This window comes from Barbus barbus (genome assembly GCF_936440315.1).
Source record: "Barbus barbus genome assembly, chromosome: 17".
In the NCBI taxonomy this organism is placed as follows: Eukaryota; Metazoa; Chordata; class Actinopteri; order Cypriniformes; family Cyprinidae; genus Barbus; species Barbus barbus.
The window spans coordinates 7,183,917-7,256,005 of NC_136745.1; the positions used below are offsets into that span (position 1 = coordinate 7,183,917).

Consider the following 72,089-nt stretch of genomic DNA (forward strand, 5'->3'; position numbering starts at 1 on the left):
ATCTCAAGACATTGGGGACGCTAAATTGCGAAGATATTTTTGATATGTCGAACGGTTTGCCCGTGGCGAGGCGATGAAGTTATGGCGAAAAATGAGACACAGGAAATGCCTAATAACGTCCACATACATTGTATGATGTAGATCAAACTTCAGTGATTTGTTCGTTGTATGATGCCGATCGGATAGATGTGACTATTATGACTGAAAGTTATAGCGCCACCAACTGGCTGCAGGAAGTGTGTCGTTTTCAAAATGCTTTGAATTCAGCATCTTATTTTTACTCGATTTGCTTCAAACTTCACCAGAATAATGTCAAAACACGGCCGATGTAAAACTGTGAAGGGAATATTGATATCTAAAAGTATGTTGCCATGGCAACGTGTCAAAGTTGAAAATTCGTTTCTGGTGATTTTGAGGCAGATAACATGTTTAGAATGTCATGAAACTCAACACACATATCAGTATTAATGATAGTTAGACACTGGAAAAAGCTCATAAACGGGCGTGGAAGAGGCACTCTATAGCGCCACCTTTTGTCAAAAATGGGGGGGTTAGTTTTAGCTACAGACACCAAACTCGGTACATAAATTGTTCTTATTAATCCGGACAACTTTCTAATTTACAGTCATTAGCTACGACCAACAGGAAGTCGGCTATATTTATTTTAATGTGGGTTTTTTTTAAAAACAGGCTGTAAACAAATTAATACTCCTCCAAGCAGAAACACGGAAATCACACCAAACATTTTTTCTCATGATGCCAAAATACTGAAGATGCTAAATTGCGGACGGATTTAGGATATCTTGAAAGATGATTTAATGGCAATTTATTAAAGTTACAGTAAAAAAGAGAATTATTATTTTTTTTTTTTCTTTTAAGAGCAGCTTCCAAACACTTCATAAAAAATTACATACACAGAACAATACAGTCTGAGGATATGTGATTAATTTCATGAATTTACAATGCACTATGCTTAGGAGAAAATTAAAAAACTATCAGAGAGCTGTTAAGACTGCTTCTGAGTGAGAGATCCCTGCCAGCCTGCATCTGAGTGAGGGGTGGGGGTGGGGTGGGGTGGGCTGTGAGTGACTGTGTGAGTGACTGTGTGGATTGAGGCAGTGGGTGAGAGAGAGAAAGAGAGAGAGGGTCTGTTTTTTAAAATCTTAAAAAAAATGCTTATAAATCATTAAAGATTTTGATGACACTTTATAATAAGGTTTCATTTCTTAACATTAGGAAATGCATTATTTAACGTGAACTAACAATGAAAAATATATTTTTACAGCATGTTAATTCTTCCATGATAGTATGAACTAACAAAGAACATTTTTTTTAAAAGCATTTATTAATCTTTTTAATGTTAGAAAAATAGTCATGTTTAAAAGATAAACTTTAAAATTTAATAATATATTAACACATTTTGGAATTAATATTGAACAACATTAAATGGTATATAATTATTAATGATTATATATATATATATAATGATAGCTACAGACACCAAACTCGGTACATAAATTGTTCTTATTAATCCGGACAACTTTCTAATTTACAGTCATTAGCTACGACCAACAGGAAGTCGGCTATATTTATTTTAATGTGGGTTTTTTGTTTTTTTAAACGGGCTGTAAACAAATTCATACTCCTCCAAACAGAAACACGGAAATCACACCAAACATTTTTTATCATGATGCCAAAATACTGAAGATGCTAAATTGCGGACGGATTTAGGATATCTTGAACGGTGTTTTAATGGCAATTTATTAAAGTTACAGAAAAAAGAGAAAACTTTTTTTTTTTTATCTTTTAAGAGCAGCTTCCAAACACTTCATAAAAAATTACATACACAGAACAATACAGTCTGAGGATATGTGATTAATTTCATGAATTTACAATACACTATGCTTAGGAGAAAATTTTAAAACTATCAGAAAGCTGTTAGACTGCTGAGTGAGAGCTCTTGCCAGCCTGCATCTGAGTGAGGGGTGGGGGTGGGGTGGGCTGTCAGTGACTGTGTGGATTGAGGCAGTGGGTGAGAGAGAGAAAGAGAGAGAGAGGGTCTGTTTTTTAAAATCTTAAAAAAATGCTTATAAATCATTAAAGATTTTTATAACACTTTATAATAAGGTCTCATTTCTTAACATTAGGAAATGCATTAATTAACTGAACTAACAATGAAAAATATATTTTTACAGCATGTTAATTCTTCCATGATAGTATGAACTAACAAAGAACTATTTTTTTTAAAGCATTTATTAATCTTTTTAATGTTAGAAAAATAGTCATGTTCAAAAGATAAACTTTAAAATTTAATAATATATTAACACATTTTGGAATTAATATTGATCAACATTAAATGGTATATAATTATTAATGTTTATATATATATATATATATATATTGATAGCTACAGACACCAAACTCGGTACATAAATTGTTCTTATTAAGCCGGACAACTTTCTAATTTACAGTCATTAGCTACGACCAACAGGAAGTCGGCTATATTTATTTTAATGTGGTTTTTTTTTTAAACAGGCTGTAAACAAATTCATACTCCTTCAAGCAGAAACACAGAAATCACACCAAACATTTTTTCTCATGATGCCAAAATACTGAAGATGCTAAATTGTGGATGGATTTAGGATATCTTGAACAGTGTTTTAATGGCAATTTATTAAAGTTACAGTAAAAAAGAGAAAACTTTTTTTTTTTTTCTTTTAAGAGCAGCTTCCAAACACTTCATAAAAAATTACATACACAGAACAAGACAGTCTGAGATATGTGATTAATTTCATGAATTTACAATACACTATGCAGAGGAGAAAATTTAAAACTTATCAGAGATATCCTGTCACTGTGCTTCTAATGTGTGCGGTAGGTGACTGGGTGGGTGACTGACTGTGTGAGTTCAGTGAGTGTGGAGGGGGAGAGAGAGAGAGAGAGAGAGAGAGAGAGAGAGAGAGGGTCTGTTTAAACTTCTCAATAAAATCCTTAAAAAATGCTTATAAAGCATTAAAGGTTTTGATAACACTTTATAATTAAGTCTCATTTGTTAACAGTAGGGAATGCATTAATTAACATGAACTAACAATGAAAAATATATTTTTTACAGCATGTTAATTCTTCATTGATAGTATGAACTTACAATGAACTAACAATGAACAAAATATTTGTAATATTAGAAAAATAGTCATGTTCAAAAGATAAAACATTAAAATGTAATAATATATTAACACATTTTGGAATTGATTTTGATAAACATTAAATGGTATATATTTATTAATGATGTAAATTAACAACAGTTAAATAATGTTGTTTTTTAACATTGGTTAATTCACAAATAACATTAAATATTAACAATATATTTTTTACTTTATTCATTTGTGTTAGAAAAAATTATTCATGTTAGTTAATGGAAAAATAAATCATTAAAAAATGCTTATAAATCATTAAAAGCTTTGGTAACTATAATAATTTCTCATTTGTTAGCATTAGTAAATGCATTGACTAACATGAACTACCAATGAAAAATATATTTTCACAGAATTTAAAGTTTTATATGTTGTTCTGTGTGTGTGTGTGTTTCACAGAGTTGATGGTTTGGATTAACCCTTTAATTGCCGTATCCCTTAAAACCAAACTGCCAGAGGGTTACTGTGATGCGTTTGCTCGCTGGGCACTGTTTTATCGATGCCACCGGGGGTGGCGTATGCTGACGGCTTGGGCCCGTCATCGCTGCTTGCAGCTATATTTAGGGCCCAAGCCAGTAAGGCGCAGGGCCCTATTGTTCTTCTAAGGATTATTATTTTTTTTTTTTTTTTTATTTTTTATTTCAATCATCCGGGCACTTTTGGGGGCCTTAACGTGCCCGAAAACTCTCGAAAATTGGCACGCACATTGGAACCTGCGGCCATTAGGACGCCGCTGAGGCTGGGACCCGGGCGTGGCACAGGGGCTCTACGGCGCCCCCTGGAAAATTGTCAGAAAACACGATGTATAGCTCACACATACTTGCACGTATTCATATGAAACTCGGTACACATATAGAACTCATTGAGCCGAACAACTTCCGCGCAGCATGTCTTAGGCTCCGCCCAACAGGAAGTCGGCTATTCAGGGCTGTTTAAAAAGCGCATGCTCTGGAATTTGATATACTCCTCTGAGGATTTCCATACGATTGCCACCAAACTCGGTGAACATGATCTCAAGACATTGGGGACGCTAAATTGCGAAGATATTTTTGATATGTCGAACGGTTTGCCCGTGGCGAGGCGATGAAGTTATGGCGAAAAATGAGACCCAGGAAATGCCTAATAACGTCCACATACATTGTATGATGTAGATCAAACTTCAGTGATTTGTTCGTTGTATGATGCCGATCAGATAGATGTGACTATTATGACTGAAAGTTATAGCGCCACCAACTGGCTGCAGGAAGTGTGTCGTTTTCAAAATGCTTTGAATTCAGCATCTTCTTTTTACTCGATTTGCTTCAAACTTCACCAGAATAATGTCAAAACACGGCCGATGTAAAACTGTGAAGGGAATATTGATATCTAAAATTATGTTGCCATGGCAACGTGTCAAAGTTGAAAATTCGTTTCTGGTGATTTTGAGGCAGATAATATGTTTAGAATGTCATGAAACTCAACACACATATGAGTATTAATGATAGTTAGACACTGGAAAAAGCTCATAAACGGGCGTGGAAGAGGCACTCTATAGCGCCACCTTTTGTCAAAAATGGGGGGGTTAGTTTTAGCTACAGACACCAAACTCGGTACATAAATTGTTCTTATTAATCCGGACAACTTTCTAATTTACAGTCATTAGCTACGACCAACAGGAAGTCGGCTATATTTATTTTAATGTGGGTTTTTTTTAAAAACAGGCTGTAAACAAATTCATACTCCTCCAAACAGAAACACGGAAATCACACCAAACATTTTTTCTCATGATGCCAAAATACTGAAGATGCTAAATTGCGGACGGATTTAGGATATCTTGAACGATGATTTAATGGCAATTTATTAAAGTTACAGTAAAAAAGAGAATTCTTTTTTTTTTTTTTTTTTTTTAAGAGCAGCTTTCAAACACTTCATAAAAAATTACATACACAGAACAATACAGTCTGACGATATGTGATTAATTTCATGAATTTACAATACACTATGCAGAGGAGAAAATTTTAAAACTATCAGAGCTGCTTCTGAGTGAGAGCTCCCTGTCACTGCAGCTGAGTGAGGGGTGGGGGTGGGGTGGGCTGTCAGTGACTGTGTGAGTGACTGTGTGGATTGAGGCAGTGGGTGAGAGAGAGAAAGAGAGAGAGAGGGTCTGTTTTTTAAAATCTTAAAAAAATGCTTATAAATCATTAAAGATTTTGATAACACTTTATAATAAGGTCTCATTTCTTAACATTAGGAAATGCATTATTTAACATGAACTAACAATGAAAAATATATTTTTACAGCATGTTAATTCTTCCATGATAGTATGAACTAACAAAGAACATTTTTTTTAAAAGCATTTATTAATCTTTTTAATGTTAGAAAAATAGTCATGTTCAAAAGATAAACTTTAAAATTTAATAATATATTAACACATTTTGGAATTAATATTGATCAACATTAAATGGTATATAATTATTAATGATTATATATATATATATATATATATATATATATATATAAAATGATAGCTACAGACACCAAACTCGGTACATAAATTGTTCTTATTAATCCGGACAACTTTCTAATTTACAGTCATTAGCTACGACCAACAGGAAGTCGGCTATATTTATTTTAATGTGGTTTTTTTTTAAAAACGAGCTGTAAACAAATTCATACTCCTCCAAACAGAAACACGGAAATCACACCAAACATTTTTTCTCATGATGCCAAAATACTGAAGATGCTAAATTGCGGACTGATTTAGGATATCTTTAACGGTGTTTTAATGGCAATTTATTAAAGTTACAGAAAAAAAGAGAAAACTTTTTTTTTTTATCTTTTAAGAGCAGCTTCCAAACACTTCATAAAAAATTACATACACAGAACAATACAGTGTAAGGATATGTGCTTAATTTCATGAATTTACAATACACTATGCAGAGGAGAAAAATTTAAAACTTAGAGATCTCCTGTCACTGTACTTCTAATGTGTGCGGTAGGTGACTGGGTGGGTGACTGACTGTGTGAGTTCAGTGAGTGTGGAGGGGGAGAGAGAGATAGATAGATAGAGAGAGAGAGAGAGAGAGAGAGAGTGAGTCTGTTTAAACTCCTCAATAAAATCCTTAAAAAATGCTTATAAAGCATTACAGGTTTTGATAACACTTTATAATGAAGTCTCATTTGTTAACAGTAGGGAATGCATTAATTAACATGAACTAACAATGAAAAATATATTTTTTACAGCATGTTAATTCTTCATTGATAGTATGAACTTACAATGAACTAACAATGAACAAAATATTTTTAATATTAGAAAAATAGTCATGCTCAAAAGATAAAACTTTAAATTTTTTTAATATTGATCACCATTAAATGGTATATAATTATTAATGATGTAAATTAACAACAGTTAAATAATGTTGTTTTTTAACATTGGTTAATTCACAAATAACATTAAATATTAACAATATATTTTTTACTTTATTTGTGTTAGTAAAAATTATTCATGTTTGTTAATGGAAAAATAAATCATTAAAAAATGCTTATAAATCATTAAAAGCTTTGGTAACTAATAATTTCTCATTTGTTAGCATTAGTAAATGCATTAACTAACATCAACTACCAATGAAAAATATATTTTCACAGAATTTAAAGTTTTATATGTTCTGTGTGTGTGTGTGTTTCACAGAGTTGATGGTTTGGATTAACCCTTTAATTGCCGTATCCCTTAAAACCAAACTGCCAGAGGGTTACTGTATTGTGTGTGCTCGCTGGGCACCGTTTTTCGATGCCACCGGGGTGGCGTATGCACTGGCGGCTTGGGCCCGTCATCGCTGCTCGCAGCTATATTTATTTTTTTTTTTTTTTTTTTTTTTTTTTTTTTTTTTCAATCATCCGGGCACTTTTGGGGGCCTTAACGTGCCCGAAAACTCTCGAAAATTGGCACGCACGTTGGAACCTGCGGCCATTAGGACGCCGCTGAGGCTGGGACCCGGGCGTGGCACAGGGGCTCTACGGCGCCCCCTGGAAAATTGTCAGAAAGCTTGATGTATAGCTCACACATACTTGCACGTATTCATATGAAACTCGGTACACATATAGAACTCATTGAGCTGAACAACTTTCACGCTGCATGTCTTAGGGTCCGCCCAACAGGAAGTCGGCTATTCAGGGCTGTTTAAAAAGCGCATGCTCTGGAATTTGATATACTCCTCTGAGGATTTCCATACGATTACCACCAAACTCGGTGAACATGATCTCAAGACATTGGGGACGCTAAATTGCGAAGATATTTTTGATATGTCGAACGGTTTGCCCGTGGCGAGGCGATGAAGTTATGGCGAAAAATGAGACCCAGGAAATGCCTAATAACGTCCACATACATTGTATGATGTAGATCAAACTCCAGTGGTTTGTTCGTTGTATGATGCCGATCGGATAGATGTGACTATTATGACTGAAAGTTATAGCGCCACCAACTGGCTGCAGGAAGTGTGTCGTTTTCAAAATGATTTGAATTCAGCATCTTATTTTTACTCGATTTGCTTCAAACTTCACCAGAATAATGTCAAAACACGGCCGATGTAAAACTGTGAAGGGAATATTGATATCTAAAATTATGTTGCCATGGCAACGTGTCAAAGTTGAAAATTCGTTTCTGGTGATTTTGAGGCAGATAACATGTTTAGAATGTCATGAAACTCAACACACATATGAGTATTAATGATAGTTAGACACTGGAAAAAGCTCATAAACGGGCGTGGAAGAGGCACTCTATAGCGCCACCTTTTGTCAAAAATGGGGGGGTTAGTTTTAGCTACAGACACCAAACTCGGTACATAAATTGTTCTTATTAATCCGGACAACTTTCTAATTTACAGTCATTAGCTACGACCAACAGGACGTCGGCTATATTTATTTTAATGTGGGTTTTTTTTTTAAACGGGCTGTAAACAAATTCATACTCCTCAAAGCAGAAACACGTAAATCACACCAAACATTTTTTCTCATGATGCCAAAATACTGAAGATGCTAAATTGCGGACGGATTTAGGATATCTTGAACGATGATTTAATGGCAATTTATTAAAGTTACAGTAAAAAATAGATTTTTTTTTTTTTTTTTTATCTTTTAAGAGCAGCTTCCAAACACTTCATAAAAAATTACATACACAGAACAATACAGTCTGACGATATGTGATTAATTTCATGAATTTACAATACACTATGCAGAGGAGAAAATTTTAAAACTATCAGACAGTTGTTACAATGCTTCAATGAGTGAGAGTTCCCTGTCAGCCTGCAGCTGAGTGAGGGGGGTGGGGGTGGGGTGGGGTGTGAGTGACTGTGTGGATTGAGGAGCTGGGTGAGAGAGAGAAAGAGAGAGAGGGTCTGTTTTTTTTAAATCTTTAAAAAATGCTTATAAAGCATTAAAGGTTTTCATAACACTTTATAATTAAGTCTCATTTGTTAACAGTAGGGAATGCATTAATTAACATGAACTAACAATGAAAAATATAATTTTTTACAGCATGTTAATTCTTCATTGATAGTATGAACTTACAATGAACTAACAATGAACAAAATATTTTTAATGTTAGAAAAATAGTCATGTTCAAAAGAGAAACTTTAAAATTTAATAATATATTAACACATTTTGGAATTAATATTGATCAACATTAAATGGAATATAATTATTAATGATTATATATATATATAATGATAGCTACAGACACCAAACTTGGTACATAAATTGTTCACATTAAGCCGGACAACTTTCTAATTTACAGACATTAGCTACGACCAACAGGAAGTCAGCTTTTTTTTTTTATGTGTTTTTTTTTTTCAAAACGGGCTGTAAACAAATTCATACACCTCCAAGCAGAAACCACAAATTCACACCAAACACAGAACAAGACAGTCTGAGGATATGTGATTAATTCCATGAATTTACAGTACACTATGGCGAGAAGAAAATTTTAAAACTTATCAGAGATATCCTGTCACTGTGCTTCTAATGTGTGCGGTAGGTGACTGGGTGAGTGACTGACTGTGTGAGTTCAGTGAGTGTGGAGGGGGAGAAAGAGAGAGAGGGAGACAGAGAGAGAGAGAGAGGGAGACAGAGAGAGAGAGAGAGAGAGAGAAAGAGAGAGAGAGAGAGAGAGAGTCTGTTTAAACTTCTCAATAAAATCCTTAAAAAATGCTTATAAAGCATTAAAGGTTTTGATAACACTTTATAATTGAGTCTCATTTGTTAACAGTAGGGAATGCATTAATTAACATGAACTAACAATGAAAAATATATTTTTTAAAGCATGTTAATTCTTCATTGATAGTATGAACTTACAATGAACTAACAATGAACAAAATATTTTTAATATTAGAAAAATAGTCATGTTCAAAAGATAAAACTTTAAAATTTAATATTTAATATATTAACACATTTTGGAATTGATTTTAAACATTAAAACATTGATTTCAACATTAAATGGTATATATTTATTAATGATGTAAATTAACAACAGTTAAATAATGTTGTTTTTTAACATTGGTTAATTCACAAATAACATTAAATATTAACAATATATTTTTTACTTTATTAATTTGTGTTAGAAAAAATTATTCATTTTAGTTAATGGAAAAATAAATCATTAAAAAATGCTTATAAATCATTAAAACCTTTGGTAACTATAATAATTTCTCATTTGTTAGCATTAGTAAATGCATTAACTAACATCAACTACCAATGAAAAATATATTTTCACAGAATTTAAAGTTTTATATGTTGTTCTGTGTGTGTGTGTTTCACAGAGTTGATGGTTTGGATTAACCCTTTAATTGCCGTATCCCTTAAAACCAAACTGCCAGAGGGTTACTGTGATGCTTGTGCTCGCTGGGCACCGTTTTATCGATGCCACCGGGGTGGCGTATGCTGACGGCTTGGGCCCGTCATCGCTGCTCGCAGCTATATTTTTTTTTGTTTTTTTTTTTTTTTTTTTTTTTTTTTTATTTCAATCATCCGGGCACTTTTGGGGGCCTTAACGTGCCCGAAAACTCTCGAAAATTGGCACGCACATTGGAACCTGCGGCCATTAGGACGCCGCTGAGGCTGGGACCCGGGCGTGGCACAGGGGCTCTACGGCGCCCCCTGGAAAATTGTCAGAAAACTTGATGTATAGCTCACACATACTTGCACGTATTCATATGAAACTCGGTACACATATAGAACTCATTGAGCTGAACAACTTTCACGCAGCATGTCTTAGGCTCCGCCCAACAGGAAGTCGGCTATTCAGGGCTGTTTAAAAAGCGCATGCTCTGGAATTTGATATACTCCTCTGAGGATTTCCATACGATTGCCACCAAACTCGGTGAACATGATCTCAGGACATTGGGGACGCTAAATTGCGAAGATATTTTTGATATGTCGAACGGTTTGCCCGTGGCGAGGCGATGAAGTTATGGCGAAAAATGAGACCCAGGAAATGCCTAATAACGTCCACATACATTGTATGATGTAGATCAAACTTCAGTGATTTGTTCTTTGTATGATGCCGATCGGATAGATGTGACTATTATGACTGAAAGTTATAGCGCCACCAACTGGCTGCAGGAAGTGTGTCGTTTTCAAAATGCTTTGAATTCAGCATCTTATTTTTACTCGATTTGCTTCAAACTTCACCAGAATAATGTCAAAACACGGCCGATGTAAAACTGTGAAGGGAAGATTGATATCTAAAATTATGTTGCCATGGCAACGTGTCAAAGTTGAAAATTCGTTTCTGGTGATTTTGAGGCAGATAACATGTTTAGAATGTCATGAAACTCAACACACATATGAGTATTAATGATAGTTAGACACTGGAAAAAGCTCATATACGGGCGTGGAAGAGGCACTCTATAGCGCCACCTTTTGTCAAAAATGAGGGGGTTAGTTTTAGCTACAGACCCCAAACTCGGTACATAAATTGTTCTAATTAATCCGGACAACTTTCTAATTTACAGTCATTAGCTACGACCAACAGGAAGTCGGCTATATTTATTTTAATGTGGGTTTTTTTTTAAAAACGGGCTGTAAACAAATTAATACTCCTCCAAGCAGAAACACGGAAATCACACCAAACATTTTTTATCATGATGCCAAAATACTGAAGATGCTAAATTGCGGACGGATTTAGGATATCTTGAACGATGATTTAATGGCAATTTATTAAAGTTACAGTAAAAAAGATCATTTCTTTTTTTTTTTTATCTTTTAAGAGCAGCTTCCAAACACTTCATAAAAAATTACATACACAGAACAATACAGTCTGAGGATATGTGATTAATTTTATGAATTTACAATACACTATGCAGAGGAGAAAATTTGAAAACTATCAGAGAGTTAGACTTAGACTGCTTCTGAGTGAGAGATCCCTGTCAGCCTGCAGCTGAGTGAGGGGTGGGGGTGGGGTGGGGTGTGAGTGACTGTGTGAGTGACTGTGTGGATTGAGCCAGTGGGTGAGAGAGAGAAAGAGAGAGAGAGGGTCTGTTTTTTTAAATCTTTAAAAAATGCTTATAAATCATTAAAGATTTTGATAACACTTTATAATAAGGTCTCAATTCTTAACATTAGGAAATGCATTAATTAACGTGAACTAACAATGAAAAATATATTTTTACAGCATGTTAATTCTTCCATGATAGTATGAACTAACAAAGAACAATTTTTTTAAAGCATTTATTAATCTTTTTAATGTTAGAAAATTAGTCATGTTCAAAAGATAAACTTTAAAATGTAATAATATATAAACACATTTTGGAATTAATATTGATCAACATTAAATGGTATATAATTATTAATGATTATATATATATATATAATGATAGCTACAGACACCAAACTCGGTACATAAATTGTTCTTATTAATCCGGACAACTTTCTAATTTACAGTCATTAGCTACGACCAACAGGAAATCGGCTATTTTTTTTTTTTATGTGTTTTTTTTTTTTTTAAACGGGCTGTAAACAAATTCATACTCCTTCAAGCAGAAACCAAAAATTCACACCAAACATTTTTTCACATGCTTCCAAGATACTGAAGATGCTACATTGCGGACTGATTTAGGATATCTTGAACGGTGATTTAATGGCAATTTATTAAAGTTACAGTAAAAAAGAACACTTTTTTTTTTTATCTTTAAAGAGCAGCTTCCAAACACTTCATAAAAAATTACATACACAGAACAAGACAGTCTGAGATATGTGATTAATTTCATGAATTTACAATACACTATGGAGAGCAGAAAATTAAAACTATCAGAGTTCTCCTGTCTCTGTGCTTCTAATGTGTGCGGTGGGTGACTGGGTGGGTGACTGACTGTGTGAGTTCAGTGAGTGTGGAGGGGGAGAGAGAGAGAGAGAGAGAGAGGGTCTGTTTAAACTTCTCAATAAAATCCTTAAAAAATGCTTATAAAGCATTAAAGGTTTTGATAACACTTTATAATTAAGTCTCTTTTGTTAACAGTAGGGAATGCATTAATTAACATGAACTAACAATGAAAAATATATTTTTTACAGCATGTTAATTCTTCATTGATAGTATGAACTTACAATGAACAAAATATTTTTAATATTAGAAAAATAGTCATGTTCAAAAGATAAAACTTTAAAATGTAATAATATATTAACACATTTTGGAATTGATTTTGATAAACATTAAATGGTATATATTTATTAATGATGTAAATTAACAACAGTTAAATAATGTTGTTTTTAACATTGGTTAATTCACAAATAACATTAAATATTAACAATATATGTTTTACTTTATTCATTTGTGTTAGAATAAATTATTCATGTTAGTTAATGGAAAAATAAATCATTAAAAAATGCTTATAAATCATTAAAACCTTTGGTAACTATAATAATTTCTCATTTGTTAGCATTAGTAAATGCATTAACTAACATCAACTACCAATGAAAAATATATTTTCACAGAATTTAAAGTTTTATATGTTGTTCTGTGTGTGTGTGTTTCACAGAGTTGATGGTTTGGAATAACCCTTTAATTGCCGTATCCCTTAAAACCAAACTGCCAGAGGGTTACTGTAATGTGTGTGCTCGCTGGGCACCGTTTTATCGATGCCACCGGGATGGCGTATGCTGACGGCTTGGGCCCGTCATCGCTGCTCGCAGCTATATTTTTTTTTGTTTTTGTTTTTTTTTGGTTTTTGTTTTTTTTTTCCTCAGACATAGTGAATGTTTAATGCACACACCAGGCAGATGAGTGTCTCATTAGGGAGTGGAAGGCTAGTGTTGCTTTACGGTTCTGTTCTGGCTCTGTTTTAATTACGCGGGGGAAACAGTGTGGCTGGTGGCAGTTCAGTGATTAGGCTTGTGGGCAGGCAGAGCCCTGGGGCCTGTCATTATTATGCTCATTCAACTCAGCTCTAATGAAAAAGTCAACTCAACACCAGTTCTGTTCTCCAGAACAAGAGCTCATGGCAGGAGTGCTGTGTGTGTCTTGCTGGCTGCAGTCAGTGGGATACATCGAGTACAGTTGGATTACTTTTTGCTTTTTACATTAACACACCAAAACTAGTCATTATAAACATGTAAGATAATAGTAACTATATATAAATACTTCATCTTTTTTTCACATTCAAATCATAAATGCAAAGTCAACTTGTTACAATTGCTCTTATTTCAGGTATTCAAACACTCGTCAATTATTAATTTGATTTCAGCTCTTCGTTTTACTCCTGTTCTTTGTTATACAACGGATTATTTGCAGTTGAATAACATCTAGGATTTAAAAGAATTATACACCCCCCAGAAATAAATTTGTTAAGAATATATTTTATCCAAGATGTAGATGAGTTTGTTTCTTCAACAGAACAGATTTGTAGAAATTTAGCATTCATCACTTGCTCACCAGTGGATCCTCGGCAGTGAAAGAGTCCAAACAGCTGATAAAAACAACACAATAATAAGTAATCCACGCACTCCAGTCCAACACTTGATATCTTGTAATGTGAAAAGCTGAGTTTATGTAATAAACAAATAATAATTCAGACATTTTTTACTATCTATGATATTGATTTCTCCCATCAAAAAATTGTCTTGTCTGAATCAGGAGAGAAAAATGCACAGATAAGGCACCATTTATAAGTGAAAACAGTCCAAAACCGTTCTAAACAAATATGTCGGTGGATTTTGTTGTAAGAGGACAACAGAGATGGACTTTTCACTAGACAAAGTGTTATAACGGACTGGTATTTTGGCCAGAAGTGACGGTTGAAGTTATAATACCTTAATCAAGGATTTGTTTCTGACAAACACACAGCTATTCCCATCACAAGATGTTAATTGATGGACTGGACTGGAATGGTGTGGATCGCTTTAGGATCGTTGTGATGTTTTTATCAGCTGTTTGGATTCTCATTCTGACGGCACCCATTCACTGCAGATTATCCATTAGCCAGAAAGTGATGTAATGCTAAAATTATCCAAATCTATCCTGATGAAGCAACAAACTTATTTACCTTGGATGGCCTGAGGGTAAATTTTCAGCAAATTTAGATTTTTGGGTTAACTCTTACTTTAAATAGCCCACGGTTCAGTAAATTACTGAACAAGTTTGAGAGAGTAATGAATAATTAAAACGACGAAAAACTGTTTAAAATTGAAATAAAAATAATAATAATGATAATTTAGCAATTAAAAAACATCTAGGGTTACTTAAGTAACCCATGTTCTCGGAGTAAGGAACGAGACGCTGTGTAGCTTGTGCAATGGGATGTAACGATTGTCTGAAGTCTGTATAGAATCACGCCAATTCATTGGCTGATGGTGCGATATGGGAACCTGCCGCCATACAGATATCCTCCAGGGGAACCCCTCTAAACATAGCTTGGGTGGAAGCCATCTCCCTGGTGGAATGAGCCCTGACGACTAGAGGAGTGTGCACCTCGTAGGCCATTGAAATAGCTTCCCTAAACCAGTGGGAAATCATGTGCTTTGATGCCACTAACCCTCTGCGGCCTGCACCATAATGCAGTTGACTGCGTTTTGGCAACTTTGAACCTATCGACGACGGCGTTAACCATGTCGCCGAATAAGCCAGAGCTGGAGGATGGAGAAGGAAAACCTTCACCTTCTCCCTGATCTCAGATTCAGCCACAGGTGGCTCTCAGGTTGGCAGCTCAAGGTATGGAGGTATAGATGGGAAGAGAGGGTGGGACTTCCATGAGGGGGCGGAAGCCAGCGAGAGGTGCGCAGCAAGCGTGTCCTCGACCACCGGGACTGCGGCGTACCCATGCTCCACGGAACCAAATAGGTTGGTGAAGTCAGCAGCTGCTTCATTAGTGAGACGAGAGGGGAAAGGATGCTTCCAGGACCTGGAGATCTTGTGATGCAGGTCAGGGAAGAAAGGCAGCTTTCTCCTCGTCGGGCGCGCTGCCAAAGCTATTGAGGAAATGCTTGTCAAGCTTAGATGACTGGGCCTCGCGAGGCTCATCTGGCCAATCTAAGTTAAACTTCTCAGTGGCCCGTGCTAAAACGTCCACCAGCTCTGTATAGGCTGGGGTGGCCACGCCTCCTGGCCGCTAGGTGGGAGAGTGTCGAGCGACGCGTCTCTGAAATTCTCGGAGTCGGAAGCTGTGGTAAACAAAACATCCTCCATCCCAAAGGAAACGACTTCCCGTGCCTCCAGGCTGGGCACAAGACAGCCGCGAGAAAACTAGACCAGAGAATCCACACGGTGACGATGGAGGAAGAGAGAGTGGAAACTGTTCACGCTTCATAGCCTGGAGCTCCGCATCTGAACTTAAGTCTGCGGCTTTGCGGACGGAGGAGGCCTCTGCAGGAGAGAACGGCAGATTCACAATCAAAAACCGCGAGTCTAATGCGCAAGATTTTAAGAGTTAAATTCTCGCAGCGCTTACAGTTTGAAATGCCAAAGATCTTTGAGCACCGCGGCTGGCACTGACGAAAGTCCATTCCACTCACCACTAGGAGAATAATATTCCACTTAAATGCATTCGCTGAAGTGGAAAAGAATCCAAAACCAAACGTCGCTGAGAAATGGGCCAGAAAAACCGCGAGAAGCGAATGCTTCTGAAGAGTGGAAAATCTGAGGGGTAAGATGGCGTGGGTCTATGTCAGTTACGTATGACGTAGGGGCTGTACGGGCTTCAGACAATCGTCACACCTGGGGGGTGTTCCCATTGCGTCAGCTACGCAGCTTTGAGTGAACCTATGAAAGAGAACAGCTCATCAAACAACCGTAAAACAAAACAAATAACATTCACTCACTCATTCATATACTCTTTAATCAAATTACTATTTGTGGCCTCCCAAATGTCTAGGCCTTGGCAGCACTGACACAATAGGATCCTACAGCAGGTAGAGTTGATAATATTTTAAATTACTAAGGAGCAATAAATAAATGGTGACACACACACACACACACACACACACATGTTGGTTTTGCTATACTTGAGAGGACTCTCCATAGGCGTAATGGTTTTTATACTGAACAAACTGTATGTGCTATTACCCTACACCTACCCTACACCTAAACTTAGCCCTCACAGGAGACTTTTTGCATTTTTACATTTTAAGATAAACTTCATTTAGTATTTTTAATAATTTATTTCCCTTGTGAGGACCGGCCAAATGTCCTCACAAAGTCAAAAATCTCAGGCTTTACTATCCTTGTGGGGACATCTGGTCCTCACAAGTATAGCTAAACACGTACACAAACACAGGAAATTACATTTATTTATATGATTGATTTTATCTGGCATGCACAACATGGAGTGATGGGTTCGTGTTGAAGAGCAAGTAATTTATTCACATAATGTTGTCACTCTCTTATAATGTAAGGAAGTGTAAATGTCAACATTAACATATATGTCCAAATGAACTGAAGTTTGTCAGGTAAAACATGAGCTTATTGATGCAATATAAAATCAATCAGCTATTTTATTTGTTTATCTGTTTTATTTGTTTTTTTATTTGTTTATTTATACTGTTACTCGGTTGGAGGCTTCTGTAAATATTTATACACCAGCTATGTTTCAAGCTTAATGGTGCAATGTGAAAATATTTAGAAGTGCATAAGTTGTAACTTAGTCCCTCTTTACATAACGACTAGACTGAGTTGTAACTTCTGGCGAACCAGCCCCTAGACTCCAACTGCTGTCCTAGAGATGCTTCTACTAACTCCTTCCCTAATATCCTCTGCATGGACTGTGCCAAAATCCCCTGCAGCCAAACTCAACCAGTACAACTCAAGTCTGCCATCCCTAGTTCCTACAGTCCTGCGTCAGGGTTGGTATTTGACGGCTCTCATCTTAAAGGTCAACTCACAGCCCTCCACCCATGAGACTGTAAGGTCAACCAGGATGACCTTCTTTGCCTCTTCAGACCAGATAACTACACATGGCCTCAGGCTTGTGTGGGCAGTCCATAGAAATGGCAGTATTTACCTCCGGTCAGCTCTCATTTGCCCTCATGCTTGGGTAGTCTGTATTATTTCTATCTAGGTCTGTTTAAATGGTTACATACGGTATCTCTTTTCAAAAAGTATTTTTTAGAAAAAACTAATAAAAAATTATACTTTTATGTGGATTTTGATAGTCTTGTATGGTTCCCATACCAACAATTATGTGTTTTTTAAATTGTTCCGAAAATCTTGTCCGAGTCCAAAATTACCCAAATGCATTATGAAGGTTAAGGTTTTAGGTTTCTCAGCCCATGACAAATAGATTTTGGTCTGACATCAGACAGCATTTATTCTGTCTCTTATTTTTCACATTGTTAGTGAATATCATGAGGACTATACCAAGTCTCCATCTGAGCATCCTTATCCTCAATAATTTCATAGCGCATCACTGCATAACTGACGTGCTGTGAGGATAATAATAGATTATGCTAGCCTAGTTGCTTACCCCTCGTTGAAAATGTTTTTAAAAAAAGGTCTTTCAAATCAGGTTTATTATACAATAAATTACAGACCTATAATTCAAATTATTAACAATGCAGTCATCAATGCAAATTAAGAGCAGCTTTATTTCAAGCACGGAGTTTCAAAAACAACCTGTTTAACAAGAAATATGTTTCTTCTCTTTTTTCCCCACTATATGTTCAGGCCACAAGAGAAATATTAAGGGAGTAAATTAAAACAGCTATACCTTTATAAGCATATGAGTTATAAGTTATAAGTTATAAGATTTGTTTCTTGTCATCGCTGAGAGAATATGAGAGCCGAAAGCTCAGTCAGTTTTTACTTTTACTTTCTGATGCATTGAGTGAGATTAAAACGCTGATTATATAATACGGGATGTCCTGTTTTGTCCGCACCATTCCCAGTTGTAACCCAGTCCGTGTCTATAGCAACTTTAGCATACTTCAGTCGGTGTTGCCAGTAATGCATCTGTGTCTAGTTAGACCAGCAATTTACTACTGCAGACTTTTCCATCAGTGAATATATTTATAATATATATATCTTGGATTAAGTTCTCACTTTGAGTTGTTTCTTGGTTTTCTTTCATTTGTTACAGGCAACAGGTGATGATGATTATACCATACATTGAAAAGAATGATTTTGACTGCTTGTTCATTTTACTTAAATAAAACAACACACTTGTTATACATTTTGTCCTAATTTCATTTCATTGTGCTTAATCCACTTAAATATAGGCTCCATTTGTATTTGGACAACAAACACAAATCATTTTTGTAGCATTATTTGAAACTGGGCAGTGAATTTTTAGTTCTCAGCAGGCTTTGCATAAGGCTGGATCAGGAGAGTATTTATTGGAATTAAGTGTTATTTCATGTGTTTTGGAGTGAAAGGAAAAAACAGTTAATGTTAAATGTTCAGTTATGTTGGACATTTAAAAGAGTCTGTTATATTGAAGTTTTGTGGTTACCGCTGTGCTGAAGAGTATGGTTAGGCAATGGGTACATATATTTTAATTGTAAAATTCAATTAAGATTATTGCATACCTTAACAAAAGTATATAGCCTATTTTTCAGTGTACAGTGGTTCACTGTTAGTTCTGACTTTTAATCTCTAGCCACTTTTGCATTTGCATTGCATGGCTGGAGATGTTGAGTTTGAGAACTGTTATAGCATTTCTCAAGGCATTTGAATTTTTTGGATGACCTCTCTCTAAACTTTTTCTTTGTTTTTCTTTTCTGCTGTAATGAGGAGGTTTATTCCCATAGTCAAAAAAACTGGAGAAATTCTAAAGCTTGTTATCTCCTTTTCCAAATCAAACTACTGAGTTCATTAACTTAACACTCTATGCATTGGGCAGACGTTTTAATCCAAAGCAGCCTACATGGCATTACATAAATATTTTATTGTTGTTAGTGTTATTAGTGTCATGCTTTACTGTTTGAGCTACATGCGTGTTGAGAGAAACTGCACAAGTAACGATCATTCCCTGGATGTGATGGCAGTTGTGGTCCCTGCAAAGATTAGGTCATATGGGATTGACCAGTTCCCCAGATGGACTGATCACTGCAAGGTCATTGTTATTTATGTTGACCTCCCAGATCATCTGGCTGAAGAGCACTGGTGCGGTCCAGCCACAGTGGGATGTCACCTTTCTGAATAGAGGTGTCAATACAGCCATTCTCAGTCACGAGGTCACCCTTTGAGCCATTACTGAGAAGATCTCGCTTTTCACGCTGAGGGCTGAGATTGTTCTGAATTTATTGATCTCAAAGAGTCCTTCAACTGCAGCATGAAACAGCTCTCAGCTCCTTTCATGTGAGATGAAGTGCTCCCATTTGGATGTATATTCAGAAACATCCATAATCTTCTGAGAAGGTTCAGGCTTCGCAGTTCCTTTTATATATATATATATATATATATATATCAGTGTGAATCCCTTTGTCCTGAGGCAGATGCCGATTGAGATTATTTTTTACAACTACTAGCTGTGTGTTTGTTTATGTGTGCTTGCTCAGCCAATCGATCTATCTATCAGAGAAAAATTCACTTCCAACCACGGTTGGTTATTATAATTTACTAAAACTAAAAATTTAATTAAAAATTAAAAACATAAAAAAGAATCTTCATGACCTTAAATAAAATAAATGATACCTGAAATAAAATACAGTGATAGATAGATAAATACACTGTAAAAAGTGATGCTGACTTCAAAAAAATTGAGGAAACCTGTTGCCTTAAAATTATTAAGTAAATAATAATTGAAAAAAAAAAAGTTAAGTGACAATTGACAATTCACTTAACTTATACTTTTTTATTATTAATTACTTAATAATTTTAAGGCAACGGGTTTCCTCAATTTTTTTTAAGTCAAGTCAACTTATCACTTTTTACAGTGATAAGAAGCCTATTTATGAAATATTGTGTGTCATCAAGCAGCACGCAGACTCAACCAGAGTAAAACCAGCAAAGTTTCACAAAAGTAAAATATTTTATTGTGTTTGGGGCAAATATCTGCACTCCTTGAATGCCAAATTTGGGGGCTGTAGCTAACTGCTGTAATCACTGTAAAAAAAAAAAAAAAAAAATGATGTTTTGAAACAACTTTTTGAATATTTTTTTATTTTTTTTACAGTATAGATAGATCCAATATGCTGTTTGAGTCAATAGTGAAGCACAGCGCTGGTTCATACCATCGGCTTAATAGATTAAGGAGAAAGTGACTGTGTGCAATAACAAAGCTTCACCCCAGCAAACCCCATGTCTTCCAGACCTCAAGGCTGAAGTGATCACTTAAGGAAACATTTTCCAGTAAACCCATCCAGCAATCACATAACATTTGAATCTAAAACAGGCGAAACAAAGCTGTTCCAACAGCTTAGTAACCCACAACCTCAAAACGTCAAAGCAATTACCCCTTAAAAAATATGGGCAATAGTCCTTGCACGACGCAGTCATATGGAGAATGGGAACTTAAAGGGTTTCAGGAGGTTATATATCACTGGAATTAATTACTGTAAACATGGAAAAAAAGATTTTTTTACATATCATATTTCCATTTCACACATCTTTTCCTGGTCCAAACCTTGTCAGAGCTCACTCATCCAGTGAATATGAGTCCACGAGGAATTTTTAAAGGTTCATTTCTTCTGGTTATTAATAACAAGTTCTGCGTCAACCCTCCAAAATATATTATGATTAAAATTAGCACGGCTTTCTTTGATCTCAGCAAGGGCTTTAACATGACACGCCAAATAGCTTGAAACTGAGAGACTGCATGATTTATCGAATGTCAAAATGCATACTTAGTGTATGATCACCTACTGTGATGATGATCCACATTTAAATAAAAAAATATAATAGATGTTACTTTTGGCCATTACTCTGCGGTTTTGAAACTGTGCAGAATGTGTGTGTGTTTTAGAGATTTTGAAAGAAGTTCAGTTGTTTATGTTCACCAAGGCTGCATTTATTTAATCAAAAATACAGTAAAACGTAATATTGTGAAATTACAATATTTTACAATTACACTGTTTTCTATAGTAATATATTTAAACGTGTAATTTATTTATGTGATGCAAAGCTGAATTTTCAGCATCATTACTCCAGTCATCAGTGTCCCTCCGAAATCATTACTGATTTGCTGCTCAAGAAACATCTATTATTGTTAAATTACAGTTGTGATACTGTTTTTTTTACAATTTAAGAGTCTGTCACTTAGGTAACCTAATGCTTAACGCTGAATAAAAGTGTTAATTTCTTCTGTCTTCAATCAAATAATTAGTTAAGGATAAGACATGTACTATTAAGTCATTTGGGGCTTTCTGTGCATGCAGAATTTTTTTCATAGCAATTCACATTATAACACTGCAGGAATAGTGAAATAATAAAATATGCAATATTTCAACCACACACCTAACACAGACTGACACAAAACGCTAACACCATGAAAGCTACTGACAGTAAAGCTCTTTTTGTTTGTCCAGTTTCAACGGGCTATTGCTTCTGTGCTTAACAAGATTAAGAAATCCTGGACAGATTCATGAAATATTAAGGACAGAAAGAAAAAGAGGTCCTAAGTGCAGAAAAGGAAAGGTCCCATCTCACCACTGGCAATTATATTTGCCAGAAAAGCCACTATGGGTCAATAATATCCACTGAGAGGAAGAGCTAATTAGCCAGCAATTAAACCCCCTCAAGAGGGCAAAGAGAGACCCAGTCACCCAAAGTCTCCAGACCCCTTACATGTGCAGCTGAGTAATAAACAACCCTTTGTTCTATTGACCTGCGGGCACTTTGTCCAAATTCACTTTGCTCTTAGGTCACTACAATGGAGCGGGACTCAGTGAAGACTAACATGCTACATAAAGATATTGAAGGTTTTGTAATTATTATTGCATTGTATGTCATAAATTGTTTTTAAAAAAAGTTACTTTTGCATGTTTAACCTTGCATGTTTAAATAAAAGTTAGTATCCAATAACTTTTTTGTCTAGCAGATGTATTTGGGCTGTACTGTAAAAAAACAAAGTTAGGTCAGGAACTTGCAACACTGTTAATAAATTCATGATTATTATGCATTAGTCCAAAGACAAACTCAAAAATAAATAAATACATATACCGTTTTGCTTGTGGATATCATTTATACATCTGATATCATGAACCTTGTAAACTTTATTAAAACCAGCAGGTCTTCTCCAGAAAACCAATCAAGGTTTTTTTTTTTTTAAACGCTGTAAAGCTTAACATATGAAATAATAGTCAATAATAAAAAGGTTTATTTTTCAAAATATTAAAAAAGGAAGAAAGTTTGTGTATCGTGTTTTATATTGAGTATTAGGAAAGACTGTTTCTGCCACTAAATAAAAAATAAATAAAAAAGGTAATTGCGACTTTTTATCTCACAATTGCAAGTTTAAATCACACAATTCAGTTGCTAGTTATAAAGTCAGAATTGTGAGATAAAATTCACAATTACCTTTTTTATTGTGTTTATTTAGTGGTGGAAACAGGCTTCCATAATACTCAATAAAAACACAATATGCAAACCTTTTTTAATAATTTAATATTCAGAATTAAATATGCTAAATTAATGTATAAACTATCAATCGGACATGTTGGTCTTAGAAATGTGCATATCAAATATTATGTAGGCTTTATAAGGTTAAAAGTGTCCAATTCATTCAAACAGCAATGTAGAATAAAGGCACTGTAACATTAACGATGGAAAGTTGTTTGAAGAATTTACATTCATCAAGCATTTTGACTGGTTTTTATTGATTTAAATTATTCAGTTCATATTCAATAAGCCCACAATGCCTAATGACGGCCTATTAACACAATCAAATTAACAGGATGTTTCAGCATGTAACCATTTAATCCTTTTGTCGTCTTCATCACTCAATCTGCATGAAATACAAATTTTCTCTTTTAATCTTACACCTGTAGTCTTCCATTATTATAATCTGACTTTCATTTCCAATTCATATTAAACAACGCTCAGGGAATTTGGCCTTTGTGTTCCTCATATTTATAATCCTGTGGAAGAAGAAGTCATGGCTGGACAATTTCATGCTCCTAGATATCCTGGTGTGCTAAAAATTGTACATAAGAATGGGAACATACTTCAGACATATTTTACTCGTAAGAATTTCTAGGGGTGCCAATAATTGTGGCCAATATGTAATGGGGGAAAACATTTACTTCATAATGTGAGTTTCCCCCCACTTTCAGTTGTTTGACTTCAATCAAAAGTTAGAATTTTGTGCATTTTTTAATGAAAGATCAAAAAGATAAACAATATAGATTTATTTTCACAGCTGCCTTTGCTCATATTTACCAATGGTACCAATATTAGTAGAGGGCACTGTATCAGCTTCAGAGTGGACAGTGTAGAGAGTAGAGAGTATAGTAAAATTATTAAAAAGCAAAAATGTATATTTAATCATATGTATTTGTTTATGAATTTATATGCATATTTTAAATTGAATATTAATATTTTGTCTTATTGTCTTAAAAAGAAAAAAAAATATTTAATCCTTAAAGGGATAGTTCACCAAAAATGAAAATTTTATGTTTATCTGCTTACCCCCAGGGCATCCAAGATGTAGGTGACTTTGTTTCTTCAGTAGAACACAAATTAAGATTTTTAACTCAAACCGTTGCAGTCTGTCAGTCATATAATGGCAGTCAATGGGATCCACGGCTTTGAGACTAAAAAAAGCATACACAGACAAAACCTTGCAGCTCGTGGCGACACATTGAGGTCTTAAGACACGAAACAATCGGTCTGTGCAAGAACCTCAATGTATCATCACAAGCCACAGGGTTTCATTTGGTTTTGTCTGTGTATGTTTTTCATACGTGTTTCAAAGCCAGACTCCAGACCTTGATTTCCAAATGAAATGCAAAATTTACTTTTATCTGAAAAGAGGACTTTGGACCACTGACCAGTAGTCCAGTTCTTTTTCTCCTTAGCCCAGGTAAGACGCTTCTGATGATGTTTCTGTTTCAGAAGTGGCTTGGTAGCCCTTTTCCTGAAGACGTCTGAGCTTGGTGACTCTTGATGCACTGACTCCAGCTTCAGTGAGCTTGAAGCTCTCCCAATTGTTTGAATCAGCTTTGCTTGACAGTATTCTCAAGCTTGCAGTCATCCCTGTTGCTTGTGCACCTTTTCCTACCCAATTTCTTCCTTCTAGTCAACTTTGAATTTAACATGCTTTGATACAGCACTCTGTGACCAGCCACACCTTTCAGTAATGACCCTCTGTGACTTACCCTCTTTGTGGAGGGTGTCAATGTTCGTCTTCTGGACCATTGCCAAGTTAGCAGTCTTCTCCATTATTGTGGTTTCAAAGAACAAGAGATACCCGGAATTTATACTGTAGGGATGGTCATTTATTGAAACTCAAATAAAAATCAGTATCTCAAAATATTAGAATATTTACGACATCAAGTTTCACTTTTTGAAATAAGTTACAAGAAAAAATGAACTTTTTCACCAAATTCTAATTTTTTTAGATTAGATTAGATTAGATTAGATTAGATTAGATTCAACTTTATTGTCACTGTGCAGAGTACAAGTACAGAGCCAATGAAATGCAGTTAGCATCTAACCAGAAGTGCAAATAACAAAGTATATAAATAAATATAAAGAATGTGTATATACATTAAGTTTTATGACATATAGTGCAAGTTATGAGGTAGAGGGGGAGAGACTAGCTCAGTGCAAATGACTGTACATACAACTTAGGTTGCAAGGAAGTATAAACAGAAGGTGCATTATAAAGTGAGGTATGTAAGTAGCATATGTTTATATATGGCCAATGACCTTAACGGCATCTGGAGGTAGAAATGTGCAAGGGAATGTGCAAAATAACAGAGGAAACAATAAGAACATTGTGAGTGAGGAGTGCAGACAGATTATTGAACAGTGCAGTTTTTTTTTTTTTTAACCATTAGGTGGCCCATCTTGGGTGTAGTGTTCAGCGCCTAAGATTGCAGTTCAGTAGACTGACAGCTGAGGGAAAGAAACTGTTCCTGAGTCTGCTGGTGCGACAGCAAAGACTCCTATAACGTCTCCCAGATGGGAGAGGAGTGAACAGTCTGTGACTGGGGTGAGAGAAGTCTTTGATGATATTTCTCACTCTCCTTAGGCAGCGTTTGTGGTAAATGTCTTTGATGGAGGGTAGCACGACACCAGTGGTGTATTGGGCAGTTTTCACCACCCGCTGGAGGGCTTTCTGGTCCGAAACAGTGCAGTTCCCATACCACACTGTGATGCAGTTTGCAAGAATGCTTTCAATAGTGCAACGGTAAAAGTTCAGCAGGATGTGGGGGAACAGGTGAGCTTCCCTTAGTTTCCTAAGGATGTAAAGGCGCTGCCGTGCCTTTTTGATCAGTATGGAGGTATTGAGGGTCCAGGAGAGATACTCAGAGAGATGGACACCAAGGAACTTGAAGCTCGCCACGCGCTCCACTTCGGCCCCATCAATGTAGATGGGAGTGTGTGTGTGGTCCTTCTTAGTCTGCCGGTGGTCTACAATCAGCTATTTGGTATTCTGGGTGTTGAGCGCAAAGTTGTTGTTGGCACACCACGTTGCTAGATGCTGGAATTCATCCCTGTAGGCTGTCTCATTGCCGCTGATCAGGCCTACCACCGTGGTGTCATCTGCAAACTTGATTATGGAGTTAGAGCCATGTACAGGTATGCAGTCGTGGGTGAAAAGGGAGTAGAGGATAGGGCTCAGCACACAGCCCTGTGGTACCCCAGTGTTTAGAGTGAGGACGGAGGAGGTGTGGGTACTGATCCTAACAGACTGTGGTCTGTTGATGAGAAAGTCCAGGGTCCAGTTACAGAGGGAGGGGCTGATGCCAAGATCAATGAGCTTGGAGATCAGTGTGGATGGGATCACTGTATTGAAGGCGGAACTGAAATCAATGAATAGCATCCTGACATATGTGTTGGTTCTGTCCAGGTGCGTCAGGGCAGAGTGGAGAGCTGAGGGGATGGCATCCTCAGTTGACCTGTTGGATTTGTAGGCGAACTGGTATGGATCCAGTGTTGGGGGCAAGCATGTTTTCAGGTGGGAAAGAACCAGCCTCTCAAAACACTTTGCAATAATGGGAGTAAGAGCAACTCGTCGGAAGTCATTGAGGGCCACTGCACCAGCATGTTTTGGTACGGGTACAATGGTGGCTGTTTTGAAGCAGTTGGGAACAATGGCTTGGAGCAAAGAGAGGTTGAAAATGCGCACTTGATGGGTGCTTCTGTGTTTCTACGATCAAAGCGAGCATAAAAGTTGTTCAGTTCGTCGGGGAGGGTGGCATTGCTGTTTGGGGGTGTACTGTTTGCTGGTTTATAGTCGGTGAGAGCATGGATGCCTGTCCACATGCGCCGAGGGTCGTTGTTTTTAAATCAGTCCTCAATGCACAGTTTGTAATTGTATTTAGCTGATTGAATTCCCCTCTTCAGATTGGACCTTGATAATCTGTAAGCTTCACGGTCGCCAGATTTGAAAGTGGCATCACGTGCCTTCAGCAGGAGCCGGACTTCCTTGTTCATCCAGGGTTTCTGATTGGGGTACAATTTAATTACTTTATGGGTGGTTACCTTGTCAACACATCTGTTGATATGATGCAGAACAGAGCTGGTGTAGGTCTTAACATCTGTGTGGGAGTCCAGTGTGGCCCGAGAAGCAAGCAAATTCCACTCTGTGTTCAGGAACTCCTGCTGTAGTGAAGAGTCTGCTTCTTCCAGCCAAACTTTAACAGTCCTCACGGTGGGTTTCACACGTTTGATGATGGGGGTGTATTTGGGTAGCAGGAACAGGGAGAGGTGATCAGATTGTCCAATGTGGGGGAGGGGAGTTACTCTGTAAGCGTCAGGGATGTTTGTATAAACATGATCAAGAGTATTGTCTCCTCTTGTAGGGCAAGCAACGTTTTGATAAAATTTGGGGAGAGTTGTTCTCAGATTGGCATGATTGAAATCATCAGCAATAATAAAAACTCCATCCGGATGTGTTGTGTGCAGTTTATTAACAACAGAAGATAGTTCTTTCATGGCTAGTTTAGCATTAGCATCCGGGGGTACATACACTGCAGCGATTATGACAGTTGTAAATTCGCGGGGCAGATAAAAGTGTCTGCACTTGATAAAGATGTATTCAGTATCAGCAGAACAGTGGGATTTAGTAATAATAGCATCGGAGCACGAGGATCTGTTTTCACAGGGGCAAACACCCCCATCTTTTAACGGAGTCCACAGCCGTTCTATCAGCCCTGTAGATGTTGTGCCCCTCTAGCTCAATCGCGCTAGAATGGTGTTATTGAGCCAAGTTTCTGTGAAAACCATAATGTTACAGTCTATAAACATTCGCTGAGTGATCCGAAGTCGTAGCTCGTCGATCTTGTTTGCCAGAGATCGTACGTTAGCGAGGAAGATGCTTGGTAGAGCTGGACGATGCGGATTGAGCTTTAGCTTAGCCCGCAGGCCGCTCTACTTACCCCGTCTTTGTTTACATTTGCAGCGCCGACGACGGGCATTTATTCCTGTCGGATTGAATGGTTCACTCGAGCCCGGGGACCGGAGTAATTCGGGAGGTAGTAGATGAAGATCTAGTGTTGTATCCACATCGGTGTTTGTGTAGCGAAGTTTGACATCCAGTAGTGTGTGACGGTTGTGCAAGGTTAATGCGAAGCTATGATGAACAACTGAACTGAAAATAATTAATAAAATAATAAGTAATTTGCAAAAACTGGAGAGACGCTGAGCCTCGCGTTGTTCACGCGCCGCCATCTTGGTCAAAAACAGTACCTGTACGTCTATTTGATTATCAAAATTTTTCAAAGTAGCCTATCCTATTTTGTGTTTCACAGAAGAAGGAAGGTCAAGTTTGGTCAATGTAAGGGTGAGTAAATGACAGAATTTTATATCTTTGTGTGAACTATCACTTTAACTTTCCTATACTATTCATATAAAATCAGCACTCAAAATGTGTCACACAAATACTTGCATCTGAAAAAACATATTGATGTTAAGAAAATGTTGCTGATGAGATAATCATATTTATTTCTTTCAAATTCAAATTCAAATTTTATTTGTCACATACATATACATACATAGTACGACATGTAGTGAAATGTATTGTACGACTGTCCAACAAAATAAGAAAAAACCTCAAGTTTACAAAAATACAAATAGCAAATAGAAAAAGTACAGTAAACATATACATAGAAATAAACTAGCAATAAAATAAAATAACAAATAGATATGAGAATAAAAATAGATATGAAGAATAAAATAGAATATGATTCTATATAGATTCTGTAAAAGTAAAGTGTATGTCAGTGATAAAGTGTCTGTGTGCTGTGCAGTGCAGTAAAGTGTGTAAGTGAGTAAAAGGAATACTAAAGACAAATGGTATGTAAGTCCCACTCATTTATCCTTACGTGACCTTCTACAAATTAGTGCAGATGTAATGAAAATGTGCAAAGTGGAAGTGTGGGGTGATGTGCTTAGAGTGGAGAGAGGTTAAGACTCCGAATGGCCTGCGGGAAGAAGCTCCTCCTCATTCTCTCTGTGTTCGCCTTCATGCAGCGGAAGCGCCTCCCTGAACGCAGCAGAGAAAAGAGTCCATTGTTGGGATGGCTGAGGTCCTTCACTATCTTCCTGGCCCTGGTCAGGCACCGCTTGCTGTAGATCTCCTGCAGGTCAGGGAGCTCGGTGTGAATGGTACGTTCCGCTGAACGCACCACCCTCTGGAGGGCTCGTCTGTCCTGCATAGTGCAGTTCCCGAACCAGGAAGTGATGCTGCCCGTCAGGACGCTCTCGATGGTGCAGGTGTAAAAAGTCTTAAGCACCCGAGAGGGAAGTCTAAAGTCCCTTGAGCGTCTCAGATGGTACAGACGCTGCCTGGCCTTCTTCACCAGGGTGCTGGTATGACAGGACCAAGTCAAGTCCTGCGTGATGTGAACACCCAGGTATCTGAAGCTGTCCACTCTCTCCACTGGAGTCCCGCTGATCATGATCGGCTGGTATGACCGCTCCTGCTTCGTACTGAAGTCCACTATCAGCTCCTTAGAATTGCTGATGTTCAGGTGTAGACTATTCACCTGGCACCAACTCTCCAGGTTCTTAATCTCCTGTATGTAGGCCGTCTCGTCGTTGTCTGAGATCAGGCCCAACACAACAGTGTCATCAGCAAACTTGATGATGGTGGTGGAGTTAGAAGTGGCCACACAGTCATAAGTGTACAGTGAGTACAGCAGGGGCCTCAGAACACAACCTTGAGGGGCTCCAGTGCTTAGGGTGATGGAGGATGAGGTGTGTTTACCCATCCGTACGGCTTGCTGTCTGTCCTTCAGGAAGCTGGAGATCCATTGGCACAAGTATGTGCTGAGACCAAGGACCTCCAACTTGGAGGTGAGTGTGGAGGGAATTATGGTGTTAAACGCTGAACTGTAGTCCACAAACAGCATTTTTACATAATTCCCTTTTCTGCAGTCCAGGTGACTTGTTGTGGTGTGGAGGAGGTGTGAGATGGCATCCTCCGTGGAGCGGTTATGCCTGTATGCAAACTGTAGTGGATCCAGTGTGTCTGGTAGTGATGCAATGATGAAGTCTCTGACCAGTCTCTCAAAGCACTTCATCACCACTGATGTGAGGGCTACAGGGCGATAGTCATTTAGGCAGGTGGGCTGGGGTTTCTTGGGGACAGGAACAATGGTGGACTGCTTAAAGCATGAGGGGACTATGGACTGTTCCAGGGAGAGGTTGAAGATCTCGGTGAACACCGGTGCTAGCTGGTCAGTGCAGGCCTTCAGAACCCGACCTGTGATGCCATCTGGTCCTGCTGCCTTCCTGATGTTCACTCTCCTGAATGCCCTCCTCACGTCATGCTCCGTGATGGTGAACACGTTGTCCTCACCGGCTTCCTCAGCGTGCATGCAGTTAGCACTGCTAGCGCCGTTAGCGTGATTAGCTGCAGCCTCGAAGCGAGCATAAAAAGTGTTCAGCTCGTCAGCCAGAGAAGCGTCCGCATTCCCCGATCTGGAGGGTGGTGTTTTATAGTCCGTGATGGTTCTAAGTCCCTGCCACAGGCTCCTAGAGTCGCCATGTTGGAATTGCGACTCTAGTTTCCTCCCGTAGCGCTGCTTCGCCTCCTTCACCGATCTGCGCACGCTGTAAGATGCAGCCTTGTAATCATCCATGTTCCCGGTGATGAGCCCTGTGTTGTAGGCAGCGGAGCGGGATCTCAGGGCGTCGCGGATGGTTTTATCCACCCACGGCTTCTGGTTGGGAAACGTCCTGATGATGGTTTTCTGCACCGTATCATCCATTAGTTTCTCTATAAATCCCACAACCGCTTCCGTAAACAAGCTGACGTCATCAGAGCTGCGCCGGAACATGTCCCAGTCTGCGTCATCTAGCGCGTCCTGCAGAGCGGCCACCGATTGGTCCGTCCAGCGTTGGACCTCCCTCTGCACCGGGGCTTCCTGTTTCAGCCTCTGTTTGTAAACAGGCATGAGAAAGATGGCGGCGTGGTCCGATTTCCCAAACGGTGGTTGTGACTGTGCCTTGTAGCTGTTCTTGTATGGGGTGTAACAGTGATCTAATGTCCTTTCGCCCCTGGTGGGGCAGCTGATGTGCTGATGGAAGTTCGGCAGTGCACGCTTGAGGTTGGCACTGTTGAAATCTCCCAAAACAATGAATGCGGCGTCCCGGTGCTGTGTCTGGTGAAGGTGTAGTGTTTCATGTAAATCCCATATCGCAGTGTCCGTGTCCGCTTGAGGTGGAATATAAACGGCACTGACGATGACCGAGCTAAACTCCCGAGGGAGATAAAAAGGGCGACATTTGATGGTCAGAAGTTCAAGATTCGGTGTGCAGGAGCGTGAGAGGGGAACAATGCTCGCGCTGTCGCACCATCAGACATACTCCACCTCCCCTAGTCTTCCCCGAGTCCAGCGTTCTGTCCATGCGGTAAACCGAGAAGAACTCGGCCGGCTGGATGGCGTGGTCTGGTACCGCTGGGTTCAGCCATGTCTCAGTGAAGCAGAGAAGGTTGCAGTCCCGAATGTCCCTCTGGAACTTGACTCTTGCCCTGAGGTCATCGAGTTTGTTATCCAGCGACTGGACATTGGCGAGCAGGACACTTGGTAGGGGAGCGCGGTGTGCGCGCGCCCTCAGCCTGTTCCTGACGCCGGCTCGTTTCCCTCGAGGACGCCGGTACGGGTCGGGTCCTTTGTTCCTCCTCAGGATCTCGCTCGGCCAGGTTGGGTCCGGGTTCAAAAAAGGCGAAAGGTTAGTGCATTGTGCACCAATAGAAATAAGAGTGGCCCTGTCGTATGTAAGAATGGCCATCTTACAAAAAGAAACCGGTGTTTATAGTTAACAATACGAAAAAATAACAAAAGAAGACAAAGTTTGGTCGGAGCAGTCGTGACGGCAGCCGATCTCACCGGCGCCATCTTCTGCACTAGGTTACTTCATTTCAGTTTGCATACGTTATCTGCAATCCAAAACTGTATTTGGGTTTCCTTTCACTGTCTCCATGGAAATAATTGCAACAGAAATGTGACATATGCCAGCTGTCACTTGAAAAGGAGGTCAAAATAGATAAATATGCTTCTTTGAAGTTAGTGCTCATTAGACCAAGATGATCCAAAACTTATGAAGCGAGAGAGGGGGAAAAAAGCTGTTATTTCTGAAAAGTGACCAATAAATATGCTGTTTGAAATCATTTGCCCTCTCTTATTTCATACTAATGCACAGAGCGATTGCGAAAGAAGCTGAAAATTTGGAGAAAGAGTTGCTGCAAAACTCCCAAGGAATTACTGTCACTTATAAAACCCTTTTCTGCTGTCAGACCGAGGGTGTGTCGGGCTAATTTAGTAGCAGCATGACTTTATGTCTGATGTCAGGTTGCATCATTGTCATTTCGGCTGAACCCCTGTGCGGCCATTAGAATGACACTTTCTCACCGTTCCCCACACAATGCAAGTCCCACAAATGGGATGTATTAAGAAGATAATGAACATCCGTCTCCCCTAACACATATTTTGCTGATGCAAGCCAACTTGCCCTGTCTCTGCGGGCTTGCTTAGCCCGATCCAACCAAGACTCTGGCTTGTGGAGTGACATTCCTAAATGCCAGCATGGCGCCATGGGAGCATCAGGGGGAAATAATGATGGAGTACCCATGCCTGCAGGTCGGAGCAAGCTTGTCGCTGGAGTCGCTCCCTGGCTCCGCCAGATGGAGGACATCAGATCCTGGACTATTATGTGCATCACTCTGTCTCTTCGCTTTTTTTCTTTTTTCTTCTGGTGCTTTTTCTCTTTCTCTTGTCTGCTCATTTCCCAGCGGAGCTGCACAGTCATTAGCAGGCGCTCAGCTGCCAAACACTATTGAGCATGTGGCGGCTCCAAATTTGCAGTTCCTACAGGAAATGGCACTAGTTATGACAACATCCTAAAGTAGGTATGTGGGGTGTTGGGATGCTGTGTTGCATTGTGATGATTGCGCAAATATATTGTGTTATGTGTTTTTTTGTCCTCATCTTATTGTGCATGATTCATTGGGACACGTTAATTATTATCTTTCATCAAAATGCTTTTGAAATTACTTTCTTTTGACATTTAATACATTAGTATTCCTATTTATCTCAATGGCAGTTGCTTGGCTGGCACATAACCCCCATAACTATAAAATTCAGCCATTTTTGTTTATAGAAACCACAGAAGGTTTTCAGCCAATCATTGATACTAAGGTGTTTTTTTTAGCTGCAAATTAGCATACAGAATCATTTCTGGAGGATCATGTGACACTGAAAACTGGAGTAATGCTGAAAATCCAGATTTGCATCACAGGAATAAACTACATCTTAAAATATATGAGAATGCAATTTAAATTGTTATTCTTTTTCACAATATTACTGTTTTTACTGTATTTTTGATCAAATAAATTATAGAGAACATAACTCTTGGTGAGTGTGAAAGAGACCTCTTTCAAAGAATTACAAATATAATATATATATATATATATATATATATATATATATATATTACCAACCCCCAATTTTTTTAAGGTAGTGTATATATCTAGTTCATTCATGAAGCTGTAGATGGCACAGGCTGATCCTTTAGGTCCTCTGCATGCAATCTGTTAGCAATCACATAATGTACTACATGCACAATCTGATTGGCCTCTGCTGATTCTACAGCCAGTGAGATTGCTTCATAAATATTTGTTCACTGTATGCTGGTCCTGCAGCATGCAGAGTTCCTGCAAATCATCCCACCTTCCCCAGGGTGGCGACCTGTCTAGATCAGTTACGGAATGTATGCCTATTTACACAGCAGCAGCGTACCTTACATGCTCACAGCAGTGTGTCTGTGTATTTTTTGGCAGTAGTAAAATGCATGCATAACAATTCTAGTCCACCAAAACCAAATCCATTATCAGTAGCTGCGTTTCCATTACCCTTCAAATTGCGTATATTAAAATTGCAAATTGAAAATACGCCCAATGGACACACGTCAATTTCGCAAAAAAATCCAATATATCGCAAAAAAAAGTTTTTACACTTGCATGAAGTGGTTTTTCAGGCAGTTTGAAAAAGGAATATTTTGCAGAACTGCAATGGAAGTTTTTTTTTCGCATTTACAGGTCACCTGGTCTACGTGAAAGTGACATGATCATTCTTTAATGTGCTATAACCTTCAAGAAACATCTCATACATATATTATATCTCATATATATTTTCAATTAGAAGGGGCTTTTCTAGCCATTAATGCTTGGATAACCCCTTATTTACACTGCACACATCTGCAGCGCATTACAGCTCCAACTCGGACACTCTAGTCTAGTCAATGCTTGTGTTTATACCAGAAGTGTCCCAGAAGCGTCTCTTCATGTTGCTTTACTAAAGATATACGCCTATGTCTCTTTCGATTAAAAATATTGGCTAGTGCAGTGGCTGCGATATATGTAAACCTACCAACATTCGTCACCATGACTTATCGCAAGAGGAAAATTGATCAAATTTATAAAATTTTGCTAAAGTTTTGCCCAAACCTGTAATTGAAGCGCAGCTAGTGTAAGCAAGTTAATATGCTAAAACTATTTAAATAGTTGTCTTGATTGAAATATATAAAGTTAAATGTGAAAGTCTTTCTGATGCTTTTTCCTGTTGTTGTTGTTTTTTTGTTTTTTTAACTGTGAGATTTTCATACCCATCTCTATAATTGTATTGATATATCTGAGGTTTTTATATTTATTTATCTCATTTTGCCTATTTGGACAGGAAGCAAATAAGAGAGAGGGATTAGATCAGAAAGGAACATTAGATGGGACTTTTTATCTTGTTGAATATACTGTTTCACTATGTAATATATCAGATTACAGAAGTATAATTGGTTGTGAATGGTATTTCACATTGATTTTAAAGCTAGGGTTTGGTAGCAAGATTTTTGGCGAGCTCCTGTCTGTTTACCCATGCCAGAGTGCAGCACACAGTGCGATATGATCTGGGCACATAATGGGGGTGGCACTGGCCCTGAGGGCGGACATCACTGAGCCAGCCAGCAACAGCTTCCCCACCAAGACACTTAGACCTCAGGGCCAAGAAATCTGGCCCCAATCTGACTGGCACCATTAAACTCATCTGAGATACAGAGACTGTGTGTGACCCCTAAAGCACAATCAGCCAAAGTGCACAAGATGAGAATATAGTAGCTGTTTATAGTAATATAGTAGCGCAGTTTGATACAGACATGCACATGCATGAACAGACCTACTGTATCATATATGATAAGTACATTTCTAAAGCCTCTGAATTATCAACATGATAAAAAAAACATTGTTGAAAAATTTACTTTATGGTCATATAAATAACAACATCTCCACTAAACTGCACATATTTGCTCAGTATGTGCCAGTGCGTGTGCGCGTGTGCATCTGTGTAATATTCCATTGTTTTAAAAAGTAGCGTTTTCTGACTATTATTACAGGGTTAATATAAAGCCATAACTGTGTACAAATATTTAACTTCATACACATATACTTATATTTTTAGAATTATAAACCGCAAAAGCTTCATATTCTATTTTTAGTTTCAAAAATAATTGTACCATAGATCACACATGACACATTATAAGAACCATAACGTTGATGTCATAATTACAATGAACAACTTAATATGAATAATATCCAATAGCAATAATAATAATAAAATTATAATAAATAAATACATAATATATTTTAATATAATTTACATAATATATATTTGTATTACTATTCTTTGAATTATTATTATTATTAATAATATTAATATTATTTAATTTATAGTGTAGAAATGTAACGGCACACCTCTTTTCAACAACCCGCATGATCTGAAGCATTATGATGTGTCATACACTGAATTTAAACTTGCTTAATGGTTTGTTTAAATCTTTAACCCCAGGGTGAGCAAGAGTAATTGTTATTTCTGCAAACACCACTAATGATGAGTTATATTATAGCTGTTAACTATGTTCTCATTTTTTATCTTTGGTGGGATTAATTCAGTTTAGTCTGTCCCCTCTGACCCTGAGCTGATAAACATCATTAAACAGTTCCAAGTAAGCAAATGAGGTGCTCTGATTCTGAGGTTCTTGTAAATCAGTTTGTTTTGCTGGCTGTTTGTGAGTCTTGTCAGACCATCAGATCTCTGGAGACAGTCCTCTAAAGAATCTCCAAGTTCATTACAAAAGTGCTCATATGCACAAATCTAATTGCAAAAGTAATAGGTCACAGACTGTTTCATAATACAGTGCAGCTGTCTTTTATTGCTCCCATGTCAGAGATACAGCAAGCATGGCATTGTTACTTTTCATCCCGGACCATGCGGTTAGGGATGGATTTCCAACAACAAGTCTGGTTGTTTCCAGAGGTCATGGTGGGAGCTTTAACTTCATCAAACTCTTGTTAAAGTGAATGCTATGTTGGTACTTGTAAACAATAGGTACAACAGCAGGACTTGTGATTGTGAGGTACTAAGAGTGCCACTTAATATTGCATTAACCAACTTTCTCTCACAGAGAAAGAAGCTTTTCAGCATATGTGGGCTTGCATTCTCTTAATTTGCTTAGTTGCACTAAACACAGCATTAGTGTTCTTAGAAGCTAAACTAGTGATTTTGTGCATTGAAGCTCTAACATGACTTGCTCTGCAAAAAAAATCTGTCTTCTGCCATGCAAATAACATTTCATTTCAATAATTATTTAAATCTGTTGATTCAAATACAAAAATGTGTAGAATAGAAAAGAATTTCCATTTTAATTTAAATTTTGAATTAATCAATTGATTACTATTTGTAAGTGGCTTTGGATAAAAGAGTCTGCTAAATGACTAAATAAATAAATAATAAATAAATACTATCTTTTTTACAGCAAACAGCCTGAAAAAATATATAATATAATATATACACTGATAAATGAGCATGTTAAAAATGTATTTAATTCATGTTTCAAATTTAAATATAATACAAAATGCAACATTTGTTAATTTATACACATTTTTTTGCAACAGCAAACAGCAGAATTTGTGATTATGGTGTACTAGAGTTAAAAATGAATCATTTTATAGAAACAGATAATAATATAAAATGTAATATAATATAATATAAAAATTGACTAACCAAAAGAACAAATTAAAATGTATTTGTTTTATATTTTTCATCATTTGGCCAGGTATAGTTTTTGGTTGCTCTTTTCCACAACTTTAGCCATTGTCAATTTAGAAAGAAAGAAAAAATTGCAACAATTTAAACAAGAGAGTCCACCATCAAACACTCAACCATTATCACCAGGCATAATTACTCACATTCACACTCTGCTTATGGTAATCAATGTTTATTATCCAGAGCAGTGATCCCTAACCATGTGTGCATTGATTCTGTGTTTGAAATCACCCAACATAATGGAGTTGATACAAACCATATATCATCACCCTCTCTAATTCGGTTTCAAAATGTTTGTGTTTTTGGATAGTCTTATGTTAGGGAACCAGTGTTAAAATAGGACAACGTTTGATATTGGTTAGCTACAACAATCCATAACAGTTAAATTGTCTGTTATAGTTTTTTCATTGACAGTATATATCTCCTCTTAAAAACACTAAAAGAGCTATATGTATAATTTAGAACGCCTCATTATTTGTGAGATTAGTAACTGCAGCCAGCAATTAATGGGCTCTGACTTTTGTACACATAAAGAGACCGTAGGTGATTCAGTGTCCCGATATACTCACAACAAATTTGTCGTTCTTTGCTTAGTAGTAAAATGAAGCTAAAAATACCTTTGCAGCGACACTGTTAAAGGTGCAGTATGTAATACTGACAGCTAGTCGTTGAAATAATTACTGAGCTCCAAATTCAAAATATTGAAAAGAGTTGTGTCAGCACCTATAGCCTCACAGCGACCCCAGTTCAATTCCCATCTCGAGGGCCTTTGCTAATCCAGCTCCCCTCTCTCCACCCAATACTTTCCTGTCGTGTCTCTGCTGTTCTATCCTAATGAAAAGCCCATAAAAATAGGCTAACTTAAAAAAAAAAAAATTGTTTCTCCCACCCTCTCTGCCTCAGACTTGACGCTCAAGCAGGCAAATTGCACACATGCAAAAAGAAAGAGCACATTTGACAATGGAAGGCGACACGCATTATTCTGAGTTAATTTATCCATGTTGTAATATGCCGCTGATCAGCTCTTTAGATGGATGTTGAGGCTTTTAGGATCAGGTAGAATCTACAATCTCTGACCCAGTTCATTTGCAGGCTTCTATGGCTGCAATACTCTGTGTTTTTCACCAACTGGCAGCCCAGGGTGTCAAAATACCATTGATTAAATTGGCAGTGGTTAGAATCAAACAGATCAAAACAAAAACAGACATTCCGACACAGAATGCACATTTCAAAGGGAAATAACTCTGTAGCATTGTTTTGTGGAGAAACAAGTAGCTGCAAGCATATTATGGTATTTACATGTTTTAGTTCAGACAAAAAAACATATACATACAGAACCTTTAACGAAAATTAAAACACTGTCCACGCTGATTATGACAACTTTCAGATGAATATGTATACTGCACACTTTGCTCTAAATAAACACACAACAGAGAAAACAGCAGTTAGGAAAGCATCTAAACGATGTGAATATGTTCTGCAATTCATGTCGACAGATGTAACGGGTATTGAAAATCACACTGTTATGATATAAATTATATTTAAGTCTTTCTACAACAGTTCTTTGTTGTCCTCAAATCTGATGAGAGGAGTGCAATATATTTTCGTGTTAACAGAGCTCCAACTATTTGTATCACTCCACAGCGAGTGTCAGCGGATGCCCAAATCAACTAGAATTTTAGGATTAATACTGTTTTTGTGTCATGGAATGTAGTTTTAAGAGGTTTATTTAGGCAAGAATGCACTTGTTTAGACTTCAAGTATGCAGTTTGTTAAAGATTATAGGCCCTATTTTAATGATCTAAGCGCATGGTCTGAAGCGTACGGAGCAGATGCACTTTGGGCATGTACGAATCCACTTTTGCTAGTTAAACGATGAAAAAAAATGGTAGGTGCAACAAGTGCATAGTCCACAATGGTTGTACCCATTCTCTTAATGAGTCATGGGTGTGTTTTGGGCGTAACGTGCAATAAAACAACCAGAGTGCCATCTGCCATTAAGAGATTTAATGGGAGCTATTTACATTACGGTATTTGCAAGAGCAAAGACAAAACGTGTCTCCAGAGAGCAAATGGATCTACTCGTGCGCGAGGTTAAAGTGTACACAATAATAATATTTTTTTAATATTTGGCATGTTTTGTAATGCTGCATGTCCCTCTGTGCAATAAGCTGAGTGTACGCGCATTGTGCATCTGCCTATAGACACATATTACTAACTCGCTCTTTAAATAAAAAAAATAAAAAATACTGCGGCATTGACTTCAGATCAGGGGCCTCATTTATAAAGCGTGCATACGCTCAGATTTGGGGCCTCATTTATCAAATGTTGTGCAGAAACCATCCTATAATTGATCTTACGGTCATTTCTCAATGCGTACGTGTGATTCGTAAAATGAACGTACGTACAGAAAACGCACATAGGTGTCTCTTTCAGATGTAAAATCTATGACTCGCAAATGAATGGGTTCAGCTCTCTGCCTTGCAAACGACTCATGATTAATGTCATTAACATGTAAAAGATTGCAGTCATCATTCAAATAATTTAATTCTGAGCAGCGAGCTGCAAGAACAGCTTACATTTCCAAAAACCTGCAGTACTCTGACAAGAAAAAGTGCATATGTCTGCTCAGACCCTGACGTGACGCTAAGCATTTTTCCATGTCAGAGACAGTTTTTACAAATATGAGTTTTGGCGTCGATTTAAGCGTACGCACACTCCAAGATTAAATCGGAGCGTATCCACACTTTATAAAATGAAGTCCCTGATCTTAGAGAGTGCTTACGCTTAAATACACGCCAACACTCATATTTGAATCTAAAATGTGCTTCGACGTTTTTCGGGGGGTGTGCTTCAGGGCGTCAGCAGCCATTCAGCGCTCAACCCACATTAGTATTTAGTATAGGGAAACGTGTGTGTTCATGGTGGTGATTAGTTACATTGTTCTGCCATAATACAGTGAGCTTTTAATACAGTAGCTTTCAATGAATCAACTCAACGTTCCTTCGTTACAAGTTCTAAAGTGACATTTTCGAATTAGTAACATGGGCTCAGCTGTTAAACTGTCAAATTGAGACAGTGGCAGAAGGAAGTATTTTTGCACAAAAGAGGGCTTTTCAAGACACTTTCTTATATATTTACGTGCCGTCGAACTGTCGTATAAACGCATCATCACACTCGTAGCCGTGCAATATGGCTATATACAGTTGCATGCGAAAGTTTGGGAAACCCTTGCAGAATCTGTGAAAATGTGAATAATTTTAACAAAATAAGAGAGATCATGCAAAATGCATGTTATTTTTTATTTAGTACTGTCCTGAGTAAGATATTTTCAATAAAAGATGTTAACATATAGTCCACAAGACAAAAAAAATTGCTGAAATTATTAAAATAACCCCATTCAAAAGTTTGGGAACCCTTGGTTCTTAATACTGTGTGTGGTTACCTGGATGATCTACAACTGTTTTTTTTTGTTTTGGGATGGTTGTTCATGAGTCCCTTGTTTGTTCTGAACAGTTCAACTGAGCACTGTTCTTCAGAAAAATCCTCCAGGTCCTGCAGAATATTCAGTTTTCCAACATCTTTTGCATATTTGGACCCTTTCCAGCAGTGACTGTATGATTTTGAGATCCACCTTTTCACGCTGAGGATGATTGAGGGACTCAAACACAACAATTAAAAAAGGTTCAAACATTCACTGATGCTCCTGAAGGAAACACGACACATTAAGAGCGGGGGGTGAAAACTTTTGAACAAAATGAAGATGTTCAAATTTTTCTTATTTTGTAGAAATATTTTTTTTTTTCCATTTAGTACTGCCCTTAGGAAGCAACAGAAGCTACTTGCATGTTTCCTGGAAGACAAATTAAGTGCAATTTACCTTGATCTTCAATTTCAAAAAGTTTTCATATATATGAAATATGCATATTTTCAACTGTATATATATATATATATATATATATATATATATATATATATATATATAGGCACACTGTGATTATACGGCCGAATCACAGCCGTGCCAATATACAGCCATATCTCACGGATACTCAAAGTTACTTTAGTATAAGCAATTAAAAAATCAGCTTCACTCAGCCTGTAGATCCTTCTCCGACTGCCCTGACCTTGCTTTTAGTCGACAAGAGAAGAAAAAAATAAATAAAAGAGACAGCAGTGGAATTTTCCGGACCAGCTGGCAATGAAGCCTATCTGCTGAAGCTGAATATATTGGCGGTCCCAAAGGATCCCCTCAATATAACACTCCTGCTGCACTCTTATAAGAACACACTTGAAAAGGGACACACACACAGAAACACAAATGATGCACTTGCTTTGTTTTGTTGTTTTTCCTTTTGAGAGAAAGCGAGAAAATATATTTATGTTGCCACATAAATATTGAATATATTCCTTCAAAAATAATTCATACTCTGCAGGAGTAAACAATGTGGCATCCAACGCAAAAGAGTGCGGCGAATCCAAAATAAACCTGAAAAGAGAAAGCAGGTAGGAGTGTTTAAAATGCAGACTCGTGGCATGAAATGAGTCTGGGTCGCTTCCCCTTTTTTAATGTTGTCTAAAACATTCATCAGTGTTAAAGTATTCTCTGAGGTGTATCCGGGCAACATCATTTGCAAGTTTTCACATTTAAGCATCTAATTACCTTGGCAACGGTGCAGTGGGAGCGCATGACTTGAAATTCTATATTTAAGTTGATTTTCATCACGCTGCCTGGGAAAACAAGAGCTTAGCGCTGGCAGAGTCTCCGTCGGCCTCAAAGACAAAATACAATTACGACTTAGTGACCTGATAAATTGCTAAAGCAGAGTGTTGTCTGAGCAGAGCTTTCTGTTTCTCCGAGACTTAAATTAAACTCGTTTCTCACTTAAGTTTACTTTATGTCATTTCCATGCATCACGTTCTGAAGGGAATAAGGGAATTATGTCGATGGACTCATTTTTTTAGAATACTACCCCAAATATACTCAATAAGAGTGCTACAGTATGTGAAAATATCCCTTTTTATTCTTTTACAGAAAAGTGCTGTGCAAATTTATACATTAGAGCATTATGAGGTACATGATTCATTATTAGAGAATGCAAGATTATTAGTATTTTGATTATGAGAATTGTGAGGTAGTATTCTGACAATATGTCAGAATGCCAAAAAAAACCCTAAAATAGGCTTTAAGCTAAATTTAACTTTTTAAGTCTTCCAGTCAGTTTTTGATGAAATACGACCAGACATGTATTTTTTAATTTGTAACATCCATTCATGTTCATGAATCATGGCAAACTAAACTCACAGAATCCCTTTGGATTTCAACCCGCTGCTGAGATACATTATATGATGCTTTAAACTCTCTGTCCACGACGGCTGCATGGCGAGCTTACGCATCACTGTAGCGTGGTCGAACTCAACAAACACGTTATTGTCCTCTCCCGGATCTTCAGCCAAGAGGTACAATTCTCCCGCGTGGATGTCCGTCATGTTAGGCTGACAGCGGACAGGGTCAAAGCCCACCCATAAGGTGTAGCGGTAGTCAACGGAGCGAATGGAGTAGCCCATGATGCGGATGTCGGCGAGGTCGGGCAAGTCTGAGTTCTCCTGGATGGAGTCGGAGGGTCGAGGGTACTGGCTGAATGAGTAGGCTTCTCTGTTGAGCGCTGTCTCTGGGTTGCGGATAAGATTTGCCCGGTTTGAGCCTTCAGTGCAGAGCTCGATCTTAAAGGATGAAGACGGGCAGTGGTTCAGAGGAAGCAACCCAGCCAGTTTTGACAGTGTGGGGAAGACGTCCACCAGCTCCACCACTCTCTCAACTCTTCGACCTGAAAGATGTAAAGAAAGAATGATGGAAAACTGAGATACAGAAGCATTCGAGAACCAATAATGCATCTAAAGCTGCAATGTTTAGCATTATACATACATATATACACATAGACATATACACACACACACACACATACATACACTCACCGGCAACTTTATTAGGTACACCTGATACCTGTTCAATTGCTTGGTAACACAAATTGCTAATCAGCCAACCACATGGCAGCAACTCAATGCATTTAGGCATCTAGATGTGGTGAAGACGACTTGCTGAAGTTCAACCCGAGCATCAGAATGGGGAAGAAAGGGGATTAAAGTGACTGAGCATGGAATGGTTGTTGGTGCCAGACGGGCTGGTCTGAGTATTTCAAAAACTGCTGATCTACTGGGATTTTCACGCACAACCATCTCTAGGGTTTACAGAGAATGGTCCGAAAAAGAGAAAATATCCCGTGAGCGGCAGTTGTGTGGACAATGCCTTGTTGATGTGAGAGGTCAGAGGAGAATGGGCAGACTGGTTAGAGATGATAGAAAGGCAACAGTAACTCAAATAACCACTCGTTACAACCAAGGTATGCAGAATACCATCTCTGACCGCACAACACGTCGAATCCTGAAGCAGATGGGCTACAGCAGCAGAAGACCACACCGGGTGCTGCTCCAGTCAGCTAAGAACAGGAAACAGAGGCTACAATTCACACAGGCTCACCAAAATTGGAAAAACGTTGCCTGGTCTGATGAGTCTCAATTTCTGCTGCGACATTCAGATGGTAGGGTCAGAATTTGGCGTAAAGAACATGAAAGCATGGATCCATCCTGCCTCGTCTCAACGGTTCAGGCTGGTGGTGGTGGTGTAATGGTGTGGGGGATATTTTCTTGGCACACTTTGGGCCCCTTAGTACCAAATGAGCATCGTTTAAACGCCACAGCCTACCTGAGTATTGTTGCTGACCATGTCCATCCCTTTATGACTACAGTGTACCCATCTTCTGATGGCTACTTCCAGCAGGATAATGCACCATGTCACAAAGCTCAAATCATCTCAGACTGGTTTCTTGAACATGACAATGAGTTCAATTTACTCAAATGGCCTCCACAGTCACCAGATCTCAATCCATTAGAGCACCTTTGGGATGCTGTGGAACGGGAGATTCACATCATGGATGTGCAGCCGACAAATCTGCAGCAACTGCGTGATGCTATCATGCCAATATGGACCAAAATCTCTGAGGAATGTTTCCAACACCTTGTTGAATCTATGCCACGAAGAATTAAGGCAGTTTTGAAGGCAAAAGTGGGTCCAACCCGGTACTAGCAAGGTGTACATAATACACATATATATATATATATATAAAAAATGTGATTGGTTTCTGTACCATAATTTTTCCAAACATTTTACACTTATGTTGTTTAACTGCATCACACTTGGTGTAACCAGAGCTTTTGTTTGGCTGGCTATTTCTTTTCTTTTTTTCAAAAACTTGCTATTCTATAGAGCAGTGACCACCCACACTGCAGCCCTTTTTTTTTTCTTTTTTTTCATTTTCACCATAGGCATTTGAATACAATCTTCAATAAATATTTAAAGCCAGAAACTAAATCGACCAGTTTCAAAAGGAATCATACTACAATACAATAACTACAACACAATATAAAACCATGCATATGAAATCAATTACTTAATTTGTATGTCTAATTTATGTATAACTTTATGCTTATTATCATTGATATTTGTAGAGATTTCAGATAAGATTTGTTTTTTTAAGAAGTCTCTTATGCTCATTTATTTGATAAAATATGCGATAAAAACTAATAGTTAAATAGTATTAAAGTTTAAAAAATATTTTTTCTATTATAATATATTTAAAAATGTAATTTAGTCCTGTGATGTAAAGCTGAATTTTTAGCATCATTACTCCAGTCTTCAGTGTCACATGATCCTTCAGAAATCATTCTAATATGCTGATTTGCTGCTCAAGAAACATTTATTTTCATATTATCTATGCTGAAAATGGTTGTGCTGCTTAATATTTTTGTGAATAATATTTTTTTCATGATTCTTTGATAAACAATGTTCAAAAGAAGAGCACTTATTTTTCCATGTTTCCCGGGTCTATGGTGAGAGTGACTGTTCTGATTGGTGAATCACTGTAAATTGTGCTATTAAAACAAAATGAAGCTGAAATCATGGTGGTCACATGGTATATATACTTTCACAGAAGCCACATTAGATATCCAAGGAGCTCATAGCAGGTCTGTTTTGAAACTTTATACATTATTAGTGCTAAAACAAGTCTGTATGGCGTAAATTAATGTTTTTATATTAAATGGAATCCAAGTGGTGCTCTAACATACACCATAAAATACACATAAATGAGCATGAAATCCTCACCCTGAATTTAGCTACTATTCTCTCAGGTTAAAGGCCCCAGTTCTGAAATTTCCATGAAATTTACTGATATGGTTACTGAATATAGAGCAGTTCATTAGAGCAACAACAAGCAACAATACAGAGCCCACTGTGAGAGCAATAACTCTCAGGACTTATTAGCTTCTCTATGCTGTGGCATTATCATTATAGTCATTACTCCGGCTGCTTATGCTGGGTGTTTTCTAAAGATTGCCACAAATGTGCACTTGAGAGCTGAAAGAAAGAAAACCATCAGCAGATGCATGTGCTCACGGTACACTCTCAGTCAATCCTTCAAATTGCACAAAAAACACTGAAGCAAAATAAGAATCAAAACTCAAAATGGGCCAATACTTTAGCCATAACATATTTTCCAGAAAGTTGATATCACACGCGTGAGTGACTTCGGTCGGAGTCTCAGAATCTCGTGAAAGGATCCTGCGGTCTTTGTGTGTTGACGGCTGCTCTGAGTAACATTACCTTTGCCAAACTGCTCCCGTGTGCCCTGAAACACATCAATGAAGGGGAACGTCTTCTCCCCATGCCGAGGGAAAGGTGAGGTCACACCTGGCTTGTACACGATCAATGGCACTCGGGTGGCCGCATCAAAGTTGCTGTATTTGGCCCACTCGCCGTGTTCTCCTAATGACCAACCTAAGAGAGAGAGAGAGAGAGAGTTAACTGTGAGAAAACTACCCAGAATCACAGTGAATAATCATTTCAGAAAGTCTTTGCTGGCAGTTTCTTTGATTTAAGGCATAATGTAAATGTGACCTAATTAAGAAACTTTGAATTGAGGCAGAAGGTACAATGCAGAACTGTAATTTAACCAAGTACAATTTAAAAAGGAGTAAAAAAAAAAAAAAAAAAAACATTATCATACAAGATATGAGGTATTATATAGAGAGAGAAATATTCACGGAAATATTTAAAATGGCACAAACAATCTTAAAACAATTAATTTTATTATTTAATTGTGTTAAATTGATTAAATTACAATATTGCATTTATTTAGTTTATACTGTAATTATTATAATGTAATTTTATAATATATATATATTTTTTTCCTATTGAGCAAATAAAAAGCAGCTGCCCATTTTAGTAATATAATACTGTAATTCATTAAGTGAATGTGATGTGTCTATATCTATGTATACTAATATATATATATATATATATATATATATATATATATATATATATATATATATATTTGTGTGTGTGTGCATATATATATATATATATATATATATATATATATATATATATAGTATACATAGATATAGACACAAAATTGGGACCATTTCAATACAAATTCTGCATGCATTAAAAGAGAGCATATTAAGATATATATTTTAAGAGCCCCTTAATGCACTGTATGAAAGTTTGCATTATAACAAAAAAAAACACATGAGCTATAACACAGTCTTAACTGACAATTCAAAATGCAATTATGCTAAATGAAACAAAAGTGCCAGCATCATTTCTGAGAACTTTACATGATGCGAATTCAGAATAATATGAAAACCCACAGAACACTGAAAACCTGAGCTACAATATAAACCAATGATTCAATACTGCCACCTAATGGATGTAAAATTTAATAACAGGCTGAATGGGCAGAACTCTATTGAACAAACCGTGATCTGAACTGAAAACCACTATAGTGTCTTTGGCGAGGCCGAAATCATCAAGGGCTTGCAGAATTTTTCCCACTTGAGCATCCACATATGATACAGAGGCAAAGTAGTGCTGTCGGATCTGCAGCTGAAAGATGAGGGGAAAACATATTTGATATTTGAGGTCCTTTTATGTAGGACCAAACTTAACTACTAAAACCAAATTATAACTGCATTCAAAGACTTCATATTATCCAGAACAAACCAAATGTAAATGGTATACTAGTACAAAATCTCTAAGCATGAACACTATTTTTTCAGGTACCTGAAAGTCTTTAGGAATGGGGCCATAAGGAAAGCTCAGATTTAGCGCCTGAACATCTTCCCTCTTGCGGATATCGGTCCAAGGGTTGTAGGCCACATTAGGAAGTTTCTTAGGAACATCTGGATCTGGAGCCGGCGTCATACTCTCGATAGGATACAGTTTTAGGTACTCCTATAAAAACAGAATTTCCCAGATTTACTGATTTGACAGGTGCTCATACAGTGTGTCACGCTCCATTGAGAAGCACTTACCCGTGGGATTCTGAAAGGAATATGTGGCTTATAGAAGCCAACAGCCAGGAAGAATGGATGGTGAGAGTCCTTCACAGACTTCAGGAGTCGGATGGCCTCTGCTGTGTTCTCTATGTCAGGAAGGGTTCCTAAAGGCATCTCAGACACATCCACGGCACACAGTAAATTACTGTGCAGTGTGCCATCTTTATCTTTGCAAACCTAACAGATGAACATGAGATACTGGAAATAAACATTACAGTCATTTAGAAATCTACTTGTACTTTACTCATGTTATTTACTCAACGCAACTTACTTTTTTTCCTTTAAACATTTAAGTGTTATTTGTTTATTTACATTTCATTTTAAAAATGTGGGTAATTTTTACATATAATAATATATTACTTGGAAGATTATCCACGCTTTAACTTGGTATAAATGTCGAACTGCTCTTTTTATTTTATTATTCATATTTTTTTTTTTTACTACCTTATTTTGCAAAGCAGATTTTGGAAACACAAGAAGCTCTCAAATAATTATGAGACAGATTAACCAGTAGGTGTCAGAATTGTATAAAGTGTGAGATATCAGACAGTACATAATAGTTTACAGCAGTGGTTCTCAACCACAGGTCTGTTTCCATGTGGGCTCCAGGATGACTTAATTATTGTTAATGTAAATAATATTAAATTTATTAATATGAATATATTAAAATATATCTCTCGTATTTTTTTTTTTTCGCCTTTAATAAATATTGTTTTTAAGAACATACAGTTCCTGAAACTTGAAATTAATTGTGGTTAATTATATATTAATGTAAAACCTATAAAAACTAATTAATTCAAATATTTAATTATAAAATATAAAATTCAAATAGTTGTATATAAATATAAATATTTTTTATTTCATTTTAGGTTCAAATGATTATAAACCATACTCATAAATCATTATCATAATCTAAATCAGCAATAATATTTAATGTATGCGTGTTTCAGTTTTGCCAACACAGGAATAAACTGCATTTTAAAATCTAATCAAATGGAAAAAAGGTCATTTTGAATTGTAAAAAAATATTTCACAATATTACTGGGTTTTTTTCCCCTTCTTTGCTTTTTTTTTATATATAAAAATGTATTTATTTATCAAATAAATGCAGCCTTGGTCAGCAGATTTTTTTTTTTAAAAAGCGTTAAAAAAAAATCATAAGATCTAAAACTTTCGAACGGTAGTGCACAAATATTATAGCTATAGTTCTGAAAATATTATATTATATAAATGGCCTTTGAATATTGTGTTAAGTCAGAATTCCAACCTCCAAATAAATCCCAGATATAAAACCAAATCCATACATCTGATTGCTAGGACTGGTGTGGCTTTACCAAGGGACATTTAAACAACACGGCCCAGGTTTGAAAGCACATCCACACACACACACACACACTGACCTTCCTCTTTTCATATTTAAAAGAGGGTGGATGATACGGCGGTACAGACCAGCTGTACGGGTAATCATCCGAGTGGTTGGAGGCAATGCCTTGAGGACAAGCACGTGAAAGAGAAAGATTATTAGTTCAAACATCATACAAGACAGTTAACACAGGAAAGGATTATAGCGCAATCAAAAGTAAATGCCCAGGCCATCTTTCACATCAAAATTAAAAGGGATTGCGACATGCATTGTGACATTATTATTATGCATACATCAGGTAGACTAGTTACCAGGATGGAAGACTTTGCCAACTGATAAAGTGGTGTATCCATTAGACTTGAAGTACTGAGGAAGTGTAGTATAGTTCCCTGCATGAACTCTCCAATAGGAGTTAAAATCATACAGCTTTGTGGTGTCTGGTCTTCGACTTGTTAAGAAAGACACCCGACTAGGTCCACAAACAGCTTGCTTTAAAAGAACAGAACAGCAGTGTGCTCCTGTAACTTAAATGTACACTAGCTTAATACAGTATGCATCATGCATGTTTATGTTTTTGATGAGCAACATACCTGTGCATAGGCGTTATGAAACACTGTGCTCACCGATGCAAGCTGGTCGATGTTTGGGGACTTGACCACTGGATCAGAGTAGCAGCCTAAAGTTGGTCTCAAATCATCTGCAATCAAGTACAAAATGTTGACCTGTTTGCTATCTACTGCAAAAACACCTGCTTCCAAAACGTGTAAAATCAAAAGAAACAACGTCATCCGAGTATTTACAAACATTGTGTTCACATGCGGAATATAGTTTAAATTCAGTAATATCCCATCAGCATCTTTACTTTATGTTGTAGCATGTAAAGCTACTTCCAGTGTCTCGCTTCCTGGTTTTCATAGACTGGCTATGATTATGTGGGTTTGTCCTTAAAGACACAGTACACTTTTTCTCCTGTCTGTCTGCTGATAATGCGAACCGATAAAACAACAACTCTTTTGACTTGGATCCAGTGAATAATAAATATACAGATATATGTATATCTTAATACCAGTGTACTCCGATAGCCAAAATAAATTATTCTTATGAGCCGGTTCTTATTAGTGAATCAACTCAGATCGATTCCCGAATGAATCACTCTATGAGTCGATTCTTTTCACTGAACCGATTACCGAACAAATGACAGTCATTATGAGCAGTAGCCTACTTTCAATGATCATAACGCACTTATCAGTCAGGTGCAGTGGTTATTGAATTAATGTGACTCACTCAGATAGCACGTACGCACGTCTGCAAGATGTCTGTTAAAGATCTCTTGATCTGGAAAGCATCTGCTGTCTATAAACGTCTTTCAGATGTCAGTTTTACATACATTCTAAATCATAAACATCTTAAAGACATCTAATAGACGTCTATTTGACATCTAAAAGGAAACGTCCTATAGACGTATTGCAGATGAGCAAACACCCTAAATAATACGTCTTGCAGATGTAAATGCAGACATCAAATAGACGCCTCGGAGATGTACGTGTGCTATCAGGGTCGCTGAGCTTCTGTAACTCAAATGTTTGGCCGTTGTTTATTATATGACATTTTAAGACATTTAAATGTAGTAGAATTGCAGTACATGCAACTTCAATGCATGCAAACTTCAGTCTGGCTTGGGTATGATGTGATATGACTAAAGTCTAGTTATGACAACACTGAACATGACGATTTTGTCCCTCCTTAAGGAAGAAGTGAGAAGGAGAAACCAGTTCCGCTGCAATCACAACTTCACACATTCAGCGGGCTGAAGTCACAACTTGAGTAGTGTTCTGTTTTGGTTTGAGTCATCATGGGTAAGCTTATTCTGAGCTAAATTATACCTTATTTAATAGGATACTTTGATAGTATAGCAATACATTAATGTTTTTAAAGAAATTATTTACAGACTTTTTTAAAGGCCTTCAGGCGATACTTACCATGTATTTTCTAGCTTGCATTTATGGAGACATCATGGAAATAGACACCAACGGTGCATCAGAGGTGACAGCAAAACAGGACAAATTACCCGTAAAGGGTAGGTCTATGACTGTTTAACTGGTGTGTCCAGCAGGCTAACTTAAGTTACATGCATAGCGATTTATATCAACAATTTGCATTCAAAGGTGTCGAGGCTTCCAGAAAACTGGCTGAGCATGATCTGGCCCGAATGGAGCAGTATAAGAGTAAGATCATCAAAGTCGGTACAGCAAAGCAGATGGACCCGGCTGTGATTGCTGCCATCATATCCAGAGCGTCCAGAGCCGGAGCTGCTCTAAAGGATGGATGGGGCGACCATGGCAATGGCTTTGGCCTCATGCAGGTTAGTCAGAAGAGCTGATTTACTCTATTTGAAAAGACAATGCAACAATTAATACATAAGACACATATAAGATGATGCTGTTTAGGCTAAATCTGGACTTTAAATAGACACACTAATTGTAGATGATCCATGCAAAACATTTTTGTCACTGAGAAAGCATTACATATATTGTTTTGCATAGGTAACCTAAACATTATAATGAGCATTCTTTTGGGACAGTTAATAACACATAATGTTATATATAGGTTAGTTGGGAGGGATCAAGAAATTAAACAAGTCAGTTTCAAACTGATAAACCACATGAATGCAACATGTCAAGATGCGTTCTGTGCAAGCTCGCATGACTCCATATAATGTGCAAATCTGATGACTTGTTTATGTCACATTAAAAGAAGATGCCGTTCTTTTTTCATTTCATTGTGTAAACTGGATTTTTCCCAACTTCCCTTTTCAAAGCTCAAGTTCCCCTGCAGCTCTTCTGTAGATTAATCCAACTTAATAAGCTGTTTAATATTAAATTGTTCTCTTCATTGCTAATGTTTCTTTTCAGGTTGACAAACGCTACCACAAGCTGGTAGGTACATGGGACAGTGAGGAACATCTCACACAAGGGACTGAGATACTCATTGGCTTTATTAAGAACGTCAGAGCAAAGTTTCCCCAGTGGACAAAAGAGCAATGCTTTAAAGGTAAAGTTGGGATACTCTCAGAGACCACAAATTAACTCTAATTAAGACCTTAATTAACTCACAGAATTAACGGAGAAGTGCATGAGGCCTTGTATTTCAGTTTTTATGATTTTGATTGATTTACTGAATTTGATTGTAAATACAGTGCCTTGCGAAAGTATTCATGCCCCTTCATTTTTTTCACGTTTTGTTATGTTGCTGCCTTATGTTAAACTGCTTTAAATTACTTTTTCCCCACATCAGTCTATACTCCGTACCCCATATTGACAAAGCAAAAACTGAATTGTCACAACTTCTTAAATTTATTAAAAATTAAAAACTTAAATAAGTACATTGCATAAGTATTAACTAAATATTTAGCTGAAGCACCTTTACAGTCTCAAGTCTTTTTTGTTTGATGCGACAAGCTTTGCTCATCATCATTTGGCAATTATCTGCCATTCTTCTCCTCACCTCTTCACCTCTCAAGCTCTGTCAGGTTGGATGGGGGCAGATGCACATTTTCAAGTTTCTCCAGAAATATTTGATGGGGTTCAAGCTCAGTCTGTGGCTGGGCCACTCAAGGACATTGACAGAGTTGTCTATAAGCCACATTTGCTGTGTGTTTAGGTTCATTGTTCATTGTTTAGGTTCATAGGTGAACCTTCTGCCCAGTCTGAGGTTCTGAATGCTCTGGACTAGGTTTTTATTAAGGCTATCTCAATATTTTGGTGCACTGAGCTTTTCTTCTACTCTGATGTGTCCCTCAGTCCTTGCCGCTGAAACACAGCCCCACAGTATGAGGCTGCTACCACCACACTTTACTTTTGGGATGGTACTCTGCAGGTGATGAGCAGAGCTGGTTCCCTTCAAACATGATGTTTAGAATTGAGGTTCATCAGACCAGAGAATCTTGTTTCTCAGAGTCTGAGGGTCCTTTAGGTGATTTTTTGTAAATTCCAAATGTGTTTTCTTTTGTCTTCACCGAGGAGAGGATTGAGTTTGGCCACACCGCCATAAAGCCCAGATCGGTGGAGTGTTGCAGTGATGTTTGTCCTTCTGTAGATTTCTCCTATCGCCACATATGATCATGGAGCTCAACTAGAGTGACCATCAGGTTCTTCTTCACCACTCTAACCAAAGCCCTTCTCCATAAATTGCTCAGTTTGTCCAGCAGGCCAGCTCTAAGAAGAATACCGGTTGTTTCAAACTTCTTCTATTAAGGGTAACAGAGACTACATGCTTGAAGCAGATTTTTTTTCTGAACTCTTCCCCAGATGTGTGGCTTGACGCAAACCTGTTTCTGAGCTCTACAGACTGTTCTTTTGTGATAGTTGGAATTGAACTCGGGTCTGTAAAATTGTAGAAATTGATTTTCAGTACCTGACCATAACATAAAAATATCATCAATATACCTTCGCCAAAGTACGATGTTTGGGAGAAAGGAATTTTGTAGACCATTGAAAATAAAATTCTGTTCAAAGAGGCCTACATACAAATTTGCATAATTTGGGGCCATGGTGCTACCCATGGCGGTACCCTTAATCTCTAGAACGAAATCGTCTTTGTATCTGAAAAAAAATGTAGCTAATGTTTTAATACGATTAGCACTAGGATTCTTGTTTCGGTGTGGGTAATGGTAATAGTACAAAAGAGGGTAATGTAAATACAACTGGCTTTAAGAAAAAATCCTCAAATGTTGAAATGTTCTCAGTAAGAGACCCAATTCCAGATATAATCGGTCTTCCTGGAGGATTAGTAAGGTCTTTATGTATTTTGAAGGTCCACATAGGTGTTGAATTCATCATAGCTGGTTGTGGCAACAAAAGACAATCCTTTACTTAAAGCAGTTAAGCCTGCAGGAGAAATAATTTTATCAGACATGTTAATCACATTGGATGTTTCCTGCTCCAAGTTTGGTATTGCCGGGGAGAAAAGTCTCTTTTTGAAGTCGTGAAGTCGTGACGTATTGTCAAGTATGGTGACCCATACTCGAAATTGGTGCTCTGCGTTTAACCCATCCAAGTGCACACAGCAGTGAGTAGTGAACAAATGCACACACACACACACACACACACCGTGAACACACACCCGGAGCAGTGGGCAGCCATGCTGCGGCGCCCGGGGAGCAATTGGGGGTTCGGTGCCTTGCTCAAGGGCACCTCAGTCGTGGTATTGAGGGTGGAGAGAGCGCTGTACATTCACTCCCCCCACCTACAATTCCTGCCGGCCAGGGACTCGAACCCGCAACCTTTCGATTACGAGTCCGACTCTCTAACCATTAGGCCACGACTTCCCCCCAAATATCCAGAGGTTTTTCTTGCCCCTGCTGCATTTTCTCCTCTTCTTCCTCTCACATGACCTCTGGATATTTGTCACCTTCGTGGTGTCACATAGTCTAAAAAAGAAGAGGAGGAAGCTGTGCTCAATTGAGTCTCAGAATCTGTCTCCATGGATGCATGTTGATGAGGGAATCTTTTCTGAGTTTTAAATGAGACATTTCTCCATGAGTACACCCTCCCAAGACGATAATCCTCTGCATCTCTTTCAAACTTGTTCTTTTTGATGGTTCTGATCTCCATTTTGATCTTCTCTTTTTATTGGTCACACTCCAGGAACCAGTCTCTCAGTTTCTCTTTGTCAACACAATCCTTCTCTAAAATGGTCCGCGTCTCTTGTATCTGTTGACGAATCTTGTCCAGATAATTAGTGGTTTCTTGAATTATTAGGACCATCAAGTCAAAGGAACATTTGTTAGTGATTTCACACCATCGTTCACAAAGTTCAGGGTTATTAAAACCAATGGTTGGTGATTTTTGGTGATCATGTGGCCCTTCCCAACTGCATGGGTTCCTCAAAATTCATGGGAAGTGGAGGTGAATCAAGGGCACTGCTAGAAGCTTGGGGATCAGACAGCTAGACCTCCCCACGGCGTTCCCATCTCCGCTCTCGAATGCGGTTGTCCACCCTGATGGCAATGTCAATAAGGGACTCTAGGTCAGGAGCTGGATCTCCAAAGGCCAGTTCAACTTTGAGATCAGGAGACAGGGCATGGTGAAACGTCGCTCTCAGGGCTCGTTGGTACCAACCACTCTCTGAGGCTAAGGTGCGGAACTCAATCGCAAACCCTGCCACACTCCTTGTCCCTTGAGAAATCTGGAGTAGCCTGTGGTCAACCTCTCCCCCACTGGTAGGGTGATGAAAAACCCTCCTCATCTCTGCAACAAATAGGTCACAATCGTCAGCCAGTGGGGAATGTTGTTCCCACAAAGCCGTAGCCCAGTCCAGCGCTTTTCCGTTGAGCAGAGTGATGATATATGTAACCTTGCTGTTCTCTGTTGGAAAGCTGTTAGGTTGTAATCCAAATACCAGAGTGATAAAGCCTCGACATCTCTCAGGGTTCCCATCATGCATCTCTGGTGCAGGCAGTCTTGGCACAGGTAGAAGCCCAGGAAATGGAGGTGTGGACCTTTCAGCTAGAACGGGTGGGGTGGTTAGAAGTGAAGAGGCTTGAGACAAAGTCTGCTCACTTAAGCATTGTAGGATTTCAGTTAGGATCTGCTCATGTCTGTGAATGGTGAAAGCTTGGCCAGACAGAATAGCTAGGATACGATCATCATTGGAGGTAGGTGTGGCATCTACTGCTGGGTCCACTGCCATGGTACAGTCTTGCTGTGATGGGTGTCTGAGGCTGGAATTGAACTCTGGTCTTCTAGTCGACTCAACGGCCTCTTTACCACTGAGTTATGGTAGATGATAAATAACAGAAGGACCCAAGGGCAGATAGATGACTGAATAAAGAGTGCTTTACTGAGGAGTTCAAATTGAAAAGTACAACAAAAAGGAAGCCGTGCTTCCACAGAGAAAAATACAAGAAACAAAGGATGAGCAAAAGCCAAATCTAAAAAAGAAAAAAAAACCACAACAGACTTTTTAACCAAAACTTTTAGAAATAATAATATATCTTTTCAGAGCAAAGAAGTAAATGCATTACTGTAAATATTAAGTCAGAACTTGGTTTGATTTCATATCTCAGTTGTAGTATAATATCTGTTCCAGGGGGAATATCAGCTTACAATGCAGGAGTGAAGAACGTCCGTACGTACGAGCGCATGGACGTGGGCACCACCGGCAGTGATTACGCCAATGATGTTGTTGCCAGAGCCCAGTGGTTCAAAAGCAAGGGTTACTGAAGAAAAACAGTCATAATTTTCCTTTTTTTTCATTCTGACCATTGTTCACATTTCTGTATTTTGTTTTATATTTGTTTGGATGAAATAAAACGAATTTATTCAATCACACCATGTGTCTTTCATGTAACACATACAGTATATTTAATTAATAGTCTTTCGATATTCATATTACAATTGTTTAAAGCACAAGCAAATCAGATTTCGATGGTCTCATATCTTATCTAATACTCAGCCGAGTGCAAAGACTACTTCCTGTTACTAGCCGGCACTATCATTTTATGCCTTAATTGCTTATAACTCACAAGCCATACAGACAAGAATTGAGTCATCCAATTCAGTCTAATTATAAATTGTGTATTCTTTTATATTTTTATACTTTAAATTTGTCTGGTTTTGTTTGTTTTATTAAAAAAAAGTAGAAATTTGGTTTTACAACAAGTACTAACATTTCCAACAAACTTTAATTTTATTTCTCTTCACTTCCTTCTTTGCCTGCACCTGCAAAGTTAGGGCTTTCACTTCCTTCTAGCGGATTCATCAAAAGATATGGTTAACATTTTTGAGGTGTATGAACTATGAAGCACCTGATATGACCACTTATCATTTACCATTTAGGGTATGCTCTAATAATAGTGCACCCTTTCAGCCAGAGCTGGGCCATGTGTGGCAGTGATGGCACAGTATGGATCACGGCAAACAACATGAGAGCCGTTTATTGGTGGGAGGAATGTGGCCCAGATGAATCCAGTGATCATGTGGGCCAAATCAGGCTTGTGACCTGACAGCATATTTTGTGACTCGTGGTAAACAGAATATATAAAATATTGCATGATAATTGTTAAATGATCACTTTCTCTCTCTCTCTCTCTCTCTCTCTCTCTCTCTCTCTCTCTTTCTCAAATTTCCATCCATTTTATGTCATGAATATTTAGATCACCTCTCAAAAGGAGAAAAACAAAGATGTGTGAATAAAACAGCGAGACACTAAAACTCTTAACATGAGAAAACACATAATGCCCTAACATACAAAGACATATCAAAATATCAAATTCTGTATACACCTAATTAAGATGCATACAGGAAATCAGATGAGGCCAGAATATGAACGCAATATGGTCTTCTATGGTAAATTGCTTAACATTAAACTTTGTGCATTGCATTCATATGTTGGTTTCATTTGTTTGCCTGTAAATTACACGTTTTTATACAGCCACCCAAGAGCAGAACAGCTCTAGTGTTTTCAGCAGCACTGATTACAACACGATTACAGCTGGAGAGATGCAAGCTTTGTTTCCAAATGTCCATAGTAAGATACGGTGTCAGTGCTGAAACTGTTAGATGCTTTGTCAAATGCAATGTCTTGTTCCGTTTATTTCAGGTATCCAGAAACGATATCTGTAATTGTCTTTGAATAGGAGTCAACTGCAGATTTCTACTGGAAATGTAATTACTGATATCGAAATGAGCATTTTTTAAAAATGATGCCACTGCTGATAACAATAATTATTACTTTTACAAGTGTTGATATCTTTACAGTAATTCTTATTATGTGAGATTAAATGTGATATAGCTTGCCATATCCATATGGCTCTCTTGTCTGCAGGCCCTGAATGCAGTTGCAAAACTTCTTGATAAAGCTTGTGGTTCTCGATGATAGAGGGCGATGTTGAGCCTCTTCCTGCACTCACATATGGCACTGTAAGAAAGTATTAAAAAAAAAAAAAACTTTTTGTTCATTCTAACCATTGTTCAATGTTCTGTAATTTATTTTTGTTTTTTTATTATTATTTGTTTGGATTAAATAAAACTAATTTATTGTAATTGCATGTAACACATTGTGCTGCTTGAAAGTTTATGACACTTTTAGAATTTTCTATATTTCTGCATACAGTAGATATGACCCAAAACATACTTTTGCACAAGTGCTGAAAGTAGACAAAGAGAACCCAATCAAACAAATGAGACAAAAATATTTTCTGTTGTTTATTTATTCAGGAAAATTATCCAATATTACACATCTTTGAGTGGCAAAAGTATATGAATGTCTAGGTTTACTTTACAATCACCAGCTGGAGTGCCCATGAGCTCTGCAAGAGGGCACTCCATCCCTTACCGTTACCACCAGCAATAAGATTCACCCATCTTTGTCAAGGGAATCGGTCCCTTGAGTCACATCCAGGACTTTCTAAATGTTGCTTATCACTCTCACTTCCCGGACTTGCACTCATAGATTTATTTTGTCATGGACTAAATGAACCGTTAAGAACTGAATTAATTTGTCATGGTCTTTTGAGGCTCGCTATGTCCATTTTTGGATTATGGCCTGCTGTTATGTGTAGGGTGACCATACGTGCCATTTTTCCCAGAAGCATCCTGGCCAGGATTTCTATATTGCCTAAAATATCTAGGATTTGGCTTTGTTTGTGTGTGCAGAACGATCAGTGTTTGATCGGTTCCTTATGTTTTCGGACACTCTCGAGGTACTTTGAATCAAAGCAATATAGAAATCTTGGCCAGGACGTGTCCGGGAAAAATGGCACGTATGGTCACCCTAGTTATGTGGATCCCCCTTCACCCTGGGAGAAGCATGGGACTGTAAAGCCGACTGACAGCACCGTCTGTCTCTGAGGTAGACGTTGTGTTCTCTGTTCTGCCTGTGATGGCTACGGCCATTCTATGTGTTTGGGCCACACACACCACCGCAGTTCCCTCAGAGGTGACAGGTTCTGCAACAGAACCTGCCGAGGCAGTGGCATCCACTTCAGTCCCCGAATCCATTCCTGAGCCTCCTACTGTTCACGAATCCACTCCTGAGCCTGCTCCAGTCTCGAATATGCTCCAGAGCTCACTCCAGCCCTTGAAACTGCTCCAGAGTCCACTCCAGTCCTTGAATCTGCTCCAAAGCCTGCTGTAGTCCATGAGTTACTTCCAAGTCTGCTAAAGTCCCTGTGCCCTATCAAGAAGCCGTTACAGTCCCTGAGTCCACTCCAGAGCCCGCTCCAATCCCTGATTCCGCTCCAGAGACTGCTCCAGTCCCTGAGCCCACTCCCGAGCCTGCTTCAGTGTCCGAGTCAACTCGAGCTCCCCACAGAGGTGGCAACTTCCATTACAGAACCATCTATAGCAGTGACATCCACTTTAGCTCTTCCCAAGAAAGGGGTGGCACTCTTTCCCGAGCTCTCTGTGTTCCCTGTCAGCTCTGTTCCGACCACGGACACTATTTTTGAACTCTTCCTGTTTCCCGATGCCTCTGTTATGGCCGTGAGTGCCGTTTCTGAACATTCTGTGTGTTACATGTTATGCGCATAGGTGTGTGTGCTTGTTTTCTTTCTCTTCCCTCCCTCTTTTGTTATTGCTCTGCTGCTTGCTCTCAGGTTACTGATTGGACGTGTCACCTGCTGATCATCGGTGTGATGTCATCCTCTTTGCCCAATCTCTTTGCCTCTTTGCTTTCGGCCTGCTGGCTTAAAGGTCCTCCTGCGAACTTCAGAAGGAGGCTTGTTTGTGCTTGATTGGGGTGATTTGTTTGCTGAAATTAAGCCTTTTGTATCCTATTCTTTGATGTTATGTGTCTAACTTAGTTGGCGGTGTATTTGATTTATGGTTCGTTTATTTCCTTGATTAGGGAAAAGAGAACAGGTAAGCACATCGCATGATATACACTTTGCACGTAGTAATGATGAGTGTTTAGATACATTAGGGAAGTGGTGTGCGCCATCTTTGTACTTTGGTTATTATTGGTGAGAATAGGAAATTTATTGATACGCTGATTCAAGATTTTTTATTTGTCACATACACAATTATACAGACCCATACTCGGAATTCATGCTCTGCATTTAACCCATCCAACGTGCACACACACAGCAGTGAACACACACACACACCGTGAACACACACCCGGAGCAGTGGGCAGCCGTTTATGCTGCGGCGCCCGGTGAGCAGTTGGGGGTTCGGTACCTTGCTCAAGGGCACCTCAGTCGTGGTATTGAGGGTGGAGAGAGCGCTGGACATTCACTTCCCCCACCTACAATCCCTGCCGGCCCGAGACTTGAACCCGCAATCTTTGGATTACGAGTCCGACTCTCTAACCATTAGGCCACGACTTCCCAGTGTCCAGGAGTATAACCAGTATAACCAGCAGTGAAATGTAGGTCAAGTCCGCTCCAAGGACAGTGCAATTATGTAGAATACAAATATGAAGAAAAAGAAAAGTAGAAAAAATAAAAGAATAAAATAAAAAATATAAATATAAATGTGCAGGTCAGTATGTTGTTGACTTAATAAAAAATTAATTGTTGACTGAAGATCTCGGTTTCTTTTCTACATTTTCCTTTTGTTAGTTAAGTTACGGGTTTTGGGGAGCTTTTATGGGAATTATTTGGTTTTATTTTGTTCTTTGATTTTGGCACCACCCAAGTTCCTTTTCCCTATATTAGTGGTAATTTCGTTTTGGTAATTTTTCATTAATTTCATTTCTACTAAATTATTTTCTTTATTATTATACTCATTCCAGCAAATTTAAATAGTGCATTCCATTCACATTATCTTGTGGCTTTGGCTTTATGTAATAAATTATTCACAATTGAGCTTCATCCGTGAGTTTTATGGTCATTTCTCTGCCTGGTTCAATCCATCCAGCAATAATCTATTTTCTAAGTGCTACGAACCAACTGTAGACTTTTCAAGTTAGTAACACTGTGTCTATTAAAGTTTCTGTTACTGCAGAAACGTCAGAAACGTCAGAGGCACTGCAGAAACGTCAGAGGCAGCGGTACCCACTGCAGAACCTCCAGAGGTGGCAACGTCCGCTGCAGAACCTCCCAAGGTGGCGGTGTACACTTCAGCTTCTCTCAGGGCATTGACACCCACTTCAGAACTCTCAGTTTCTCCTTTCACGGCTAAGGAGGCTGTTTCTGAACTCTCAGTTTGTCCTGTCACCACTAAGGAGGCCAATTGTCCTGTCACGGCCTTGGAGGCCGCCTATGAACCCAGCATTCTGACATTCCAGCCATAGCCATGGAGGCTGTCTGTGCACTTTCTGACTGCCCAGCTACAGCCTTGGAGGCAGCCTGTGAAAACTCTGCTTGCCCTGTTACTCTGCTTGCCAATGATGCCATCTCAGAACTGTCTGCCTGTCCTGTTACAGCCGCTGAGGCTGCCGTTTAGATTTCTGTGCTTTTTGTTCCAGTTACGCCTGAACCGCTTTGGTGGTCACCTGCTCCACAGTGTTTACTTGGTTTTTTTGATTGCCTGTTTACGGATTACTCTTTTGACTTTGCCTGGAAATTACTGTTTGCTGTTTGGGAAAGGTTCACGAGCCCGGACTCGAACACGGAACACGCAAAGCACAATGGAGCTACATGTCAACGCGCTGCCCACGAGGCTATCTGTGATGACAACAAAGCCATCTCTAAAGATTTTGGACTCCACAAATCCACAGTCAGACAGACTGTGTACAAATCAAGGAAATTCAAGACCACTGTTACCCTCCCCTATTACCTACCCAAGCACATAAGTCATCCTACCAAAGAATGGTTAAAGAAGAACAAAGCTGATGTTTTAGAATGGCCAAGTCAAAGTCCAGACCTTAATCCAATTGAAATGTTGTGGAAGGAGCTGAAGCAAGCAGTTCATAGGAGGAAACCCACCAACATCACAGAGTTGAAGTGTTTAATTGAGTTCCCTGTCGATATTTCACTCGTACTGCGTCGTAAGATGCTTGCATGGGAAAAACAAATTTTTTCCTCTTCACTGAAGCCTTTTCAATCACCCAGTGAAACTGCACGTCCATTGGTTCGTGCAGTGCTATAAAATCGAACCAATGGCTCGGCGGCGCCGATGAGCGAGCCTACGGCTATGCAGCCCACCAAAGCCCGCCAAAATGGGGGGAGGGGGCTTCTGGCTATATAAGCGGCCGTTTCGCTGCCGCAGCTCAGATTTCTTCTCTTCAGCGACGAAGCTTCTTCCTCGCTGACTCTTCGCTCACGCCGACTCGCCATTGAAACGCCTCGCAGCTGGATCGGACCCCCTGCAGCTTCCTGCTTCCCGGTCTATCCCCTGCCGCCATCCGGTGAACCACTAAAAGACCTCACAAAAAGAGCATCGGCGTTGTTGCAAATGCCGCGCCGTCATTGTAAGACGTGCAGAGCTTGCCTGCACGCTGATGACTGTCACGCTGAGTGCGTGTCATGCTTGGGGAAATCCCACGCTGACGCTGCGCTCTGCGGGACTGACTGCTCGCACTGCGAGTCGTTCAGCCTTGCCTCTCTGTGCTCGCGGATAGCTTTCTTTTCAGAAAGTGACTCTGCCCCTCGCACTCCGCCTGAGGAGCCGTCTCGCAGCAAGTTGGATGAGTGGTTTCTCCCGGGGCGCCAGCAAGCCCCCCGCCAATGCTCGTCCCCCTTCTTTCCAGAAGTCCACGATGAGCTCACTAAATCGTGGCGCCCCCCCTACTCGTCTCGCATCAGATCTTCTGTTTCCTCCACCCTCACCTCCGTTGACGGCGCCGAAGAGAAGGGATACCAGCACCTGCCCCCTCTGAATGAGTCCGTGGCGCGCATCTCTGCCCGCCCACGGCTATCGGATGGAAGGCAAGGACGAACCATCAGTCCAAGCCGTGCAGAGCCACATCTGCACTCGCTGGATGCACCTACTCGGCGGCTTCGGCGCTGCACTCGATGACTCGATGGCACTAATGACTCCAAGGTCGTCCTGAAACCAAGGCCAGGTCATAGCGCTTTCCGCGCTTTCCCCCTCAACGGATGACCAGGAATTGTCCCTGCTCTGCCGCGTCAGGGCCCTAAGGGTATATATCGAGCGTTCTGCCTCGTTCAGGAGATCAGAACAACTTTTTGTCAGCTTCGGTAACCGCGCTAAAGGTCGCCCTGTTACGAAGCAAAGAATCTCCAGGTGGATAGTGGATGCTATCACCCTAGCATACTCCTCCTTGGGCTTGCAGTGCCCCATTTGAGTCAGAGCCCATTCCACCAGAGGCATCGCCTCTTCCTGGGCATGGTCCAGCGGGGTGTCCATTTCGTAAATTTGTGAGGCGACCGACAGGTTGTAAAAGCCAGTCCTAGTAGGAGGACTGGCTTTTACAACCTGGACATCCCCTCCTTGCAGGCCAGTGTCCTTTCTGCTTAAGTTCGCCGCTTCCGGCTAGATAAGCTATCTCTGGGGTTCACTTGACCAACTGTGCTCAAGTCCCTCCTTCTCTTGGAAGGTCCATATTATGGGCACTAAGTGTCTACTTTCGGGACGACACCCAGGCCATGGTTGACCCTGATGGCTCAGCTTGTGCTTGGTGTAATTTTAACTCCCATGGGAGTTACGGTTTGAGTCTTTCCCCATCATAGCACGGCGTGATTGTACTGGTTCCCATACAAGCGTCTTACGATGCAGTACGAGTGAAATATCGACAGGGAACGTACTCGGTTACTATTGTAACCTCGGTTCCCTGAGATATGTGAATAAGTACTGTGTTCCTGGCCGTGCTATGAGCTGCACGCCTCAGTCACTTCATTCAAAGAAATCTGAGCTGCGGCAGCGAAACGGCCGCTAATATAGCCAGAAGCACCCCCCCCCCCCCCCCCCCCCCCCATTTTGGCGGGCTGTATAGCCGTAGGCTCGCTCATCGCCGAGCCATTGGTTCGATTTTATAGCACTGCATTGAACCAATGAACGTGCAGTTTCACTGCTTGATTGAAAAGGCTTCAGTGAAGAGGAAAAAAGGAGTTTTTCCCATACAAGCGTCTTACGACTCGTTCCCATATCTCAGCGAACCGAGGTTACGATAGTAACTGAGTATGTTCTCTTTGTTTACTTTCAGGACTGAAAGCGGATGATGTTTTGGGTCATATTTATACAGAAATATAGAAAATTCTAAAGGGTTCACAAACTTTCAAGTAGCACTGTATCTGCAGAATAATCTTTACATACTTATATATTGCAATTGTTTAAAGCACAAACAGCTTAGATTTGGATGGTCTCATATCTTACCTAATACTCAGCCGAGTGCAAGGACAACTTCCTGTTACTAGCAGGCACTATAATGTGTAAATGTATGCCTATTTGCTTATAACTCACAAACCACACAGACTAGAATTAAGTCACTGAATTCAGTCAAATCATATATTGTTTATTCTTTTATATTTTTATACTAAATGTGTCTGTTTATGTTTATTTTTCGTTGGAAGTGCTTTTCAGGGGATAACTGCCAAAACTATTAAATTCTGGTGGCCATAATTAAACATAAATTTACAACCATTTGATAAAATAAGTTTAAATTTGGCATGCTTTTACCCTGGTACAAGTGCTAAGATTTCCCACAAACTTTCATTTTATTTCTCTTCACTTCCTTCTCCTGCCTGCACCAATGTTAAAGCTTTCCCTAGAATCTAGCTGATTCATCAAGAGTGATGATAAACATTTTTAAACTGTATGAAGCACCTTATAATCCAGCTCATTCATCATTAATGGCTAGGGATTGCTCTAATAATAAGACATAAACAAACAAAGAAATTCTAAATGTTGTAACCTTATTTCTCCACACCTTAGAGGAAGAACATCTGAGATAAACAGAGAAACCACTCCCTCTGCGATCATATATAATCAGGCCCTGCTGAGGTCTGATTTAGTGAAAAGGTTCATCAGCCTCATTGATTTGGTCTTTCACAGCAGTTCTACATCAACATCATGGGTAAGTTATATAATATCAGGTGCTGGCTGTTATTATACGATATTGCCTCAATAATGAGGAGCAATTTCTGATAGTGCAACACTGCTTGAATATTCAGTATAAATAATGATTTATTGACTTGAAAGAGCTTGATACCTCCCATGTTGTTTTTAGCATACATTTATGGAGACATCATGAAAATAGACACCACCGGTGCATCAGAGAAGACAGCAAAACAAGACAAATTAACCATTAAGGGTGAGAATGCATGACTGCATACAAATCACTTATGGCACTTTTGTTTCATTTGCCAATATATGCAATGAGCACCATGTTACAATATGTTTAAAAATGATTTAAATATGTCATAGGGGTTGAAGCCTCTAAAAAACTGGCTGAGCATGATCTGGCCCAGGTGGAGAAATACAAGAGTATGATCACTAAAGTTGGCAAAACAAAGAAGATTGATCCGGCTGTGATTGCTGCCATCATATCCAGAGAGTCCAGAGCTGGAGCCGTCCTGAATAATGGATGGGATCGCGCACACAAAGGCTTTGGCCTTATGCAGGTTCATTACAACTATCTACTCTATTTAAAATTAAATTAGACCTAAGATGAGGTTTATACATTAATGAGTGTACATAAAATAAGGTTCAAGGTGTTTAAGTTGTCACAATAATCATCCATGCAAAGTGTTACTAAATATGTCTGTTGTTTCAAAGCTTCATTTTTTTTTTTTCCAGGTTGACACACAGTACCACGATAAAGTCGGTGAATGGGACAGTGAGCAACATATCGCACAAGCTACAGAGATACTCATTAGCTTCATTAAAGAAATTAAAGTAAACTTTCCCAAGTGGACACAAGAGCAATGCTTTAAAGGTAGTACACTTCCACTCTCAGAAACCACAAATGTCTCTTGTTTCAGAAACTACGCACATTAGATTCATCAGAGAACAGAGAAATGCAAGAATGATGATTTGAAAGATGAATTTTGATGAATTAATTAATAAATCTTAAATTGTCTATAAAAAGTTAAATGTAAATGGAATGTTATCAGTCTGATTGAGGTTTTCGTGTCTGTTTCAGGGGGAATAGCAGCCTATGACAAAGGTGTGAGAAGAGTCACTTCGTATGAGACTATCGATGCCATAACCACAGGACTAGACTACTCCAATGATGTTGTTGCCAGAGCCCAATGGTTCAGAAGCAAGGGTTACTGAAGAACAGCAGTTACTGAGCTGTTAAACTCTTGTGAAATACAATGTATCAACTTCACTGAATTACTCCTCATTACTGAAGTTACTGTATTTGTGTCACTTAAACATATAGCTTCTGTGTAATACAATCCTTTTTAATATCTTTGTTTTCTGTATCTTAAGAGCTAAATTATGTCACTGTATATAATATGACAAAATAAACTTCTTATCTAAAATCTTATCAACAGTCTTGCCATATTCACATTAAAATGACCTCATATTCTACATTGTTCCTGGTTTTCAGTCACATGACTTGCACGGAGACCTGCAGAGAACCGATGGCCTGGCAATTGTCCATCTATTTCATGTCATAAACATTTAGATCTCCTCTTAAATAAAGAAAAACAAAGGTTTTGGGCACTGGTGATCCATATAAAGCACCCACCACTGTATTTCAATCACTAAAAACATCTAGACATTCTAAAACATGAGAAAACACATAATGCCCTAGCATATTAAGTGATATTAAAATATCAAATTCAGTATACACCTAGATGATAATGCATACCATATACAGGCAAGCAGATGAGGCCAGAATATGAATGCAATGTACTATTTATAATAGCACTCAATGGGAAAATGCTTAATGTGAAACCTCATGCATATTTATTTGGGTTCATTTGTTTGCCTGTGAATTACACGTTTCTAAAGACACACACAAAAGCAGAACAGCTCTAGTGTTTTCAGCAGCACTGATTACAACACGATTACAGCTGGAGAGATGCAAGCTTTGTTTCCAAATGTACGGTGTCAATGGCGAAACTTTTAGATGCTTTTTCTTATGCAATGTCTTGTTCCCTTGGTGATATCTGTAATTGTTGTTGAACAGTAGTCATTTGCAATTTTTAAATGTAATTACTGATATTAAAAATTTTTTTTTAAGAAGGCCATTGCTGATAAAAAGTATTACTTTTAAAAGTGAAGACTGAAGTTTTGATATCCTTACAGTACTTATTATCCTGTGTGCGGCTAATGAACTGAAGTCTTGCACTGACAAAAGTCTTTCTTTCCAAGAAACCTGAATTTAATAGGGTGAATTCAGCTAAAGTGGGCCGTTTAACATTGATTGTAAAGTGCTCAAATGGTTAATACTTTCAGAGCGGAACAATAGTCCTTAATCGTTAATTAAATGGACACTACTTCTCTAAATGATAAAATAGTTTGGTTGATGCAATATGAGACTGGTGGGTCTGGCCACACTTCAAGGGAGGACTGTGTCATGGTGAAAGGTAGAAAACCCTTTGACATAAGATTTGTATTGATAACTTATAAGGTTGCTTACTAAATGTAAACGGCCCACTTTGGCTTAATGTGTTAGATAAAGTGGGCATGTGCGATTCAGGTAAAGTGGGCTAAACTTTAAGCTTCAGTAAGTATACCCAAATTCATTAAATAAATTGACATTCACTGGTTATTTTATAGTTGCCATTAACTTTTAAATGAGAAATAATAAAACAGAAATGAGACTGCAGTCAGGAAATTTAAGTCAGAGATGGAAGAAAGGACAGAGAAAATAGAAAGGAAGTCGAGGCATTGGAGTGGAGTGAAGAAAGGATGAGAGGAGAAAATTATAGATGCAGAATATAGCCTAAAGCTTTATAATGTGGACACAATTAAAAATGGTTTCAAGTGTTTAAAGAGCATAGACAGAGAAGCATTTTTTACATATGGATACCATTTTAAATGATCATCTTATAATTTTTTAACCTATTTGTTGTTGCTTGTGTTATAGTCACATCTTTAATATATTGTAGAGCTCATTTTTTATCAATATTCTGATTTGAAACTGTATATATAAACTGTATTCAAATTGAAATATTATAGCTGGGCATTAAAGTTTACAAAAGTAATAAAGAAAAGGAAAGAAAACCCATCTAGATCACACATATTTTACAAAAAGTGTCCCCCTTTATCTGAGTTCACCCTATAGAATATATTGAAATAAATTAGGTTAAATATTTCAAGAGGGTTATCAATGGGTACAGTATGTTTAGGGTAAGGAGACAATAATTAAGTTTATGCAATTAAAAATACATAATTCCTTAAAAATATACATATACAGAACTGAAAATAGTATGAGTGGCTAATAGAAAATAAATAAATAAAATAAAATAATATAAAACTGTAGGGTCCTAGAAAAGTCTTTAAACTGCACCCTACTTCAATAAGACTTCTTTCTTGAAACAGCTTGTGGTTCTTCTATGAAAGATTTCACTTGTTAAAGTAGGCTATGACTTGATTTTTTATTATTAATATTATTATTATTATTTATTTATTTATTGTCATTTATTCACTCACATCACGTGTCTTTCATGTAACTCTAATCTAATGAATCATCTTTTTGGAGTTCCCCATGCGCTCCAATAAACAGCCTCCTAATATGGGTGGTCTATCTCGATCCGCCCACCCCTCTCCACTGTGTAAGTCCCCCTGTTCCTGAATGACCAGTGACCAGTGCAGATCTACGTAGCCTACGATGTAAGTAAGAGATTCATTTCCTTCTTTCATTGATTCTAAGGGGAGTGTTCTGAGAGAGTTTGAACTCGCGCAAGACTGTCATAATGTTCTTTGACATTAAATAATTTGCTCGGTTTCATTTATTCACTGTTTGAATAACCGTGTAAAAGAAGGTTATAGCCTAATTAGCTAATAAATTACAATGTTTAATTAAAATGTGGTCATGTTAAATAAAAATTCAGTCATATTAAAATTGTTTTATGACATGACACCCATTTCTGGTAGGCTATTGCCTAAAATAACGGGTTTGTGATGTGCGTTGTATTCAACCACAGGCTACTTTTAGGGCTTTGGTTTTCCCCTCTCCCTGTCCCTGAATAATTAAACTAAATCAATCTATTACGGATGTCACGAATAAAGTTAAAATGAAAATGGAATGAAAAGTGTAGATTAAACTAAAATCTAGCCTATTATGCTGTGTCGAATAAAGTGAAAGTGAAAATGAACTGAAAAGTGACTCATTGTTTTATGGCTGTGTCGAATAAAGTGAAAGTGAAAATGAAATGAAAACTGTCGATTAAACTAAACCTATTACGGCTGTGTTGCGCATTATAATTAATAGCATGCGATTCCGTTGAGCTTATGAATGCAGTAGCCAATCAGAGGCGTTCAGATGAGTCATCGCTGACTAAACTCTGAGCTCTTGTGAATTACCTCATCAATAGACAAGAGCAGATGTAGGCCTACGTACCATGTACTACTGTAAGGAAGATTCATTTAACAGTGTAGACAGCTTCATTGATTATAACAGATTACACTAACATTAGGCTACTTTTAGCCTTTTTAGTTGGTTCACCCTCCAATTAAATAATTCATAAAATTATTTATTTATTTGTTTGAAAATACTGAAGGCTATACATAATTTCAGTATTACTACAATTGCAGACAGTATAAACATGTATTACAAAATGTTTGCAATGGACTTGCCCCATATAAATAAATAAAAAAAATCTTTTTTTAAAATAAAATATATAAAGGGGAAACTTCAGAGATTCAAACTCTGACAAATTTTATTACATTTTGGATATTGGGGCCCATAACTAAAAAGTCCTACAACCATTTGTTTAGAAAAGTTTAAATTTGGCATTTACACTGGTACAAGTGTTAAGATTTCCCTTTTTTAACATTTAGCAAAATTGGTTATTCTTTTCTCCACAATATAGTTGGAAGAACATCTGGAAAAAAAGAGAAACCACTCCTTCTGCAATCATATGCTGTATAATCACGTCCAGATTTAGTGACAAGGCTCATCGAGCTCTGATTTGCTCTTTCACAGCAGTTCTAAGTCAACATCATGGGTAAGTTATACCCACATAGCAATTTTTCTCTGTCCCAGCTCCGGCCCACACGATCAGCTTTTGCTTGGTCCACATACTGCAATGAATTACGGTCCTAGTGTGGACCAGGTCTGGATTCCAGACAAGGGACACACATGGGCCATAACTGGCCCAATTCAGGGCCAGTTATGGGTAATTAACTTGGCTGAGACTTGGGCCAGTTATGGCCCATGTGTGGCCCTTGTCTGGAATCCAGACCTGGTCCACACTAGGACCATAATTCATTGCGGTATATGAGCCAAGCAAAAGCTGATTGTGTGGGCTAGAGCTGGGCCAGAGAAAAATTGCTAATAATAATGTAATACATCAGGTGCAGACTGTTTTTATATGATATTGTCTGAGCAATGAGGAGGAATTTGTGATAGTGTAATTTACTAACTTTATATTTTCTATGTTTTTTCTAGCATGCATTTATGGAAACATTATGAAAATAGACACCACTGGTGCATCACAGGCAACAGCTAATCAAGACAGATTAAACATAAATGGTGAGAATGCATGACTGCATACAAATTATAGCAATATATAATAATAATAATAATTCGTTACATTTATATAGCGCTTTTCTAGGCACTCAAAGCGCTTTACATAGTAAGGGGGGTATCTCCTCGTCCACCACCAGTGTGCAGCATCCACCTGGATGATGCGACGGCAGCCATAGTGCGCCAGAACGCCCACCACACACCATCTTATTGGTGGAGAGGAGACAGTGATGAAGCCAATCAGTAGATATGGGGATGGTTAGGAGGCCATGATGGTCAGAGGGCCAATGGGCAAATTTGGCCAGGATGCCGGGGTTACACCCCTACTCTTTTTCGAAGGGCATCCTGGGATTTTTTATGACCACAGAGAGTCAGGACCTCGGTTTAACGTCTCATCCGAAGGCAATAAGTAATATATAGCAATAAGTAATATAATTATAACAAGGATTTTATCCTAAAAAGGTGTTGAAGCCTCCAAAAAACTGGCTGAGACTGATCTGGCCCGGATGGAGAACTACAAGAGTATGATCACCAAAGTTGGCAGAGCAAAGCAGATGGACCCGGCTGTGATTGCTGGCATCATTTCCAGAGAATCCAGAGCCGGAGCCGCTCTGGAGGGTGGTTGGGGTGACCACGGCAATGCCTTTGGCCTCATGCAGGTTGGTTGGAGGAACAGATCTACTCTATTAAAAAATAAATACAATTTCAGGTATTGAGAATAAATTCAAGCAGACTCCTAATTGGAAATTGTCACAGATGTATCATGCAAAACAAGAAGTTGCAAAGTATGCAAAAATAAGTATGGTACATTTCTAATTATTCTCTTCTTTGATGGTGTTTCTTTTAGGTCGACAGACGCTACCACACTCCAGCTGGTGCATGGGACAGTGAGCAGCATATCGCACAGGCTACTGAGATACTCATTAGCTTCACTAAAGAAATTAAAGCAAGATTTCCCATGTGGTCCCAAGAGCAATGCTTTAAAGGTAAGTTTACAATAACATTTACGATAAATAAACATAAATAGCATAAAACATAAAAAAGAGATAAATAAAGGCAAGTTTATCGCTTAATTTTCATGTCTCGGTTGTATTATAATGTCTGTTTCAGGGGGAATATCAGCCTACAACGCAGGTGTGAGTACAGTCAGTTCGTATGAGAATATCGATGCCAGAACCACAGGAAATGACTACTCCAATGATGTTGTTGCCAGAGCCCAGTGGTTCAAAAGCAAGGGTTACTGAAGAACAGCAGTTATGAACCTGTAAAACCCTTAAATTACTGAAATGAGTACAACAACTCAAGATTATAATCTTGATTAGGCCTATTGTAATATGCTTAGTTAAATATAGATATTAGATTGCTAATATAATCTTTCCAAACCATTTAAGAGTTTGCATTTCCAAAATATGACTATTGTAATGATATACAGA

At 38.3% G+C, this 72,089-nt stretch overlaps 3 protein-coding genes across 5 annotated transcripts in view; 2 read left to right on the plus strand and 1 right to left on the minus strand.

Annotated features, from left to right (window-relative positions):
* Positions 1-42,341: 42,341 nt before the first annotated feature.
* On the minus strand, positions 42,342-50,312 carry ids (iduronate 2-sulfatase). 2 transcript variants are annotated; one of them, XM_079438694.1, is made up of 8 exons: positions 49,752-50,312; positions 49,473-49,650; positions 49,199-49,287; positions 47,775-47,975; positions 47,524-47,694; positions 47,220-47,346; positions 46,060-46,233; positions 42,342-43,168 (listed from the first exon to the last, which is right to left on the minus strand). In XM_079438694.1, exons 1-8 carry the CDS (start codon positions 49,965-49,967, stop codon positions 42,642-42,644), a joined length of 1,683 nt encoding a protein of 560 aa, XP_079294820.1. In that variant the 5' UTR covers positions 49,968-50,312; the 3' UTR covers positions 42,342-42,641. The 2 variants fall into 2 exon arrangements, with proteins under 2 accessions (XP_079294820.1, XP_079294821.1); XM_079438695.1 differs by having other exon boundaries at positions 49,785-50,087.
* Positions 50,313-50,913: 601 nt separating this feature from the next.
* Positions 50,914-56,491, plus strand: lygl1 (lysozyme g-like 1). 2 transcript variants are annotated; one of them, XM_079438699.1, is made up of 5 exons: positions 50,914-51,017; positions 51,155-51,238; positions 51,327-51,523; positions 52,074-52,212; positions 56,251-56,491. In XM_079438699.1, the coding sequence occupies exons 1-5, from the start codon at positions 51,014-51,016 to the stop codon at positions 56,382-56,384; spliced, it is 558 nt and encodes a 185-aa protein (XP_079294825.1). In that variant the 5' UTR covers positions 50,914-51,013; the 3' UTR covers positions 56,385-56,491. The 2 variants fall into 2 exon arrangements, with proteins under 2 accessions (XP_079294825.1, XP_079294824.1); XM_079438698.1 differs by having other exon boundaries at positions 50,947-51,017; positions 51,110-51,238; positions 56,251-56,489.
* Positions 56,492-65,031: 8,540 nt separating this feature from the next.
* The window catches only part of LOC306883203 (uncharacterized protein), a 7,119-nt gene continuing 61 nt past the window's right edge, over positions 65,032-72,089 (plus strand). The window contains exons 1-10 of the mRNA XM_079438323.1: positions 65,032-65,082; positions 65,236-65,319; positions 65,433-65,629; positions 65,805-65,943; positions 66,151-66,262; positions 70,174-70,403; positions 70,579-70,662; positions 71,119-71,315; positions 71,504-71,642; positions 71,767-72,089. The exon at positions 71,767-72,089 is cut by the window's right edge and continues 61 nt beyond it. Of these exons, the coding sequence (XP_079294449.1) occupies positions 65,079-65,082; positions 65,236-65,319; positions 65,433-65,629; positions 65,805-65,943; positions 66,151-66,262; positions 70,174-70,403; positions 70,579-70,662; positions 71,119-71,315; positions 71,504-71,642; positions 71,767-71,900 (1,320 nt within the window). The 5' untranslated portion in view covers positions 65,032-65,078 and the 3' untranslated portion in view covers positions 71,901-72,089. The remainder of the gene's footprint in view (positions 65,083-65,235; positions 65,320-65,432; positions 65,630-65,804; positions 65,944-66,150; positions 66,263-70,173; positions 70,404-70,578; positions 70,663-71,118; positions 71,316-71,503; positions 71,643-71,766) is intronic.

Coding starts and splice junctions, on each gene's coding strand:
- ids (XM_079438694.1), bottom strand. CDS start 49,967: ATGTTTGTAAATACTCGGATGACGTTGTTTCTTTTGATTTTACACGTT. Junction 49,651..49,751: donor TTCATAACGCCTATGCACAG/GTATGTTGCTCA, acceptor GTTCTTTTAAAG/CAAGCTGTTTGTGGACCTAG. Junction 46,234..47,219: donor GGTTTTCAGTTCAGATCACG/GTTTGTTCAATA, acceptor TCTCTCTCTTAG/GTTGGTCATTAGGAGAACAC.
- lygl1 (XM_079438698.1), top strand. Junction 51,239..51,326: donor GGACAAATTACCCGTAAAGG/GTAGGTCTATGA, acceptor TTGCATTCAAAG/GTGTCGAGGCTTCCAGAAAA. Junction 52,213..56,250: donor AAAAGAGCAATGCTTTAAAG/GTAAAGTTGGGA, acceptor TATCTGTTCCAG/GGGGAATATCAGCTTACAAT.